At 35.5% G+C, this 72,089-nt stretch overlaps 1 protein-coding gene across 1 annotated transcript; it reads left to right on the top strand.

Annotated features, from left to right (window-relative positions):
• The first annotated feature begins 25,417 nt into the window (after window positions 1-25,417).
• Window positions 25,418-66,900, top strand: RunxA (RUNX family transcription factor Runt related A). Its single transcript, XM_073088771.1, has 5 exons — window positions 25,418-25,835; window positions 46,773-46,886; window positions 62,158-62,259; window positions 64,040-64,225; window positions 65,630-66,900. The coding sequence occupies exons 1-5, from the start codon at window positions 25,418-25,420 to the stop codon at window positions 66,250-66,252; spliced, it is 1,443 nt and encodes a 480-aa protein (XP_072944872.1). The 3' UTR covers window positions 66,253-66,900.
• The last annotated feature ends 5,189 nt before the right edge of the window (window positions 66,901-72,089 follow it).

Here is a 72,089-nt window from a genome sequence, read left to right as displayed (position 1 = left end):
AAGGATTTTTTATAATATACGAGTAGCAGACGAGCATGAAGTCCACCTGATGGTAAGAGGCTATTGCCGCCCATTGACGTCTGTAATGAATTCCAGATAAGATTTTTTTTTCCTGAGATGCCTACAAATGCATCGCTACCCCTGAGGACTAAGCTGGAATGCCTCGGATTAATATGTCTGAGTGTCTCTCTAACTACACCCTTCAAACCATAATACAACAGCGCTGAACATTGCTATTATTAGGCAGAAACAGGTGTGGTGCTGGTACCACCGAAGTCGAACCACAAAGAGTTCTACCACCTTCAAAACTAATATGATACATTTTTTTCCAATTACAATTATTTATACGTAGGTATAATTAGTTAACCATCCAAAATGTTCCATCACAACACCGAAACGCTCGTATATCAAACAAAGAAGCGTTAAAAACACCAAAAAGTGGAAACGAAATGCCACAGCAAACATATTGAGAGTTAAATATTTCGTTCGGCATATATGTTGAATACATGTAAATAATGCCGTATGCTGTATACAGGCATGTTGGTATATAGACACGCACGAGTGGGTATTTTCGCTGGTGCAGGCCGTCGCTGTAATTCACCGATAAATGCATACAAAAGAGTTCTACATTGAACAGTGCCGTGAATGGAATTGTTGTTGTTTTTATATTTTTTTAATTATTTTCTTTGATTTGATTCTTTTGATTATGATCATTGACTATATTGATGTGTTAAAATCAATATAATACTACAATATTTTATGAGTAAAACAAAACTATCCAGTTTGAGTTTAGGTATAACTAGAACCTTTTTCGAAATTATTATTTATTATTTGAACTAATTCTATAGCACAATTCATTTTGTACCTGAATAATTCTCCATTCCTATTCTATACTTTGTGTGCTATCCTGTTGTAGTCGTCACTGAGTCGTAGCACTACTACATCACTGTTGAACTTTTAATTCATATAAATTTTATCTTTTTACTATTTATCTTGCTGAGTATTGCAATTCACATACATACATAAGAGTGCAAAAAGAAGAAAGAAGAGGCATTTTATAAAAATGTACTAACATACACATAGAATAACTGTACAATACTAGTGAAATAAAGTTAAAGTGTAGAAATTACTTAGGAAACATTCTTCCTTTCTTTGTGAAATTAGCAAAGCAATTAGGTATTACTTCCACAGTTAGATCGTTTTTCACATAATCTTATGCAAAATTTATAATGTAAAATTTAAAAATAATAAATAATTAAAATTTAAATAAATAATGCATACACTAACTCGACTCTACAGTCATCTATGTCCACGCGTTGCCCTCCGATCCTCGCGGGAGGGTAATTATGCATGGCCGCTTTTTAGCGCGTCCATTGGCGAATAAAATATAAAACGGGCTACAACTAATAATTCTGCTATTTTATTTGATTCCTATAAATAATATATTAACTGGAAATTGAATTTTAAACTGAAATGGAGTTATTAAAATGTTAAAAAGATTAGTTTACTCAGTATATAGTAGGTATGTTAAACGCACTGTGCATTTACGGTTATCATATTTCTATATTATAGAAGTGATAGTGATAGTGATAAGGCAGTGATAACCTAGTGGTTAAGAAACTCGGCCTCTCAATCGAGGGGTCCGAGGTTCAAATACCACCTCTGATTTTTTAAAGTTATGTGCATATTAGAAATTAATTATCACTTGCTAAACGGTGAAGGAAAACGTCGTGAGGAAACCTGCATATCTGAGAGATTATTAAAAAAAATATCAAAGGTATGTGAAGTCTACTAATACGCACTTGGTCAGCGCCGTGGACTGTAGCTAAACCTTTTAATTGTGGGAGGAGACCCGTGCCCAGTAGTGGGACAGTAATGGGTTGATGATGATATTATAGAAGTACCAAACTAACATGCACGCTATCAGGTGGTCAATGGCAAGTGTCGCTAATCAACCCCAGATTGGTGTAGTCCTATCGGGGTCGGCCACAGATGTTTTGCTACTCTTGAAGACTTGGGGACATCTTGTATATTATATAGGTGTTCCTGAAACACACGCTATAAAGTAAGATTATTAGCTATATATACTATTAACTAAGAAGCAGCGCTTAATACTGTTGTTATTAGGCAAAAGTATGTAAGTGTTAAATAAGTAATATTAAATATGTGTTTGTATGTTAGTCCACTTTGTGGTTGAATACCTACCTATGTATTTATATATATAATATAAGAGTGGCAGACGAGCAAGCAGTCCACCTGATGGTACGTGGCTACTGCCACCCATGGACATCTGTAATCATCTCCAGGTAAGATTAGACATTCCTACCTGAGGTCCGCCACAGATGCGCCATGACCACTGAGGACTCAGCTGGAGCATTTCAAACCGAAAGTATTTCAAACCGGAATACAGCAGCGTTTAACACTGTTCCGAGGCTGAAACAGTTGTGGCGGTAGTGCCGCCGAAATTGAACCACAAAGGCTTCTGCCATCTTTAAATATGTGTTTGTATGGTAGTCCACTTTTTTAGTTGAATGCCTACTTATGTCTGCTTCGTTACCTCATTCCACCCAACCTTCTTATTAATTATCTTCTTTACACGAAGAGTCTAAACTCAGAATTAGGAATCTAATATCGCCTTTAGTCAGGAAGGACTTATTTTTTATTTGGGTAAAATTACGTATTTCTAAGACTGACAGCGACCACCTCTTCTTCTTGTATAAGGCAATATCTATAATAGACTACGAAATTATTATAAAGTAATCAATTACAAAAGATTTTATTTATTTGTTATTTATATTAACACAGATTATTTATCGATCCTAAATTCCGTAAATAATTAATACGGAACCTGTAACAGAAAACAAACATTTTTGTGTCTTTATCATTTCGAACATATCCCAATCATATTTTTTAATAAAAAGGGTTTTATTGTACTGCATATTTTAAATTTATTATAGTAATCACAGAACTACTTTAATTCTCCCATACTGTTTCTAACCGCACTAAATCCTTGTAATTGAATTGAAGTATAATTAATATTAGCGTGATATTAAATGAATTTATAATTTATTAACTTATTTAATCAACAATTATTTCACGTAAGGCTTAAACTTTCTTCGTTTTCTCTACCAATTACCTTCAAAAGCTGAGATTGATTTAATTATAACAACGCCATCTATGTGACGTGAACGGAACTACGAAGCTTCAATCGTAAGCTTACGTAGTGCTTCCGAGTTCTACCGCTTTCCGACGATGGCGTTAGTATACACGTAAACTGAATTTTTCATTTACATGAGTTGGATACTAGAGTTCTTTAACTATATCATAAAAGTCTGTGTGTCAAGAAGTTATAAAGAAAACATATCGATGATTGTGCTTATAATAATAAACATTGGAAGAAATATTCACATATTTTTTAAGACTTATACCTTCTATATAAAGATAGATATAGTAAGTCTTAAATTAATATTAATATGTTAATTTAATTTCAGTGCCCTAATAATTTCATGGTGATGCTGAAACACGAACTATGGAATCAATTGTATCTAAATTTATGGATCTGGCTGTCGAAATGCCGTGGAAGTCACGAGTAACTACGCTATGAACGGCGTGTGATGAGCGCGGACACCTGTAAGCTCTTTTAAAACAGGATTCTTACTGAAGTTACTGCTGATTCTGCTGTTTATATAAAGCCAGCATTCAAGGCCTTCCACTGAAACGCAAATCTGCTAAATTAGGAAATGTGGCGGTGGTACCTCCCCCATCGAGGCATAGGTACTTCGTTCTACCACCTTTCAAACAATATTTTATTACATTTAGAATATTATAATTAAATATTCGTACATACCATTGTACGAGTATCAACTAGACATTAGTTATATTATTCATTTTTTTTTTGGTCACGAGGGGGAAACCTTCAAAAGGTACCCGATGCCTTGGGAGCGACACAGGGTTATGTGGGACTCTTACCGCACTAAAACCCCCCCGGTGGCCGTCCTCAGTGCTTCATAGAGGACTCCGGGATCTCCAAAGGAACGCAACCGGAGTCCTCTTAGCGCATTGCCCCGTCGGGCTCCGCCCAGGTGAGCTTATCGCTCACCGCACCGTCTGATGCGTACGACGGTATGCGACCACACATACCGCCCTCCTTCCCGGCCGTTGGATGGGCGGTTCGAGCTCCCACTCTTGCCACCCACGACCCCAGAAGCCCCCTTTTAGTCGTCTCTTACGACAGGCAGGGGATACCGTAGCCCTATTCTTGTCCCGGAACTACAGGGATAAAATGGAACAGTACCCTTACCATGAGTTTTTACGTTTTGACAACTGTTTGATGTTTAACAATGACTGTTTTGGTATTTGTTTACATATTTGCCCATACAATTTCCAATCAGTGCCCCTAGCGGATTGTATCAGAACTGTAGTGTCAGTAACGTAACATTAAATGTCTAAATTGACAAATGGCGCTTTATGTTTTGTCTCTCTTTTTTGCGAACATGTGAGGTAGACAAAAAGACTTGATCAGATACTTATTGTTACGTTTACTCAGTTTACTAAGCAAACGGAACAGAATAATGGATTGAGTAAACGTAGCGTAAAATTCTGGTATGTTTTGAACTCATTTCAGATAACGTTTACCAATAGTTTTAAAAATACAACTAATTATGAACCAAATCTTATTACTATCTTATTCTAACTCTCCAATATTTTTGCGCAAACCCGTTGCCCAGTCTAAGAAAAACGTTAACCTAACATTGCATAAGTCACCAATCCATTTGTTTATTCACGTGTCTACTAGGGTGTCTACACGGGTGGGCGGAACTATAAACGGACAAAAACCGTCCCGGTTGAGGTTGCGGAAGCGCGCCGGTGGCCGCGGTGTCGGGTTCACTTCCCGCTTCGGCTACGACGTGTGCTTTGGACATTTGGACACACATGATGTTTTAATTATTTTTTGTAAAAACGGCTTGCGTCACGCCTATGGACGATGTTTTCACTGTTACATGAGGACATTCGAAATTTTGGATACCTGTATAAGTAGCTAATGTCTATAAGCTCCTATTTGTAGTAAGCAGTTGTGTTAAAAACGGTATATCAGTCAAAAACATTAGTTTGTACAGATGCACGTATTTTATTTTAATTTGCCCACATTAAATATGGTTCATATTTAAGTAGTAACTGTATAGTAATATGCAATTTTTTCTATTTATTCTGGTTAAAAACATTTATTCTCAAATGAAATATAGATTTCACTTTATGAGATAAATTAATTTAAAATAAACAAATAATGAGCATGCAGTAAGTAAGTAAAACATTAAAACATTAAGGAGTTTTGTGCACTATATTGTTTAAAGAAAAAAAAAGTGTGTATAATGAAATAATAGTTACTTTGTTATGATTTATAGTTACTTTGTATGTTGTTATTCCAAAGTAACTGAAGATTGAAGGCGCTAGAACCACGTTAAGTGCTGCTGTGTTCCGGTTTGAAGGGCGTGGTAAGGGAGACAGATATTTCCGAGGCGTTCCAGCTTAGTCCTCAGGGGTAGCGGCGCATCTGTGGCCGACCTCAGGTAGAAATATCTAATCCTATCTGGGGTTGATTACAGATGTCCATGGGCGGCAGTAGCCACTTACCATCAGGTGGACTGCATGCTCGTCTGCTGTTCTTATTTTATATTAAAAAAAAAATACTTTTCGTCGTATTTCGCACTTAAAAATTAAGCGTTAGGTTTGGTTAAACAATGTATTTTTTACTATTTTCCTATGTCGTTTAGGTATCTAAGACTGAGTAAGTCATCTTACAAAATATGACTTGGTTCTTTTATGAAATTATGTTCTTGTGGCATATGTTTTGCTTTCTTTTGGTTTGCAACTCTAATTGCAAATAAAATAAGAACTATGTGCGGAGCTGACCTTTATTCAGACTGATTAAATCAATATCTATACTACGGTCTAGTATTTTAACCAGCAAACAGAAAACAAAATATCTATCGCGGCAACAGTGCATAAATCCGACAATTTCAGAAACGAGGGCCATTTGTCGGCGCGAGCGTGATTCGGGCCCAAATCTCTGGACAGAATCATTTCATATTTTCACGGGTCCATCTCTCACGGACCGCTCAATTATTCACCGGGGAGCCACCGGTTTCCCCGCTCAAAAGTAATGGACGGTGAACGCGAAATTACACGTGTTACAATGATGATTCTGTTTACTCACTCCCGGAGTAATTTGCCGGTTCCCGTTTGAAGTGCTGTTAGATTTGGACCGTAATCGTTCCATTTAACGGACCGGATTCCAACCTCATTTGGGTTTTGTTTTGGTGCGACCTGAGTTTTATTTGTGGTTGACGGGCCTTTATGAAAATCGCTTGTCACGTGTTATTTGTACGAATCGCTTGTTGTGTTAAGTTGTGGTGTATTTGTGGCTTTTGTTTGGTTATAATTTGTAGCTCTTATTTAATTAGGTGTCAACACTAACCCATAATGCAGTATTAACGTAGTAGGTAAGTCCAATGTGTTACTTGTACAAGTCCACAATGAGTAATTTTGATCATAAAACACATGTGCAAGCTATAATACAATTGCATCTTACCCCGTTTACCCCGTGAAGAAATATCTGTTTATAATTGACTGACTGGTTATCCCATTGTAATCCCATCTATATTAGCTTGGCAGCCTAACTACGTAAAGGTTGCAGCAAATAGTTCATTTTCAACTTTTATAACGTTATATATATAAACAAAAGTTGCCTTTATTATAATAAAACTCCACGTAAATATATTTAGTTTTAATAATGAGGTTACGAAGAATAATGAGGTTAACTTTACTCCTTCGATCACTAATAATGATCGAAGCTTTACTCTGAAGGAATATTATTATCCTCGGAGTATCCCTCGGAGTAAAGTTATCATTGTGACAATATTTGTGAAAAATAGCTCACAGGTATTCGATTTTTACAACGAAATTGAATTATCTATTTACGAACTTATCTAATACTAAATGCATCATCAACACTACACATTTTAAACAACCAACAGCTTTCATTTGCAAAAACCATCCCTTAAGCAGAGTCGCGTGACCATTTCCGGTATGGGGATTTATGACACACATGCCGTATGTTTGTTTAAGATGGATGGACAAAAACACGGTGCCACGCTGTCTGCCGCGGCCAGACGTATGGTTTTTGCTGGTCTCATGTTCGAGAGTTATGTTGCGATGTGACGGTGAAACGATTGACAGCACTTGACTTCAATGGTGTAAGAATGGAAGTTTTTTTGTTTTGGAGTTTTTATGACCTATTGAAACGTTGTCTCGGGGTAAAATATGCATTTGCTCAGGGCTTTTTTGGAAGACGTAATCTTATTAATAAAATATAAATAGTGCATAATTTAAATTTTGGTTAGTTTATGCAAATTTTAATGAAATTGTAAGTAGAATTGGGTTTGAACATTAGCTTTCTGTGCAAATTGTAGGTATAAATTACACAATTGAAATTAAGTAATATTCATTTTAAACTTGATAACTTGCTCAATATTGTATTACTCAAACAATAATCCCAGATTTTTGGTAGTTACATTCAGTCAATTATTGACCTGTAATTGATTTTTTATACCCGTAAATCAAAGTAACAATATAATTTAAGTAAAATTTAAGTTGTGAACTACGTCGTCTACTACGAACTACTACGTCATAGGCGAATAACTTCGTAAGCTTTCATTTTTTTTTAATAAAAAAAGTATTCAAATGGTAACTAACAGAATAACTTATAAGTAAACATAGTCCATAACTATCCATGATTATCACATAGCTTTGACTCTTAAATCAAAGCTTGATAGTCTTTTGTGCCTTATTCTGAAATCCCACATACACAGCATCCCGTAATTAAACCGTTCATACAAAGACGGTCCTCCAGCTTCATTGTTTAGGCGTCCGTGATATTTGACGTATGCGCGTAATGAAATGGAGTGTGTATTTATTAGGTTAATTAAGCCATCCTTGAAGGCAGCCACCCGTGGGGGCCGGATTGAGATTTTGATCAGCGTCCTTAAGGTATCTGTCATAACTTAAACGAGAATCGGTAGTCCTGGCTGTCATGCTATGCTCTTATTGCTTAAAAATAATACGAATTGATCATCCATCTATCCATAGCTTCGAGTGTGTACGAGTATATTGCAAGACACCTCTTAGAAATAAAAACAAAGATTTTCGTCATCTTACATGGATAAGGGATTCGTCACTTAAATATGGTAAGATCAATAAGATTCCCAACTAATTACTAATATAAACAGCGTATACATGAATTAAGGACTTGTTACATAAAATTAAATTAAGTAACATATTTTAAGTATAAAGTTATATTCCGCTTGATATTTAAATTTGTTTATTATACTCGTATTGCTTCTAATATTGGAGCTACATATTGAAATACTTATAGTTTGTAGCTTGTCGCTTAAAAGGTTGCGATAGAACAGTCTTTATGACAAAAATATGTTAGGAGACGGATTACGCATTGAATATTACATCTTAGACATGCATACTTGAAATTTATTTACTTCCTATTATAATATGAGGTATTCTTTATAAATTTATTTGAACAAATAAAGCAAAAAGCGACATTTGTAACCTATACACTTATACTAAGTTTTAATTGAAAAAGGCACTGGTATTATTAAAATAAAGACAAAGAAAATAAGGATTCGTGAAACAAATAGATTATTTTTACATTCAAAGTAATTATGATTAGTATAGATGCAAATATTTGGTATATGAATATGCGGAAACAACTAAATGAGCATTATAAATCGCGGCATTCTTCCCTCGCGAGCAAATGTCTTAAAATTAATAATTCTTAGCAATAATGAGACATTATTAGCGAAACTCCTCATATTTAACGTTTGAAGAATCGACTCCGGCTCTAATGAAGCGAGGGGCAACGACTTATTAACCATGTGTGTGTGTGTGTTTAGAAAGCGGAGATTAAATTTGAGGGAATTTTACTTATAATATAATATAAGCTACGTGTATAGATATGAGTGCGTACAGAGATATAAATTGAAATGGGATGAACTATTTAATTTTTTTAGAAGTTTGTCGATGATAGCTTGGTAGTGTAAAATGTGAAGTGCGACTGCACCCAGTGTAACTCCCAGTTAAACTGACTAAAAGTGAACTTTGTATAAGAAATACTAGAAACTAGAGCTTTACTACAAACTGCTACTTTCATACTAGCAATTATTTATTAACCATTCAAATATTAAGTCATACTTATAGCATAAGTACCTGCGTAAAAGTAAACAGTGACCATTAATTTGAAATACGCAAACAATGAAATATGATTTATCTAAATTACCCTAAGTCCTAAAAATAGAACACCTTACTTCTGTATAGGTATATTCCTAAGATTTATTTCCCTAAGATACCCTAGCTTCTAAAAATAGAACCTTACTTCCTTATTAATTGAGATGAGGCACAATAACTTTCTCGAGACCCATCTCAATCTTAACCATCTGTATATCACGTGCTGACAGATCGCCGGCCCTAATGAAGACTACAAACTATAATACGCCATTTAAATGCACCGTCGGCAGGCATAAACAATTGAAATAATTATCAGGATAAGCCTCCCGGATCAGCGAAAGCCCTCGAGATTCTAACCCTTCTGAGAACCTCCTGACAGCGTCTTATGCAAATTCTCAAACTTAACAACGGGTTAACTAGTTTAGTAAATAGCTGTTAGAGGGTTAATGGAAGAGCTGTCTTGGATTGAGTCGAAAAGGTTTATATTTCAGTGGATAGGTGTAAGATATGAGCTGTTTTATCGATATGTATCGTGTTTTGTTTAGTATAGATACACAAATTCGATTTTGTACTACCATCGTGTTGATCTACACTGAAATTAAACATTTTTTTTAAATAATTTAATTACATTTATAATGGAAATTAATAGCTATTAGTAGTAAGTACACTATTCATGATTCGACTCTGGAGACACCATCATCAAACCTATTTGTAATAAACAATGCTGTGTTCCGATTTGAAGGGTGTGGTTATGGAGATACACTCAGACAAGACGTTTTAACATCGTCCTCGACACTAACACCGCGTTTACGGTCGACTTCAGATAACCGACATTAATCCTATCTGAGGTTGATTATAGAAATCCGTGAGTAGCAGTTGCCACTTGTCACCAAATGGACTACATCGTTTGCTACCTCCATAATATAAATAAAAACACTAACGTATGTACGTTATATAAACGCATAATATACGAGAAACATTAGTACCTCTATCATTAAATTTTTTCAACTAAAATGAAGGACTAACAGCTTTCTTAATCCTCCATATATTTTTATTCCGATGATTCAAAAAGCATCAAGTTTTCTTAAGACACTTAAGTAGGTAATTACTTTACGAATGCAATATAAAAGGCGTGTCCGTAAATGTATGTTATTTAATTACGGAAGTACGAAGTGCTTACAAATACAAATAAATATAAACTGAATTCGTTTCATGGCACTGTTAAATGTGGTTGAGTGTACGTACACACTACGTACTGGTAGTAAAAGGCTTAAATATTTGGTATCATACATGTTTAAATAATTGAAGATGGTAGAACACTCTGAGTTCGATTTCAGCGGCACCACCGCAGCATCTATTTCTACCTAATAACAGCAATTTTCAGCACTGCTGTGTTCTTGTTTGAAGGATGTGGTACCTAATGGAGGCATACTAACCCGAGGCAAGATCTTATTTGTCAAGAGTAGCAGCGACCTTTAACCGCCAGAAATCATATCTTATCCGGGGTTGATTACAGATGTCCATTGGCGACAGTAGCCACTTACCATCAGGTTAACTGCATACTCGTCTGCTACTCATATATCATAAAAAAACTTCTGAATATATCTTGTATTCTTTCGTAATATCAATTGTATTCTACTAATCTAAGAGTGATGTAGTTCAATGATTTCTAATAAGAATAGGCTTTTGTCTCTTCATATTATATTAGGTACTTACATCATTGAACCAATTGGAATGTTAATTTGCTATGTCTATTGTCTATTGAATTATTTACAGTGTGTAAATATATAATTATGCAGGTACAATTTTTGTTTTTAAGTTTTGATTTCATTATAACGTAGACGTATCATTATTATTAAAACAGTACCTTTACCATGAGTTTTCAAAATATCCCCCAATTTTACGTTACGTTTACTCAATGCATTATTCTGTTCCGTTTAGTTCAGTAGACTGAGTAAACGTAACAATAAGTAAGTGTTCAAGTCTTTTTGTCTATGTCACATATTAGCAAAAAAGAGAGACAAAACAAAAAGCGCCATTTTGTCAGTTTAGACATTTAATGTTACGTTACTGAAACTATAGTTCTGATACAAGCCGCTAGGGGCGCTGATTGGAAATTGTTAGGCAAATACGTAAACAAATACCAAAAAGTCGTATTTATGTATTTGTCAAAACGTAAAAACTCATGATAAGGGTACAGTTAACGAAATAATAAAATTTAAAACATTTAATAAAGTTTACAATATCTGAACGTGAACATACTTTACGACGTAGGAAGCGGTTACATCAAAAAGAGATCTATTCCAATCGAGGGCGGGCTACGGAGGGCGGTCAGCGTTACGAAATAATTCCCGACGAATCAAAACTTCGGCTTGGGTGGCCACCGATAACAATAATTGTTTCGCCCGGAATTCGCAAAGGATCCGCCAAATATCTAATTGGAATTTCTAATTAGACTTCTAAAGCCGGACCCGTCTAATTAGTTTAAGGGTGAGTTCTGGTTTAAAGTTGTGTATATATCTAACTATATATTATCTTAGTATACTAAGCATGCATTATTATTTATTATTTCATATGAAATAGAACGTAACTATTTAAGTTAATAATAATTTGTACTATAATTCTATTTAATGTATATATTGCCATATTTAAATCCCACCATAATCCACTAGGAAAATCCAATTAAAGCTCTTGTTAACATGTGGAGAATTACAGGAGACTGTATATGAAACAGCCTGATGGATATATAAAAAATGGTAAAGAAGACCATGTATTCAAATTGAATAAAGCAATATATGGACTTAAACAAGCATCCAGAGCATGGTATGATGAGATTGATAATGTTTTGACAGATATCCAATTCAAGAATTGTATAGATATACAATTCCATTTAAAGTATTTTATTCCATTTTAAGATCTAATCTTATAAGATTAAAAGTATGTACTTTTAATCTTATAAGATTAGATCTTCTTGGATTTAAAAAGGCACGTAATTATAGTTTTTGAAGTCATATCCCTATTCATGATCAAGGAGTTAGTGAGGAAACTAATTTAAATCTGTGAAGACTCCCACTTGCATTAAATATATTGGATTATTCCCAAAGCCTCTTTTTATTTTTTTTAGGAGATTGTCATATCAATATTCGATTTATTCTGTCTGTTATGTACATAAATATGTAAGTTAATAATATAAAACAACTTCAGTTTTTACTCACACAAACAATTTTATGATGGTTGCATAAAATGCAATTTTTAATATAAATTTAGTAGTGATATAGGTCATTGCATCACTTCAAAACAATTCCGAAAATGTTGAAGTTGGTTAAAAACCAATAACAATTATTGTTTCGCCCGGAATCTGCGAAGGATCCGCCAAATATCTAATTGGAATTTCTAATTAGACTTCTAAAGCAGGGCCGTGTAATTAGTTTATAATGGGGTGAGGTGGGCACGCTGCTTAAGATTGTAAATACATCGTTATTTGATTATTAGCCATCTTAAGTTTGTATGCATTGTGCATTTAAGTGAAAGTGTACTACACACGCAAGATATAGCCATGCGGCACACTGATGATTATACAGGGTTGATCCGTGGTAGATTTCTTTTTATAATATAGGAGTAGCAGACGAGCATGCAGTCCACCTGATGGTAAGTGGCTACTGCCGCCCATGGACATCTGTAATCAACCCCAGATAGGATTAGATATTCCTACCTGAGGTCGGCCACAGATGCGCCGCTACTCCTGAGGTCTAAGTTGGAACGCCTCGGAAAAGTATGTCTCCCTTACACCTTCAAACCAGAACACAGCAATGCTTAACACTGATGTTATAAGGCAGAAATATGTGTGGCGGGGGTGCGCCGGCGTCGAACCACAAAAAGGTTCTACCACCTTTAAATCCTGTTCTGTTTTCGATCCCTGGCGAGACAGATATAGTTCGAGACGGAGACCATTCTGGATCCGAATGTTTGTGTATTGGTATTTTCACATGAATATATGAATACGTGGACACTATGGATACATTCCACGTATCACTGAGTCATGCTATGAGTGTAGAAACCGTTATAATAATATTCTTTACTAATAAGTCGATATGTAGAGTGTTTTATGCAATTGTTAAGAATTGGTATTGAATAACTATTGTCTCTAAAGGAGTTACAAATATGTCTCAGTATTCTTGTATTTACAATCATGAAAGGAAAAACCCATTTTTCTTTAAATTCATGACATCAAAAACTCATTTAGATCAGCACCTGCGTATCCAAAATTAGGTTCAGAACACATAAAATAGGGAGCGAACAATTCCTAACCCTTTCACATAAATTGCAAGTGCGATTCCCATTTAAACACGGCATTAAGGGCCGGCGCGAGATGACCGAGGGCCGCTGACCGTGCGCGGAAGAAAGGGCTCATTTTCATTAGGGACGTTATACGTAGATTTATATGCCATTCAAATTGCTGTGGTTCTCAAAGTTTTAATTGTAATGTAATTATATTGAGAGCGTATTTTATGCGCGTTAAATTGGCCGACTTTGTGAATACGTACCATTTATTTTGAGATCTATTTTTAAATACTAGTTATTTTAAATACTAGCTAGAACGTTTAGACATTGTGGATCTTTCGGTTGAGCGTTCTATAGAATTGTCTTGTGTTGAGCTGGAGAAACATATTGTGGTTTGCGTATACAGGCCCCCTTGTAATGATAACTATTATTGTTTTGAAACTGTTATGGAGGATGTTTTAAACATAATTTCCAAAAGTAATAAATTAATTATAATATGTGGAGATTTTAATGTAAATATCTTGCACAATAGCTTATTAACAACTAAATTATTGTCTTTATTTAAATCATTTAACTTAAACAATGTTTTTTGTGAACCTACAAGGGTGACAACATCTTCAGCTACATGTATTGACAACATTTTTTGTAATTGTAATATTATAGATAAGTCCATAATAAATTGCATTCAGTCGGATCACAGTGGCCAAAGTGTTCATATTCTCTGTAATAATCACACAGAAAATAAAGTATTTTTGGAATATAGACTAATAACAAAAATGCGTCTAAAAAAGTTTAACCAGCAGCTATTAAATAGTTTAAAATTTTTAAATTATAATAGCAATGTCAATAGTGTTTATTCAAATTTCTTTAAAATAATAAATACGGAGTTTAAAAAAATATTTATACTTAAAAAATATCAGAAATCAGTCGGTTTTAAATTCAATGAATGGGCTACTAAGGGTATTCGTATAAGTCGGGAAACTCTTTTTGACTTGTATAATGAAAGGGCCAATAGTCCTAGCCCCAAGCTTAACGAGCATGTTCGAAGGTACTCTAAATTGTTTAAAAGGGTTTGCAAAATTGCTAAGTCAAATTATTATCATAACAAAATAAAATCATCCGATAATAAAATAAAGGCAGTATGGAAAGTAATAAATGCCGAAGCGGGTAAGTCAAATATGTATACTGACGATATAATTCTTAATACTGAAAAAGGCATTGTCACATCACATAAGGATGTGGCACAAGAATTTGAATCCTTCTTTACTAATATTCCCATGAAAACTACACAATTTCTAAAGTCTTCGCCTGCTCTTTCTGTAAATTTCCTTAAAGAAAATGTAAACAGTTGCAATGATAGATTTATATTTAGACATGTTAATAGCAAAGAAGTAATTAAAGTGTTCAAAGATATAAATATTAAAACTACTGAGGATTTATGGGGAATGTCTATAAAAATTTGTAGTTTTATTATTGAGACTATAGCTCCTTACTTAGCCAAAAATTTTAATTTATGCGTAGATCATGGTTGCTTTCCTGATCTAATGAAACAAAGTAAGGTCATTCCTCTATTTAAGTCTGGTGACAACAAAGAGCCTAGTAATTATAGACCAATTTCTGTTTTGCCTGTTTTTAGTAAAATATTTGAAAAACTAATACTTAATCAATTATTAGTACACTTTAATTTTTATAATTTATTCCATAATAAACAGTTCGGCTTCACCAAAGGTAGATCAACCGTTGATGCGGGTGTTGAATTAATGCGAAACATTTTTGACGCTTGGGAAGATGCGCAGGATACTATAGGTGTATTCTGTGATCTTTCTAAGGCATTTGATTGTGTAGAACATAAAACTCTCTTGTTAAAGTTGGAATATTATGGTATACGCGGTACGTCTCTAAAACTGCTTAGGTCTTATCTAGATAATAGAGTACAACGAGTTCAGGTTAAGGGACACAAATCGTTAGGTTCTGGTGTTAAAGTAGGCGTCCCACAAGGCTCTATTTTGGGGCCATTCTTGTTTTTGGTATACATTAATGATCTACCGTATGTAATGCAGGACTTATCAAAGGTTGTGTTGTTTGCTGACGATACTTCCTTAATATTTAAAGTTAAAAGACAATCTAACGACGTGAGCGCTGTCAATAAAGCACTTGACATAATTCACAACTGGTTTAGCGCAAACAATCTTGTATTAAATAATAAAAAGACTAAATGTGTCCGATTTGCTCTGCCTAATGTTAAAAAGCTGACGATGAATGTTACCCTTAACAATGATCACTTAGAATTTGTAGATGAAACAGTTTTCTTAGGGATAAATTTAGATTCTAAACTACAATGGAGCCCTCAGATAGCAAAGTTATGTAGTAGACTTAGTTCGGCAGCCTATGCGGTAAAGAAGATAAGACATCTTACCGATATACCAACCGCTAGGCTTGTTTACTTTAGTTATTTTCATAGAATTATGTCTTACGGTATTCTGCTGTGGGGTAACGCTGCTAGCATAGATGTCATTTTTATACTTCAAAAACGTGCAATTAGAGCCATTTATAGTCTTCGCCCCCGTGAGTCCTTACGAGAACTGTTTAAATCTATAAATATTTTGACAGTGCCTAGTCAATATATTTATGAAAATATCTTATATGCTCGCAAAAATTATTCTTCTTTGGAAAAAAATTATAATAGGCATAGTCATAATACTAGAAATAAAGATAAATTGGCCATACCTCAATTTACATTAAGCAAGGTGTGTAATTCTTTTATGGGGAACTGTATTCGTTTCTACAATAAAATACCAAAAGACATTATCGATCTATCCGAGAAAAGGTTTAAATCTACTATAAAATTAACTTTATGTAAAAAAGCTTATTATAATGTAAATCAGTACCTAAATGATAAATCCGTATGGTATGACAACTCCAGCTCCAACATCAAAAATTAATTATATGTACCACTATGTAAAATTGTATATTATTTACTCTTTAAAAGATGCAAATATGCACACGTATGGAGTTTCTTGCGCCGCTTCTTCTCCATAGCGAAATACCTTCCGAAGCGGTGGTAGTTTGTTGACTTTCAAAAAGTATTCTATATGAATCAATTTTGAATAAATGAGATTTGAATTTTGAATTTGAATTTGAAATTCAAACTCAATCAACACGACACTACTTAAGGTCTGCTATATCCAGAGTTTAAACATAGATATTTTTATTAAAGCCTAATTAAATTATTAAAATTTATTTAAACGAAAATCTTAAATAGTGCGTTAAACCAAATATGCGTTGTAGTTTTATCGTGCAGTTTGTACAAAATAATTACAAAGTATTTATATATTTTTAATCAAGATTAGGACCAATGAGCATTTTATTTGTTATGCAAATTAGGACACGCATTTTAATAATACGTATTATAATAATGTTCGCGTAAAAAATTTGCAAAAATATTTTTCGTTCCAGAAGATGTAGTTTGGGAACAACTGACCTCGTTAGCTGGCCCTTCGTTTGAAGCACGGCTCTGTTTGCGAGCGGCCGCATTCCGCTGCTAAGAAGGAACACAGGTATGTTGTATGTTAAATATGACGTAGCAAGTATGTGTAGCTTGCTTTAGAAGATATAAAATGTTACGATATAAATGTGATACAAATTAGAGTTGTTATGATGTTTTTACTCATAATTTAGGTTATAATTTTATTATATCAAGGCATTCATTGGTAGCTTCATAAATTTGAGAGTGACCGCTATGATTAGCGAAATTAAGTGAAGATTTCTTATTAGAGCATTATTGTAGTCCTATATCTATTTGATTAGAGATGTATAGCTTAGGACCTTAGGACTAACTTTAAGAACCGTGTGTATTCCTGCCTTACCACACTTTTCAACACTTTATAAATTGACAGTTAAAACTACATATGATTTTAGACTAAAATTATCGCGGAATTGAGACTTTTATGATGTAACGGGTACTCACGATATGCGGGTTTTAATTTATTTATTGCCGATATTTCGTCCCAGTTGCAGGGTAGTATAGTAGGGTAGATAGATTAATCTACCATTAGTACTTGTCAACGGTTTCTCCCCGCCACCGCAGTTTCGCCGTGACCAAGATCCATGCAACTGGGTCGAAATATCGGCAGTAAAGAAATTAAAAACTGGATATCGTGAGTACCCGTTACATAATAAAAAAGTTAATACTACAATTACTCGTATATGAGGCTGGAATAAAATGTACAGGAATAGGTTCTTAGACGCCCAAGTTAATATCGGTTTTCGTCTACACTGAGGGGTATTATTTCACGAACAGAACACGTCCCCGCCATTATCCCCACGAGGAGGCGACTTTTGTTTTAAAATGTAGGAAATTAAAGTTCCTTTTTTCGTTGGAACAATTCTAAACTCGGCAACAACTTCTATTTTAGCACGCCCTCACATGTTTGTGGAAGTTTAAAAAGTTTCGTGAGGACTTTAAAGCGACGATTCGTTTCACTTTATACCCACAATACCGTTAAATATTTTAATTGGACAGACGGACGAGCTATGTGATGCGATTTATATTAAATAGGTATCCTTAACTACTTGTCTGTTAGGCTTCTTTAATCTGTTAGTGGTATATTCACATGTATTATTTTGTTTCATCGGTACACTCTTTTTTATAGGTGGTACAGTGGTCAGTATGCCGGTTCTATACGTAGAGGGTTCAAATTACGATCCCCGGCCAGGTATTTAAATTATGAATTTATTTGTCCGTTTTTATTTTGTTGTTGTTACATTTATTTGTTAATATATACTACACAGGAATTTCATACGTGGTGCTAGGACAGCAGAAATTATTTTTTATATTATTATTTCTAAACATATTTCTCTAATTCAGAGAAGTCGAAAATTCGTTATAGATTTTTATATCTTGTTAAAATCACACTCCCAATATAATATTTAAATTATACTCGTAGAATTATATGTACCAACAAACATTAAGCGAAAAATCGAAATATGCACCTACATAGTGAATATTTTAGGCACTCACAGCAAAACCAAGATATTACACGCACTTGAAAACCTATGTACAATTCTACTATTTCCTAAAAAACGGGTTCAAAGTTTTAAGGAGCAAATTCGGTATAACAAAAGGGCAGTATAAGCCGTATAAGCAGCCGCCTAAGCCACCAGATTGCAATAAACATAGCGCAGTGGGCGCGTAGCCCGGTGCTACGCCGGACAACTGTGGGCACATAGCCGTCTGTAGAGTAGCTATTGTGTTAAAATTCTTACTTATAAAATATTTAGTTTCTTAAGGAAAGTTTTAACTTACATACGTTTTGTGTAACTTACGTCATAAATCTTTACCTATACTCGTATATACATTTGTAAAAAGTAATGTAGTGGACGCGTAGCTCATTGCTACGAAATATAAATAGTTTAAAGTCAGAACTTAAAGTAAGATTCTTGCATAGACTATTGAAACTATCAGTATTAATTTGATATATTTATTTTTTAATACGGTAACAAATCATAATGTAATAAATCATAATTTATTTTATCCGGTTCTAAATAACATTTACATAAACTAAATTAACATTTTAAAATGTAGTGCAATTGCGCAGTTCTACGAAAGATATTTTTTTATATCATTGAACACAGCGACTTAAAAAGTATCTATTTGAGAATGTAAAATGCATACATTACACTCATTACAATTGGCAAGAGTTACCTTTAAATAATATATATTTAATAATTTTACAAATAAATCGTCTCCATAGCTCCAACAGAAGTGCAAGGTCCCAGTCGGTCCGGCCGTCCGTCGCCCTCGTTAGAGGAGCTCAAATTAATGCAAGCCATTCTCCGCCTGACGCCACCCAGTTGTTCTTAAATCTAATTACCATGCCGTTGGCCACTTGCACGCACACTGATTAATACCTCGGTATACCTATAAATTTTGTACGGTCTCGACAATGATGTAAAGAGGAAAATAAATTTATTTTTCAGCTTAAGAAATTCATAAGGATTTTACTTTAACTGAAGTATTTGTAGATTAAAAGCTGTGATGCCACTGTCGTACTCGTATATGTATTTCCAGAGCTGTATTTCAGCGTGATAGCTTGTTTAAAAGTTGTGATTAAATTATTTTTTACATATATTCCAACTTAGCCGTAAGGTGACGTTTTTGCAATCTTCTTCAGATATTTATTCTATTGGAATTTGGGAAGAAGTATCCATGTACTAGCCATTTAACGGATGCAATGTGATGTCTATGGTTACGCCATAGTCGACAACTTTCATCATATACAAAAATATATAGAAATTAGAAAATAAAAAAGACATGAGGATAAATTGGACGTAGTTATGCAAAATGGATCCAAGCCACAAAAAAACGTTTTTTTTTAGTTACTGTCACTAATGGCATCTCCACATCAAATTTCGTATATGCACTAAATATTCAAGCTGTATGGTACATTTTTTTCTTGATATATACAGATATCAGTGATACCAACCATAAATTAAGCAATTTAACTTTTACTAAAAGACCTATTTTCTCAAAAGCTACTCTTGTGGTTGGATCTATTTTACATTCAATTTGGGCAGATTTCTCTTTTTATCTTATTGTTTTCTTCATCCAACGATACACATTAATTCTCAAATCTAATGAGTATAACCCACGGTAGGCGCTCTGATTAATCGGTCTGTACCGATGTGTACAAGAACCCTTTACAGTTAATATCGAGGGATCACTCGGGTCATTTATGCTATATTAAGATGACCGAACCTTTTTAAAGCTTCTTTATGTTGACAATATTTTAATTTTATTTTGATTAGGTGCTTTATTTAAATTAAATGTTTTTAACATTATTGATTTCATGTATTTCAATAAGTAATGTTTTATAGATGTTTGTGGACACAATAAGAACAAATGTGTTTTTATTTATTTATTTGAGACAAAATCCATTAAATGTTAGTATATTCTTACCATATATGTTAATACAACGAATTAAACATACAAATTAAATACTATAAGATGATATCATAAATTACAACAATAATATACACACACATATATCCAATACAACCCAAGCCGGTAACACACAATCCCTTTACGAATGATAACAAAACTCTGAAAGAATTTAAATAATTCGCTCAAAGGATAATATAATTTCTAATCGTTCGCATCTGCTTAACCTCTGGTCAGCGGAAGGGTTGTTGAACTATCTCTCCCTCGCAAACAATGTGCCCTCTGTATGCCTCGACTTAAATAAAAGGTTTGATTTTGTGTTGTAAGGGAGCCTGGCTCAATATTTGCACGGACCGACCGATCTGCATACCTTTATTATACTTGCCAGTAGCTTTGAGGTCGCTGTTCCTGTTATAATGAATTTGCGATTCAATATGCTTTTTTGGTTTTGTAAATCTATGTTTGAACGATTCAAAACAAGTGTTGTAGTGAGATAAAAGATAGACAGGATTTAGATACAATAGATCCAATATTTTCATCAAAGTGAAATAGCTATATAGTGGATATTGTCCAGATTTTCAAACGATAACTTTCCTCCCGCCTGGGGTTGATGGACGTTAGACATATGTATTAACTACTAATTAGTAATATTATCGTGGATGACACGTCTCCTCATCATGTCCGATCTTTGCTATTACATAGTATTTAATAATACTAATGTTTAAGTAGTTAGTTACTAAAAAACTCCTTTTATCATAAAAGATGAAAACACATGCATAGACTTGTTATAGTACCATAAGGAAGCATATAGTAACATAGTTGGAAGGTGGTAGAACCCTTTGTGATTCGACTTCTGTGGCACCACCGCCACACCTGTTTCTATCTAAAAACAGCAGTGTTAGGCGCTGCTGTATTCCATTTTGAAGGAAGACATACGTTTCCCTTACCACCTTACCAGAAAAGTAAATTTTCTGAGGCGTTCCCGCTTAGTCCTCAGGGGTAGAGGCGCATCTGTGGCCAACCTCAGGTAGGAATATCTAATCCTATCTGGGATTGATTACAGATGTCCATGGGCGGCAGTAACCACTTACCATCAGGTGGACTGCATGCTCGTCTGCTACTCCTATATTATAAAAAAATACAACTTCAAACTTTATAGCCTTGTGAAGCCTACACCTTCCTCATTTTTAAAACTAACTAAACTAACAACAGACTAAAATACAACAGTAAGTAAAACAATAACTAGTTGATGAAGATGAAATGTCCGCCGTATCGTATCCTCATTCATCTATAATTGGTTTACATTCACTATAGTTATAGGTAAGTGTCAAGTCGATTATGGAAATGACAGCTGCTAACGCCCTCGCCTAATGGCCATCGGAGGCTGCATGACGTGGGTTTGATCTCGAAAGGATCTTCATTAGTTGTTTACGGAATCCGTGCTTGAAATATTTATTATCTTAAAGGGCACTTAACGGTCATTTTCACTAGTATTATTTATTTTTAAGGATTGTAAAAATGTACCGCACAAACATACATATCTAACATATTTTGGTACTTTAATAACGTGCAAAAAATATGTCCTTAGAATATGTGCAAGTGTTTTTTTTATCATATAATAAAAAGGTGTTTTGCATCCCTCATAACATTGTAAATAAAAAAACTTATTTTGAGCATTTTCTCCACAAATGAACATATATAGGAGTCCTTTTCTATATATAGGTACAGAGATCCAAGGTCCAATTTTTATTAAAACGCCCTAAAGTATCGTAGAGTATATGATGCACGTATTTAATAAAATAAAGGTTTAAAGGTTGAACCCTTTATGGTTTGACTTCGGGGACACCACACCTATTTCTACCTAATAGGAGCAGAGTTAAGCGCTACTAAGATGAAATGAAATGAAATATATTTATTTTGTATAGGCCAACGACGGCACTTACAAATTGTCAGGTACAATATTTTTCTTAAACTACTACCGGATCGGAACGCGAGCTACTGTGTAGCTACCGTGTAATGGTTTGCCGGTGTAGTGTACATACATACATATAAGGAGACATACTTTTCCGAGGCGTTCCACCTTAGTCCTCAGGGATAACGGCGCATCTGTGACCGACCTAGGAATCTAATCCTATCTGAGGTAGATTACAGATGTCCATGGGCGGCAGTTGCCGTTTACCATCAGGTAGACTGAATAGTCGTCTGCTACTCCTATATTATAAAAAAATAAGATAATATACAACCAATACAGTATTAATAAATAGCTATGTAATAGTAATTAGCTACTTGTGAAATAAACATCTCATATTCGTCGGACTATTTCAAAACCGTTTACCCGCTAAGCTACCCTTCAGGGTCCACGTTTATTTCGTTCATAGCGTGTGTTTCAGGGTTGGCGGATTATGTTTTAGTTGCGATTTCATTGTGTGATATTTAATTATTAGTTAGAATTCTTACTATGTAAATATTTTTCATAAATAATTGTTATAAATAATATTAAAGAAACGTAATATTAAGTGTATGTACCCCAAAGTTGTATTTTTCAAATTTTAGAAGAAAAAAAAGTTAATAGAAAGCAGTAAAATCTAAACATGAGTTTTCAATTCCAAAAAAGAAATGCGTTTTTTAAATATTATTTTACAGTCGTATAAGATAAGATATACGTAGTATGAATATTTGCAGCTCATTTTGTAAAGAGCTCTTCGCTACTACAATCTCATTCTAATCCGTCTCTAAACCCTACTTTATGAGGGGAGCTTGTTACTTGTTTAGAAATCATCCGATACTAGTTGTTGCCGATTATTTTACTGTAATGATTACGTGTTTATATTACAAAAAGCAAATGTACATTTTATAATGTAATAGTTATGAAATTAATTACATTTGTTCACTTAGGATGTTTCAATAACAGGAAAAATGTTTAACACTTACAAAACAATGTTTAACTTGACGACTTTACTATTGATTGTTTTTTTGATTATTGAAATAAAATCGATACCAGGTCTAAAGGCATTTAAAACAATGCATATATACTCCTCGATTAATTTTCGAAAGTATCTGGTTATTAGAATAACGTTTGTAAGCTAAGAGTAGAGTAGTATTTGTTTGCTTTATGCAGAGTATGTTAGAGTTATTAAATTTGGTCTAAACAATTCCTGCCTATTGCAATCGGTTTTAGCGCGTAGAGTAGGTGCGTTTTATTATACAGCGTGTGGTAATATTCACATTAATTATTGAATTTCGTCTATACATCGTTTCCTCGTGGTATTCTGAATATTTTCATAATGAGTTCTTTCCACAATCTAATTTCCACCAGCATTGTATGTAGGGTCGTCCACCGTATTATTTTATTTCTTAACTAATCTTTAAAGTTTTATAAAAATGTGTAAAGAAAGACTGCAGATTTTTTTGGAAGTAAAATGTAACCTAAAGGATATGATTATAAGGACTGATATCCTGTGTAAAAAGGGAAGCGTACCTTAAGCGATGATAATATAAGGTTAGTGGGTTGTTCATTAGGGTTTCCTTTTTGTTTACAATTCCGTGCTGATTTGCTGAAGGGTAGAATTTTTACCACTGATAATGATTTTAGATCTAAATGTATTTAATTAAAATATATTTTATATATTCCAGCATACCCTATGGAAATATTGACAATTATTTATATTATTTTATTCATTATTGTTATGAGTTACATATTACGTATTCAACATTGTATTTAAGTTATTAATTTTTAATTATGCTTTTTCGATTTATACCTAACATATAAATACGATTTTTGAAACTATTTTATTTGTACTATTCTTTTTAGTAGTTATCACTATTAGTTTGAATTTTTGATTTATTTATATTTAGGTCCTCTGAACACATTAGCACTTCACTTCTTTAGCAATTGTGATATAAGAATTATGAGGTAGTTTTTGCATTGAAATAGCTTGTATTGTGAAGACGGCAGCTACGACGACTGCACCGGACGAGGCGGCAGGCGGGTGCCGGCGAGCCGAGCGGCTGCTAAATGCCGCAAGTCGACGTGCCATCCCGTTCGCTCCGGTGGGAGATGCGCACCTCTCGCTCGCGCCGGCGCGAACACGTGTTTATTTGTATGTTTTATCCTTCGGCGGCTTTAAACCCAACCCACCCCGACCGCAAAGTGCGCTCCGCCGCCCGCCGCGCCCGCGCCGTCGCCGCCTCTCGCTCGCCGCCGCCGCTGCCGCGAGCACCGACTCACCCGCGAAACTTTGTCCGAAGTCGACGAGCGCGGACGTACGCCGCGTATTAATAGCCACCGCGAGCGGACACCGCAACCGAGCGGTACGCGCCGACCCCACGCGTCACTACGCGCGAGTCGTATCACGACAGCGACCAACGTCGCACGCATCTCACGCACGCCGCACGCACAGATCGACTGCCGATACGAGAGCGATATCTACTAAAAAACGAAACTGAACACGATTTTCCAAAACGATAAAAAAGTTACGTCCACGTGGAAAGCGAAAGCGACGTGCGTGCGATCGCGTAAATACGGGGAGCAAAAAGTGCCATCGTCATTGAAACTAGTGAAAAGTTTTTTCGCCGCGCGCGGGGGAGCCACCCCTTTCCGCCGGAAAAAATCGGCCCCTCGCGTCCCTCGCCCGCCCGCCGCCGAACTTTTCATTCACCGGGGAAAAAAGTGTGGCAAGGCCACCGCGTGACGTCACCGTATCAAGTGGCCAGCCGCGCGTTCCCTAGCAACGTATCGCATCTCATCATCGGACCCTTCCACGTAAATAAAGTTGTCAAGTCCAAGCACCGGTTCGCGAGTGTTCAAAAATGTCGGTGGTGAGTGACGATCTATCGTTCTAGTAAGCGCGAGCTCAGTGGAGTGGATAGTGAAATGTAGTGGATTTGGACACAGTGGACTCTATGTGCAGCACACAGCGAGCACGGGTGTCGAGGATGCACCTGACGGGGGCGTCGAGTGGCGCGGTGTCACCGGACACCAGCTCGACGCTACTCCATGAGACGTACACGAAGATGACGTCCGACATCCTCGCGGAGAGAACGCTGGGTGACTTTCTATCGGAGCACCCGGGGGAGTTGGTACGGACGGGCAGTCCTCACTTCGTGTGCACAGTACTTCCTCCGCACTGGCGGTCGAACAAGACGTTGCCGGTGGCGTTCAAGGTGGTAGCCCTGGGGGACGTGGGTGACGGCACGCTGGTCACGGTGCGAGCTGGCAACGACGAGAACTGTTGCGCGGAGCTGAGGAACAGCTCGGCCGTGATGAAGAATCAGGTGGCGAAATTCAATGACCTCAGATTCGTCGGCCGCAGCGGTCGCGGTGAGTGCTGAAGGTGCAGTTATTGTGACACAATTAGTATTGAAGAACTTAATTAATTCATGTTAAATTGGCACATACTTTGAATAACATTACAAAAAAATGATTAGGGGTTACACGTTAATAGAACGAATTTGTTTGAATAAATCCAAACAAATCTTTCTTTCTTAATCGTATGTGCTAAAAGAATTATACAAAAATATACAAAGCTCTGAACACAGTTAGGCGACAAAGTTACGAAACAATCCCACAAAAGCAAACGACTCTTAAAATGACAATATTCAAATGTTTCCGCAAAGTTGTTAAGTGGGGGAAAACTCCGTGACATTGAGAAGTGCTTGAAACTTTTTCCGTGAGTTAAGAAAGTTGGGTGAATGTCAATAAGAAGGGCGGGAATTGCCCACCGGCCGCCCTACACTGCCCGCCCTTTCTTAAGAAGTTAACTTTTCTTTACTAAGTTGCAGGACAAACTTTTTATGACGCTTGTCAACTAGGGACAAAATGCGATGATATAATCAATTGCTTGTTTGTATTACTTTACATAATTTAATATGAGTAGATGAGTTAATCCTAAAAACAATTGAGTGGAAGACAGGTAACCAACGTATTTAAATTGTTAGCATTAAGACATATTCTTGAAAGTGGCAATATTAATACGAGTAAGAAATATTTTTACTTAGTATCGATTTTATTAAACATTTTCCTAATGAGTCGGATTACTTTCTATGCTATTTGTACAAAAATACACATACTTAAACTTATGAAACTTTTAACATTCAATTGGTTTTTATGTTAATATTTTATTCATAAAATAATAATTATGAATAACTATAAAACTAATGGATTTCTATATTGTACATTTGGCTGTGATGTAATAAATATTGTTTCAATTATCTATCTAAAGAAAACGTTTCCTTGAAAAATTTTATCAATTTCGAAGAGAACAATCATTTTATTGAAAATTTATTGAGAACATTTTTTTTATACAACTCTTATCAATTATACATTTTTACTTGCGGAACATGCAAGTATGTAATGCCGTAGGAATATTTGAAGTACTTTCTAATTAGATGTATGCCATCGTTTAAAAAAATGTAAAACTTAAAAAACATTATGAAAGCATGAATTTCTTTTTAAAAAAATGTGTTTTGAAATCCAGCCTAAGTTAACTACATTTTTGACAAGGTCTGAAAAGTTTAAAGCGATAAAGATTATATTTTATGATGAGGACGACACCACATACTCGTATTGTGGATTTGAGATTATTTGTATGGAAGTCATTTATGGATCTCGCTTAGATTTTCATCCCGATTTTAGGTACGTGTTTAATCATTTGTACGGTAACTACTCTCATTCTACTAAGACGGTACAATATTTTTATAGATCTGTTTTTAATGGGAGGGCAGAGAAATGAATATGCGTTTATGATTGCCATGAGGGTAGCGTTTCATCGTAATCTGTAGAATAAATGGGTACATTTAGTTTACTCGGGTGAAAAGATTTCAGACACATAAAATAATAATATTTAGACAAAATTATACTTATATATTTGTAGTATTTAAAATGTATTTTTTTTAATAATATGAAAATAGAAAATGAGAATGCAGTTCATCTGATGATAGGTAACCACTGCCGCCATGGAAAACTTACCCCAAATAGGATTAGAGTCCTACCTGAGATCAGTCACAGATGTGTTGTTACCCCTGAGGATTACTGAAGTAGGTATGTATACCCATACCACTCTACAAACCTTATAACGCAGAAATAGCTGTGGCTGTGGTGTCTCTGGAGTCCAGCCACAGAGAGTTTAGACCTTTAGAAAAACCAACCTCGCAAAAGATCATTATTAAAGTAACCTTCAGTGTTTATATTTTTACTTTTACATTTAATTATTGAATTAATTAATAAATTGAATATTTAATATTTTTTAATTCAAAACATATTTTACTAAGGGCCGATTTTACAATTATCATTTATTAGATATTCGTCACATTATTAATAGATAACACTATATTACGCTACATTTTTGCGTAATGAATTAAATAATTTAAACTATCTTTTGAAACCAAAACAGAACAACAACGAAAAGACAAAAAGCGTAGCTCCATTCAGATATCGGCTGAAGTTGTACCCACGACATGGAAAGGGGGTATGTGACCGACAATCAGTGACCCCTCGTGATTGTCACTATAGTCGCGTTTCCCAACCTGTGGTCCGCGGACCCCTGGGGGTCCGCGAGTATATGTATGGGGGTCCGCGGTGTCATCTCCAGACCATACATAAATTGCTCATTAAATGCAAAAGGGCCGCAAAACGAAAAATCAGCAAACCAGTTTTATTAGAAAAACGGGACCTAAGCACACGGTATTTTAAAAAATTAAAAAGATACATCCAATGATGTATAACACTATTATAAATGTATACAGGGTGAATCTCCATAAAGTGCACATATTGAAACAGTTAAAATTAAACCGCATTTTGTCGACAAAAAAAATAAAAAAAATTATAAAAAAAATTTTTTTTGGGTTTTACGACCTTTTGAAGTTTTTTTTTTGGAATTGTGCACCTAAAGTAAATAAATCGCTATAACTTTTGAACTAAAAGAGTTATCATGTTCAAACAAAAATTACAATGAATGCCAATTATAGGCCGTACTGATCCATAAAAAAAACAAAACAAAAAAGCTTATCTTCCCAGAAAAAAACAGTCAGATTAGTGTGAAAAAAGCATTTTTTTTACGTTAAATTTCAGTAATCGTGAATTTCCTCAAAATAATCTAGGCTTTTTATTTTATTTTTATTATTTAATGTAATTCTACGTCGTATTAGCTTTCAAACACTAAAAAAAGCATGCCTCTAACTTAAGTATAAAGTTTCCTACGAGCGCTTAAACAAAGGCAGTTTTTAAGGGTGTTGGTAATAAATAACATTTTTAATACAAACTAGTGTTTTTTTTTTAATTATTAAAGATTTATTTTATTACAGTTTTATCACTTTAATATCGTCAAAAATAAGAAACTACCATGAATTTACCATTGAAACATATTTTTGATAGTTTTCTTTGTTTATATTTTGGACATCTAATTATGGGTCGGACTATACCAGTTTTATTAGGGCGCACGTGCGTCGCGTCATGAGTATCTTTTTTGAAACGTTCCTAGTAAACTTTATACTTGAGTTAGAGGCGTGGTTTTTTTAGTGTTTGAAAGCTAATACGGCGTAGAATTGCATTAAACAATAATAAAAAAATAAAATGCCTAGATTATTTAGAGGAAATTGATGATTACTGAAAATTTTACCTAAAAAAAGTGCTTTTTTGCACTAATCTGACATTTTTTTCCTGGGAAGATGGTTTTTTTTTGTTTTTTTTTTCATGGATCAGTACGGCCTATCATTGGCAATCATTGTTATTTTTGTTTGAACCTGATAACCCTCTTAGTTTAAAAGTTATAGCGATTTATTTACTTCAGGTGCACAATTCCCAAAAAAAATTTCAAAAGGTCGTAAAACCCAAAAAAAAATTTTTTTTTATTTTTTTTATATTTTTTTTGTCGACAAAATGCGGTTTAATTTTACCTGTTTCAATATGTGCACTTTATGGAGATTCACCCTGTATATATAAAAAACAAAATACATAAACCGTTCTTTCAAATTATGTTTTGGCTGGGATTTTTTTTTTTGCTCTTCATTTTATTAAGGGGGTCCGTGAAAAATTTGCTTGATTTCCTAAGGGTCCGTGGACTGAAAAAGGTTGGGAAACGCTGCACTATAGAATGGGGATATTGAAAATGCGTATTACCGTAGCGTCGCTAAGTAAAATGCGATTATTGTTTTGTCGGTGGCAATCGAACACTCTCGACTATTTATTGCAGTAATGGACTGTTTGAAGGTGGTAGAACCCTTTGTGGTTCGACTCCGGCGGCACCACTGCCACATCTATTTCTACCTAATAACAGCAGTGTTAGGCGCTGCTGTGTTCCGGTTTGAAGGGTGTGGTAAGGGAGACAGACTTTTCCGAGGCGTTCCAGCTTAGTACTCAGAGGTAGCGGCGCATCTGTGGCCGACCTCAGGTAGGAATATTTAATCCTATCTAGGGTTGATTACAGATGTCCATGGGCGGCCGTAGCCATTTACCATCAAGTGGACTGCATGCTCGTCTGCTACTCTTAATATTATAAAAAGAAAATGTTTTTTAATTATTGCGGTTGACCTAATGATTGATGTTAGGTTTACCGGTGTATTTAAAAATACCGTTGTCGACCCGTTATTGTCCCATTCCCAGACTCGCGTCTCCTCTCAGGAAAAGAGCGTTTTAGGTCATAGTCCACCGCGCTGGCCTAGTGCAAGTTGGTAGACCTGGTTGAGTCCATTGATTTCTTTTAAAAAAACTCTCAGACGTACCTGGAATTCAATAATCGGACCCCTCTCGATTGAGAGTCTTCGATTGAATTTAAACCTCTGGGCTATATAACTGCCTTTAAATATGTACGGATTTATGAATCACATAAATAGAGTCAAATCTTCGATCACTAATAAGAACAAATAGAATAGTTTTTAGTATGCTTTAGGGTTCCGTACCCAAAGGGTAAAAATGGAACAATATTACTAAGACTTAGCTGTCTGTCCGTCTGTCACAGGGCTTTATCTCTGGAACCGTAATAGATAGACGCTTGAATTTTTTACAGAGGATGCATAACGTTAGCCTCTATAACATCAAATACGAATGAAATCAAAAGAAAAAAAACTTGTTTAAAAATAAGCTTTTATTACTTGTTAATAAAAAGAACTAAAAACTTAAAAATAATTTAAACACGATGTATTAAATATTTATTTGCATTTTTATATCATTATAACACCATTAAAAAAACATTATAACACCTGAAATGTTTTGGAACGAAGATCCTTATCACGCGGTACGCTGGGTATGGGGGCTAGGCGAGCGTCACGAAAAATCCTAACGACACGGAAAACAAAAACTTAAAAGTCAATTTGAACTTTAATACCATACCATAAAGGTTATTTTGTTAGTGGAGGGGTTCCGGGAACGCAAAACAATTGACAAACCCATGAAGCGCGACATTCGCCTAATAATGGTGCAAGTTTGAATCGAGCTGCTGTCTGTTACATATGTTAATTGTTTACAATGCCTACGACTGTGTTGCTACTTGCGGTTGTAGTTGCTTCTTCTGGAATAGCAACAACATTATTAGAAGGATGCCGCATGGCTCATTTAGTATTAAAATTGCCGTTAAATCTTCTAAATATTGAACATCAACCATGTACCCTCGCCCACGCAGCTCGCAGGGGTAAACATATCCATGTCCTTTCTCACGTGTGTTCTCAATAAAATCAATCCTATATTATTGGAAATATATCTTTTTATTATCTATCTAAAAATATTTTACGCCCTTCATGTACGAGTAGAAAATGAGTCGTCAAAAAATATTTTTTGGTTTTTTTTGCTGACTTCCATGTTCCTGTGCATTTGTAATGTAATTGTTATGTTAAAGTAAATATTAGATGACCTGAAATAATTTTGGATAACATGGATAATGTAACCAGGCGGCGATCATGCTTCTGTAAAACTAGACAATAACGTTGAAGTTTTATTGCAATACAATTAATACGAAGACTATATAGATTATGATTTCGCAGTGGTTTGTTTCTCCCGTTCCTAATCAGGATTATTGGGTGTTGTAAAGGTGCTACACGCTGAAGATGAGCTCGCGATAGAGGAACAAGACGTGATAGTAGAGACTGCAGCATGGGGTAAAGAATCCTTTAACGATAAGAACCCGTGTTGGTATGCTACGAGGCGCTGGCCAAAGTGTAAATTTACAAGTTTACATCAGGATCCTAATGAAGATTTAGGATGAGAATTACTTTGCTGAAAATTTTGCAAAAAGACCACATAACTTGCTTAAAGTATTCTTTTCATTCATACAGAAAATATATTTTATTGCAAACTTGTTGCAAAAATATTTTTGGAGAATAAAAAAATTCTGATTTGGAGAATATTTTTAAAGTGGAAACTCCCTTAGTGGCGTTGTGCACTTTTGGTGAAAGGTAAAAAATGTTAAAGTTGCGTCAGGACCCGTGAACTGAATTATTTTGACCTGAATTACGAAAATTCGTAAGACGTTGTAGTAGTCCAGAAGTGTTAAACTTTTAATGTGATATATATTGTCATGTTTGTGTACAATAGCGCAATAAGTGAATATTGTATTTGACCACATAAATTTTAGTATGTTTGTACTGATAATTAAAGCAATTCGTGTAAGATTATCCCCTTACCATTCCAAAATATCAAAAATGCACAACTTTAATATTCAAGTTTTCTCTTCTGCCAGCACTCCCGAAGTGCAACCCGTTTATTTTTTTTAATATTGTAAATTTTTATAAGAAGGACATACACTGCCTTCACTTGTATGCAGAACTTCACTTTTTGTAGTACTTCGTTTTCTAGGCAATATTTTTTCAACTATTTTTCTTACACTTCTGAAAATTTAACAAAAAAACTTCAGAAGCCTTTAGACGATCGTCAGAAAGTCAAAAATAACTTCAAAAACATATATTGTGACATTGAATCACAATTGTAATATCAATACAAAATAAATATCGCTAAAGCCGTCTTTGCCAAATACCGTAAAAAATATTTTGTCGCTAATACATATTACTTCCTCGAAAAATGAACATTAGTGATACTACTTTGAGGAAAACCGCGCTGAAAGTAGACATTTGGATGCATTCCAATCCGCAGTGGGGCCGCGGATCATATTAGCAATCTTCTTCTGTTATAACGAGGTTTTATGAAGCCGCACACTCTTGTAAGTAATAAGTGTATGAGTATAGTATGATAGATTTAGTAGAATATGAGAGGAGTTAATTATCTATATTTTTTCTTTTTATTATATTATTAGCGATCTTCTTCTATTACACCGGGGTTTTATGAAGCCGCACATATATGTAAGGAATAAGTGTATGAGTAGATGTACTGTATGTAGATGTATGTACTGGAATATGAAAGGAGTTGATTATCTACAATTTTCTCTTTTTATCATATTAGCAATCTTCTGTAATACCGAGGTTTTATGAAGCCGCTCACGTTGTAAGTAATAAGTGTATGAGTAATGTATGTTTGTAGACGTGCTGAAATATGAAAGGAGTTGATTATCTATATTTTTTTCTTGTCATTATATTATTAGCCACCTTCTTCTGTTATACCGAGATTTTATTAAGTCGCACACTTATGTAAGTAATAGGTGTATGAGTAATGTATGTATGTATGTATGTATATGTAGTGAAATAGTGAAAAGATGATTATTTACGTGTAATTTTCTCTTTCCATCGTATTTGCAATCTTCTTCTATTATACCGAGGTTTTATGAAGCCATACACTTATGTAAGTACTAATGTATGACTAATGTATGTATGTAGATGTAGTTGAATATTTTTTCTTTTCAGTTTTTGTATTTTTATACATAATTGAATATAACGTGGGCTGCACACTCCTGTTGTATTTCAAAGTCTGGGTCTTGGTATGGAATCAATTTTTGTGGATTGCTTTTATCCACACGGATCCACACCCATAGTTACCACATGGATCCGCATGCATCCACATCTATAGTTACGACTAAGGGCATTCTACAGCAGGATAATGCATTTCATTTATAATGTGGTAACATAATTAACGTGTGGTGAGAGAGACACACAAAGTCCTCTAACCTTGTCCTTAGATGTAGCAACGTATTTACACTGGATACAGATTGACAATCCATGGGCGGTAGCATATGCTCGTTTGCTAAATCTGCTTTTAAAAAGCACATCATGAAGAGTCAGGGAAGATTGTAAGTAAAGGACTAATTACCTTATAGGGCTTTACCCAAAGGGTAAAAACGGAACCCTATTACTGAGCCTCCGTTGTCACTCCATCTGATCGTCTATCACAGGACTCTTTCTCTTGAACTCTCATAAGCACGTGATAATTTTACAGTGTATAATGTAGATACACGGAGTAAATTCTGAACATAAAGAAAATTTGGTGGCACAGAACCCTCCATATAGGACTTCCACTCGCACTTGGTCATTTATTTTTCTTGCTCCCACGTTTTAGGATACAAACCCCAATCGTGACGATTCAGTGGCAAAATGTATGCTATTGGGCTATAGGAACTTTTATTATTTTTGCTATTCGTATCTAAATGATATTTGCTATTTCATCATTTGAAGGTGGTAGAACCCTTTGTAGTTCGACTCCGGCGGCACCATCGCCACCTATTACTGCCTCATAAAAGCAGCGTTAAGCGCTGCTGTGTTCTGGCTGTGTGTGTGTCTAGTGAGGTAAGGGAGACATACTTTTCCGAGGCGTTCTAGCTTAGTCCTCAGGGGTAGCGGCGTATCTGTGGCCGACCTCAGGTAGAAAATTCTAATTCTATCTGGGGTTGATTACAAATGTCCATGGGTGGCAGTAACCACTTGCCATGAGGTGGACTGCATGCCCGTCTGCTACTTCTATCTTATAAAAAATCAGTCAGTTCATATTATCAGCACTAGAAAGATCGATGTGTTATTCCATCCTACGATACTCACACACAGGAACCCATAGAGAAATATTTACACCGCAGTACGGTATTAATGAGGATGGACTTTGTGACTTGTATTGGATATAAATAGTATAAGCCTTTGAGTAGATTACGAGTACATTTATTAATCTAAATATCTTTAGTGACAACTGTAGACACATAATTTGTTTTTGTATGTATCAGTAATTAATTCTTTTACTTCTGTATCTATGTTAGAATGAAGTTTAGTAGAGAAATAGGAGTAAAAAAGTTGAGGGACTACAATTTTTGATAACCTCACATAGGTATAAAATCTATATGTTATGAGTGCTGTGGAAATACATAAAATGTATATTTATACGTATGTATATGTATCTATACGTATGTATAGATATAGAAAATGGTATACTAGACAACTTTGCATGGTAGTTTGGGGTAGTGACCATAGTGCCGCCCAAACAGAAACTTGCTTAGGATTGTACTTGGAACCCTTTGCACGGCAGACTAGTATAGATTCCTATCTACTGCAATTTCACTCCAAATTTTGATCGATATGTAAATATTATAACTTAATAGAAGGTATCACCTTTGTATTCTCCCTTTTCCTCTATGACCATTGACGACCTCCTTAACAATTTTGTAAGACAACCCAACAAATCAACCTCCATGATCCATAACAATTTAGTCGAACAACCCTCAAATGATAGGTACAGAATTTTCTACGATTTTATAAGTTGTTTGAAATAAAAATCGAATTTTATTACCAACACAATAATCACAATTAGTTACCGCGTAATAATTTCAACGAGCTGCGGTCACGAGCACATAAAAGACCAGCACATTACCAGTAATGGAAGACGCACCTCGCTAACAAATAAAAAACGTCTGGAGAAACCGCAGGGAAGTTGCGCTACGTATTTTAATCCGGAGCAATATTTCAGATGTGCAAATGAAAAGTTAGACGAAGACTTGGAAGATGCGGCCCGCCTTCCCGCTCGCCAACCAATGGAATGGGTGGGAAAGCAGCGTCTTCTGTGGAGGCGGGGCGTGCGGTCACAGAGCCATTTGAATAAAATTTTTCCTTTGAAGAATTCTTTATTCGAATATATTGTGGTCGCGTGGGACGCGGCGCGAGTGCTTTGATTACTTTTGTATCCCGTTTTACGGTCCAGCTTGCACATATATTATTTCGCGTCGAATACTATCTAATGTTTGCACGGATCGTTTGTTCATAATCGTAGTCAGTTAGTTCATAATGTATCAACTAGGTTACTACAATATTTGCATATGCATACACTCGCTACACGTAGACAATCCTCTAAACTCAGATCATTGCCCATAATATAAGAATCTAGAAGTTAGAAGCGAAGAAACTCATCACTACTAAATGTAATCGGCCACGATTTGAAAAAGTAGTACATGTGATTGGTAAAAGTACCTCTATTAAGTAAAGATTGACTGTCTTTATTTCTAACGATACATTACTTACATTACCATAGAGACGTAGAGGTACCAAAAGAATACCACCCAACCCAGCACGATTTTGCACCTAATTCAGCGAACAAACGAGCTCCCAACACGTGCGTGGCCTAAAAACTGAAGTGAAGACATAAGAACGCGAAAGTTTGGAACGGTTACCGCGGCGCTACACGCAAACATCGTGTAGGCTGCGGTGGCACGCACGTAACAGGCCCTTGTCAACCATAACGCCGCCGCAACCGGCCGACCCGCTCCGGTTAGCCGCGGAAAACTACCGATTCATTTACGGTTGCCCCTCGGTTGCGGGGTAGTCGCTAAACTAGCGTAACTATGTTCTGCGGTGCTACGCTTCGCACCCTATTAGCCGCTCTATGATACCCGATTTGATTATGACTTTGAACTTAGAACGACGTTGCTGCTATATCAAAAGTCAATACAAGTCTATCGAATACAAGTCGATCAATTTTTATAAGCTAAGCAGTGCAGTACGATGCAGTGCGACTGCAGAACTAACCTAATGTAAGCCTTTATACAATCTCTTGTAGATCTGCTATGTTTCAGTTTGAAATTTCTACTGTAAAGTTTTTTGTATTAATTAATGCATCAGTAAAGCAATCGTGTATGGACCACTATTATGTATTCCAAAGAGAACAAGACTTTAATTTGACGTCGATAACAGTAAGGACTACCATTATGTTCGACCACATCATATAAATGAGCTGAATTTACCATACCCTTCAAATAAGACATAGCGTCGACAACATTGTTGTTTACTCAAAAATATTGTTTCTTGTAACTATTAGGAGTGATGCAAGAAACAATCTTTACTAATATTATAAAGAGGTAAAGTTTGTAACTTTGTTTCTTTATAATATGTAAGGACTAATCTTTGGATAACTGAACCGATCATGAAAATTCTTTCACAATCAGAAAGCTACATACACTATTCAGGAGTACTAGAGGCTATATTTTATTATGATTGAACAAAAACCGACCGAAGCCGGGGGTACTGCTAGTATTATATACAATAGAGGTCGAAGGCGGAGGGCAGAGGCCCTTTCACTCGAACGTGGGTTAACTAGGAAACCTATCGTCTCATTTAAGGTTAATGGTTAACCCTTACGATTTGAATTTCGAAGTAATTTTGTTACCGTACCTTTGCATTGTGGTTAGTAATTATTTTTTATCGATAAATTCAAATACTTAAAAGCTTTTTAATAATCTTATATATTTTACCAAGCACCATAAGTGTTCAAAAATGATTTTGATACAAATTTGCGTGAAGAATGTTCATTAAGTATAATACAAAAATACCGTTAATAATAAATAAATAAAATTCTAAGAGATTACCACTACTACACCTACATTTTAAAACAATTTTAAGACTTTATATAACATAGATTGACTACTTTCTTCTAATTTTAAGACGATAAATTAAAGAAGAAAAGCCGGCGAAAACATTGTTACAAAAAACCTTATTTGCATATCGCCAAATCAATATAAAACGTCAATTTAATATCAATTACAGCAAGTAGTAAGTTTTTTCGTGAGAAATAGTAATCCTTATCTAATAGCAACCCTTTATGCATTATCGGAACAATACTTCTAAATGTATATAACATCCACTGATCAACCCGTTCATGTACAATATGTACCTCCAGACATGAATGTCAGTTGAATTCCAACACAAAGTACAGTACACAAGTACGTATAGCTACGGAATCTCGGTATGTAGAGCTAACAAGCCGAACACCTTAGCTTACATCAGCATATTAATTCAGTCAATTAGCGCTCAGGCATTAGCACATCGTCGGCCGTCGCGCAATCGTCGCGACAACGCGGGCTGTGTTTGACAGCTGTCAAATTGGATTGCAACCGGCTATTAGGGAATGTCGTTGGAGGAGACGTTACGTGGATGCGACTACGTTATTCAATTATAATTAAGTATAGTGCTGTTATGTAAGATTGCGTTATAAGGTTGATGTTGAATGGGAGATGAAATATCTAAGAGTACATTGAAGTTGCATTATTTTGAAAAACTGATTGATTCAGTCTCGATTGTTTTGCGATAAGCGAAATTATACTTCGGTTGGGTATTACATCAGTCGAGATCTAATATTGTGATGATATTTTATAGAATTGCACTACTAACAAGTTTAATTGAATGTTAGCTATATTAGTTAGGGACGCTATTGGGGTAAAGACGTTACCTACATAGGTATAAGTCGATAATACGATTGTTTTATCGACGATTGCTTAGTTTTACGGCAAGTGATCTTAAAATTAGTGCAAGTACAAAGATAAGGCAAGAGAGATTTTAAACTTTACTTGAAAAGCTGTTAATGTATGAAAAAAAAATTAACCTGAAACAATATTAAAGAGTTAAAAGTTAAAAAAGAGTTAAAAAGGGTAACTGAATTAAAAAAATGAGATACAATGATAGCTGTCAATTTAATTAAAAAATAAAATAGTTATTTAAAATATTTATTTATTAAATATTGGATTCAAAAAATGTAACACTAAAGCACTGATCAATTTATATTCAAGTATTTACTACGGAATATCCATACCATGCTCACTCAGTGCCATCGAACTGCTCAGACGAAGTTGCGTTGTAGACACTACTGGCACTAAGCGCTATTCGTGCCCAGTTCACTTAATTGTATTGTGTGCCATTTTCTACCCTTACTGCATTTAAACGGTTAATATTTTTATAAAAAACGTACGTATCTTTAGAATCTTTAGTACGTAGAAAATATCATTTTTCGTAGCGAGCTGTATCCCGCGATTTTACCCGCGCTTAAAACAGTATTGGGAAATTTTATAGGTTTTCATTTTTTGTACGGAACCTTCATTATTTTTCTATAATAAAAGTAGCTTAATTTACTCCATATGACATCAACAAACTGCCGACAGACATTATTCAGAATAAACAGATAGAGACATAAAATAAATTATACACACACATAAAATAAATTATAATAGATTGTTTATAAAGAGTACCGTGTATACTTCCATAATTATGCAGTTAGTAAAAAGTTTTTTTAATGTGACAAACAAACACCTCAATTTTATTTATGTGTGGATCTTTTAAGTTCTACAAGAGTTAAAATTGTGTTCTAAAAATGATGAGAGCAAATATATCAGGAGTAAATCAATTATCTAAAGCAAAGCCGAACCACCGAGGGGACGCCCTACAGGGACGTTTCAAGTTTTGTTTTCAGTGTTTATTTTCTAAAAATGTTATAGAGGAATGATTTTAAAGCAGTATTGTTTTTAACTATACTTTGAATGGAAACTATTATTTGATAATTCAATTTAATCTGAACGATTGAAAAAATATGTACCCGGCAATGTTTTTAGTACATTTTTAGTTGCACGGGAACTCTAGATAAATTGAATAAATAGAAAAATATTAAATCCACTTATCAGTTTTCGAAAAGCACGTTTTGAGTTTATCATAAAAGCGTGTTTTTTAGTTTTTTGAACTATATTTATTTTATTAATTTTTAGTATTTGTTGTTATAGCGACCATCATTATGCATCGTCTGTAAAAAAATCAAGTGTCTATCTATTACGGTTTAAGCGATAAAACCATGTGACTCACGAACAGACAGCGGAGGGTTTCGTTTTACCCTTTGAGTACGGAATCCTAAAAATCATTCTACAAGATGGCATTATAGATATGTTTCAGTACATTTGAGTTATAAGGAAGTAACATTATTATTTTTCAAAGCTAAAAATCAATCTAGTAACTTTGCCTGAACTGTCCCTAAGGCGCTTTCTCTCGCCTCGAAAATCGTTAATCCTGAGGATGTTGATAAGAGTAATGGTACAAAATTATTAAAATCGTGTATTGTCATCGGTTTTTGATAATTCTTCAAAATTTTGAATTAAACTGAACGTTCAAAGTGGATAGAAATCGGGTTCAAAGATTCCGTTACTGTTACGTACATACATACATACTCGTACATACAACCCAAGCTAATTAAAAGAGTGTTAAAATATCAGGTATCATGAAAATGAAATCTGAAATTACTGTTGAAAGTTTAATGGAAAATCTAATATATAAAATTCTCGTGTCACAATGTTAGTTACAGTACTCCTCCGAAACGGCTTTACCGATTTTCACCAAATTTTATATGCATATTCAGCAGGTCTGAAAATCGGCTACTATCTATTTTGTATACCCCTAAGTGACAAGGGTTGTTCACCTTTAACATTTTTTATTTATATGGCAACACAACGTTTGCCGGGTCAGCTAGTAATTTTATAAAATTCTCAAACCATCAGGCCACAGGACTTCGTAATATAAACACCAAATAAACACAATAAATTTAACGCTACATATAAATCAATAGCACCGTTTAGGACGTCATAAACGCTCGTCATTCGTTTAGCGTCACAAGGAGTGAGTGAGGGATTGTTCGCCGTAAAAACGGCGCTATGGTATCGTGATTCGTGTGCACGGAACATTAAGTGGGGTTATTTATTTAGGCGCGGCAACAGGCCCGTGGCGAGCCGCGACTGGCACGGCACCGGTACATCACTCTCTTGTCTACCGCCGTCCCGAGAGCCATTCGTTTTGTTCTTTGATCGCCAATTTCATGCGAATTATGTATGTTTTATGATTTTGGTGTATATGAATGCTGGTTTTGTGAGGTTAATGAGTATTAGGGAGGTGTACCGACGGTACGTACCGTTCGGGTGTGTGCGTATAGGCTGTAGGTAGTTTTATCGGTACCGGTACATCACTCTCTTGTCTAACGCCGTCCCGAGAGCCATTCGTTTTGTTCTTTGATCGCCAATTTCATGCGAATTATGTATGTTTTATGATTTTGGTGTATATGAATGCTGGTTTTGTGAGGTTAATGAGTGTTAGGGAGCTGTACCGACGATACGTACCGTTCGGGTGTGTGAATATAGGCTGTAGGTAGTTTTACCGGTACCGGTACATCACTCTCTTGTCTACCGCCGTCCCGAGAGCCATTCGTTTTGTTCTTTGATCGCCAATTTCATGCGAATTATGTATGTTTTATGATTTTGGTGTATATGAATGCTGGTTTTGTGAGGTTAATGAGTGTTAGGGAGCTGTACCGACGATACGTACCGTTCGGGTGTGTGAATATAGGCTGTAGGTAGTTTTACCGGTACCGGTACATCACTCTCTTGTCTACCGCCGTCCCGAGAGCCATTCGTTTTGTTCTTTGATCGCCAATTTCATGCGAATTATGTATGTTTTATGATTTTGGTGTACCTTATGTTTGGTGTAAGTTTCGTGAGGTTAATGAGTGTTAGGGAGGTGTACCGACGGTACGTACCGATCGGGTGTGTGAATTAAGGCTGTATGTAGTTTTACGATGCGTGAAGTCTGATTTAGTTTTTGCATAAAAACCAGGTAGATTGTAGTTATCTAATAACAAGCGATTGCTTCAGTATATTCCTTTTTAGTAATGAGTTTTATGAACGACAATTGTTTTTATTTTGTTTCAAACGTAGTTAAAAGGATTTCGTAATAGGAGTTTTGTTTTCTTGTATGGCATTCCGCCCCTAAATAGTTTGACTGGGTTTCTAGTAAGTAATTTCAAATCATACCGGCAATGACGGTTTATTGTTCTTCGCTCCAAAGATTAAGAATTAACGCGTCTTGCATTTACTGTAGTCGTTGCTCCGTATGCTTACCTACTACTAAAAAGGCTTTGTCTGTAAAAAAGTCCTTTAACTAATATTCTGAACCGTAATATCAATTGCCTTAATTTCCTTTAAAATTTTCATGACCAATGTTAACTGGTCTGACTTATTATTAAGTTCCCTTTGAGCCGATGTACTTACGCGTTGCGGCGGCACCGAACCGCCCGCCCTACGCAGATAATTCAGTTCCTATTTAACGCATTTTTTTAACAATTGTTAATGCAATGTTTCATTCATTTTGTTTTAATAATAACAATTAACTCAAGCAAAATGGGTGAAGAAACATTTAATAGGTTATAAACATATGTTAGTAATAAAGAAAATTCTAACCGAAAACCAAAACTGGGTATGTAGTAAGTTTTACAAGACACTTTCTGCTCAAATTCGCCCGAATTATTAGGTTGTTGCTTAAAATAATAATTTAAAGATTTGATAACTAACATCACTTATAGAAAGGCATCGCTACACATGCCTACCAAGATGGCGCTCACAAACCGTGATCACACCCTGAGTCATCATCAACCCATTATCGTAATAATAATGAAAAGGATTAGGCCATGGTCCACCGCGCTGGCCAAGTGCGTATTGGTAGACTTCACATACCTTTGAGATTTTTTTTATAAAACTCTCAGGTATGCAGGTTTCCTCACAATGTTTCCTTCAACGTTTAGCAAGTGATAATTAATTTTGAATACGCACATAACTTTGAAAAATCAGAAGTGCCTGGGATTTGAACCTCGGACCCTCGATCGAGAGGACGCGTTTCTTAACCACTAGGCTATCACTGCACTCCCTGAGTATGAACACACTATAGTAAAAACCCATACGATCTGAGAAACAATGGACATCTTATGCTAAGCCTATTTTTGCGAGTCGGGCCTTTGACAGAGAGGTCTATATCTTTTAACTATTCACACGTACAATAATCAAATCTTAACGTTTTAATTGTATGATGCAAGAGATCAACCCAAATAATAAGCAATTTTGTAAAAGTAATTTTAAAAAATGTGACGATTTAGATATTTCATATTTTTTATAAAATTTCATATATTTTTAAATAATAACATTATAATATTATTTTTATGTATTTATAGTTTTAAACTGTATTTATTTATTCACCTTATTACTTAATCTTGTTTAAAAAGAAGTACAAAAGACATGCAATACATAATTAAATAATAAAAAAAAAATAAGGAAGGATATTTTAAAACGTTAAATACAATACACACTAAACCGGTAAGACCAAAGAAAGCCCAATAGTACGAGTATGACTAAACAGAAAGTAGTACATATCACAAATATGTTAGGCGAGCGCTGCATAAATATTGGGAGCAAGTCGGTAAGTGTTAACGACGTGAGTTCCTCTCGGGTCGCGTTAATAAACTCCGATAGGCCGCAACAAGCCGGACTCGTGTACGGCGTCCATTTTTAACGAGCCACACACCGTGCCCGCAGAAAGTAGCCTACACATGAAATCACGTATGAATGAGGCTTTTTTTCAGTTTTTTCGCGTGTAGCCAGCGGCGTGCCGCTTCAGGCCCCATTAAAGCTTACATGTCACTCTCCCCTCCCCCCGACCCCGGCGAGGGGGTGGAAAAATCACAAAATCGGTATTGGCTGCATCCCGCAGCGCTCGGCAAAGCGCTCTACAATACAGCTTTGACGGACGGTCATTTAATATTAACTGTGGTTTTTCCGCAGATGGAAATGTTTTTTTATTGCCGGTTATGCTGTGATGAAGTGGTCGGCCCGTTGTTTGTGACGCGCTCTGATGTGTTGTGGATGAGTTGCTCTTTTATGCTCTCCACTGCTGAATGAGATTTCACTTCGAGTGCTTATTTTGCTCGACAGTATTTTGACAGCGGACGCGTCATTGTAATTTCGACAGCGATCTCTTTGTAGTGAAGTACTTTAATTTAATTTATTATTTTGTGTACATTCGATCTGAATTGCGATGGAAAGCGTCGGTATTTTTTTGATAGACAATTATTTCCGTCGCGACCGTTGCGACCTAAACGTATCGGTGCAAATTTCATTCGACATACAAAATTGAAAACAAACCCGGCAATAAATTTTTAACTTTTCGAACAAGTGATCAAAATCGAACTACAAAAAGTGGGCGCCCGGCGAAAAGAACTGACCACAGATTGAATTTATTGCTTGCTCTCTGAGTAAAAAGTTTGTGCAAATATTTTACAATCGCACATTAAGCATCATTAATATCCTTCATTGCATTTGGTAATATTTTGAATATATAAGTAGTATGTACGTAATAAAATATTTTGCCAACTGACAATAACTTTCTACAGTTCTCAACTATATTATGTATTTTTTTTGCCTTGTGGGCAGGATCGGTACCATTTAAGTCTCATAGTAGCAGTAGATAAACATAAAGTAGACGAAAAGCCCCAAGAATTTGTACTTCTTTGGCGTAATTAATAAAATAATAGAATTACTTGTCTAAACTGGCACGACAACAATATAATTGGTCGGGTTTTCAAGCGCATCAGAACTACTATAACTTGAAAAATATAATTGAGGTAATATTTTAAATTATAATGTATAAGAATTTATATATACGAAATTGTAAAAGATCAAACATATTCATATATTTGTATTCTATCAATAATACACTACTGGAAAAAATTAAGGGATCAAAAAAAAATTGCAAATTTTTTGGTAGTTTTCAACAGGCCGTAACTTTGAGAGAAATGGTCGTACAGGAAACAAAAAAAAATGAAATTGTAGCTCCAAGTGTCTAGTTTTTGGATTAGAACTTCAAAATTTTGTAGTCTCCGCGGTTTCTGAGTAATCGTAGAAAAACCAGCAACAAAAAAATTTTCAAAATTTTTTTAGTTTTTTTTTTGGTCTACGGGCGTGGAAAAAAATTTTTTAGCTTAACCACCATAAGGATCGGATACTTTGTTCATTTAGCTTTAATTTCTTTTTTTAAGCACCCTGATACGTCCACTCCTCGCTGAGATATCGGTCTTCAAATGGAAAAGGATCTTTTTGTCTTTGATTATCGATATCTCAGCAACCAATGATCGTACAGAAAGTTAAAGATGGGTTTCAAGAACTTGAATAAATTCCCCTTAACGACTGTCCATTGTTTTTTCGGAGTTTTTTTTTCTTTTCTTTTTGAAAATTTAAGCACTTTCTGGAACAAAAATGTGGAAAAAGCTCGGAATAACAATTTTTTTTCTCATTTTTAAAAATTATGAGCTTTTCAGAGCAAAAAACATGATCCTTTAATTTTTTCAAAAATTCGATCAAGTGAAACAAAAAAACGGCTGGCTGGATTAATTTGATTCTTTGTAGGGTTTTTGTGGACATATTGAACTGTAAAAGGCACACTTAACATTAGTGGTTTCCTCAATATTTACGATCCAGCGCTTGATTTTCCAAAAAACCACCAAAAGCCCTTTTTTTGTTGCATTTTCAAATTCATGTGACAGAAAGAAAACATTTTTTTTCGAAAAAACAATGGACAGTCGTTAAGGGGAATTTATTCAAGTTCTTGAAACCCATCTTTAACTTTCTGTACGATCATTGGTTGCTGAGATATCGATAATCAAAGACAAAAAGATCCTTTTCCATTTGAAGACCGATATCTCAGCGAGGAGTGGACGTATCAGGGTGCTTAAAAAAAGAAATTAAAGCTAAATGAACAAAGTATCCGATCCTTATGGTGGTTAAGCTAAAAAAATTTTTTCCACGCCCGTAGACCAACATAAAAAAATAAAAAAAATTTGAAAATTTTTTTGTTGCTGGTTTTTCTACGATTACTCAGAAACCGCGGAAGCTACAAAATTTTGAAGTTCTAATCCAAAGACTAGACACTTGGAGCTACAATTTCCTTTTTTTTATTTCCTGTACGACCATTTCTCTCAAAGTTACGGCCTGTTGAAAACTACCGAAAAATTTGGATTTTTTTTTGATCCCTTAATTTTTTCCAGTACTATATATGGAATAGAAACATTATGTTCATGTTATGGGAGCTGTTAGTACTATCTAGTTTAAAATGAACGTTACAAGCCACCATATTCAAATTAGAACATCAAATGCACATCGAGAGAACAATCGAATAGTGGTCAATTCCACACACATAACATAGACGCCAGAATATTGTCAGTAGTCGATTAATTTATGAATAATTATACTTACTCTATGTGTCTGAAAGTAGATGAATACTGTGCCCTTAGTATGAGTTCTTACGTTTTTACAAAAATGACTGTGTTTGTATTTATTTGTATACGTATTTCGCATACTTCTCCAATCAGTTCTGATACAAGGGCCTGTAGGGGCGCTGATTGGAAATGTATGGGCAAATACGTAAACAAATACAAAAATATCAATTTTTGTAAAAACGTAGAAACTCATACTAAGAGGTAACACAAAGGCCTAGTTTGAAGTTTGAAGCACATAAAAATCTCGTTTATAAGAATGAAGTAACAAACGAGTATGCTGTAGATACACTTGTTGGTGAGTGGTCATGCCGTCCATGGACATGGACAACTTCAAGTAGAGCATGGGTTGTGCATGAAACCGATTACAGGCTCTGAGGACTAAGTCGGTTGCATATGCAAGTCAAGCGACATCCACACCATTAAACCGTACTGCAATATCTGCTCGAAATTGGTCTGGCGATGGTATCCCTTCGCTCCAACTACACGGCTCTAACCTTTATTGATAGATTTTTTCTACCACCAAATGCGCCTATCTAACAAAACATTATTAATCTATCATAACTATCTAATCTAAGTACTTGTCTATTTTGCCCCTGTAGTCCCGGGACCAGGATAGGCCTACGGTATCCCCTGCCTGTCGTAAGAGGTGACTAAAAGGGTGTGAGAGGAGCGTTAATTGCTCCCCCCAGGGCAGAGCCCGATAGAAGGGCATCGCGTTAGGAGGATTTCGGTTGTGTTCGGTTGATGATCCCGGAGTTCTCCACCAAACGCTAAGGACGGCCACCTGGGGGTTTTAGTGCGGTAAAAGTCCCACAAAACCCGGTGTCACCAACCACGGCGTCGGATACGTTTTGAAAGTTGCCCCCTCACCAACAAAAAAATGTACTTGTCTATTCGTGTCCATGGCACGGCAAACGGTACCCTAGTAAATAACTATGAATAGTGTGTTACATTTTAATATGTGTTACCGTGGCCAAAAATACATTATATAGGTACTAATGTCAATTTCAATTGTTGCAGGCAAGTCGTTCACGCTCACCATCACAATATCGACCACGCCGCCGCAGGTGACCACCTACAACAAGGCCATCAAGGTGACGGTGGACGGGCCCAGGGAACCACGCTCGAAAACCAGTTCGTATTACTTTTCAATGTTGGATTAGTTAAACTACGTAAAATACTACATTTTAATGTTGTAAGTTGTATCTTGTTGATATGAATTTGGGTCGATTTTAAAAGTGTTATGTGAATCAAAGGTACTTTTTAGTCATGTGCGTTGTACGTATTAGAAATTGACTATCACTTTAAAACTACATCTTGGAATTTTTTTATAATGTTTTAATGTGTACGAAGTTTACGAGTTCGCTCTTTCATATTGTGAAGTATAGTTTCAGACGTTACAGTGTACCTATAATGTGTTAACACTACTCTAAGCGGGGATGAATGATAATGATGATAATATATAAATAGCTTTTCTAGTACAATGACTAAGTAGTTGCTTCCACGATTGTACATAGTCGAACCCATTCTTACATCTCTTAGGACTTGCTTACACCGCGTCTACTGTCTTCGACAAACTACTTCTTTTGCTCAAGTCGGCCGAATATTTCCTCAGTTCAGTTCAAATCGACTGCCTCAAATGACGAGCGACTTCGCCTCACCAAGTATCCTTTTGGCTCCTAACAGTAAAGTTCGGCCAACCGTTGCTTACTGAAGGTCGACGGTCGATCGTAGACGGTCAAATTTGGACTGCGAACTCAAGCGTCAAACGACTAGATTTTGGTAGGCGCCCTTAGTGGGTAAGCAAATTCGCTTCACCACTTTGTGTAAATGAGACAAAGCATCACGGAACAAGTGGGCATAGGTCCTTTCTATAAAAAGCAACGATATCTATGGGAAGAGAGGCAATGGTGCGCTATTTCCGGCTTATAAAGCAAGAGGTATTAAGTTTTGACCCTAAGACTTATATTTAAATGAAAAGACGCTCTGTAAATAGTCTGTACCTCGGACTTTAAACTTCATCATCATCATCAACCCATTATTGTACCATTGCTGGGCACGGGTCTCCTCTCACTATGAGAAGGATTAAACCCAATAAGAAGGACTAGGACTTTATACTTACACACTTATAATTTGTCAAGTAAAGTACAATTTGAAAAAACATAATTATAAATGTTCTACTCTCTATATTTATATTCATTTAAAATGTTTGTTCCGCGGCCATCATTGTGAATAAACACGAAACTAAAAGGGTGCCATCAAATTTCAAAACAATCCAAAGTACAAGCGAGCGTAACCGCAAAACATTCGAAAACGAGCGTCCTAATGAAGGCAATTTATTAATAATTTCCATTTTGTTACTAAGAAACCCTTCACGAGATTTTCTGTTAAATACTCATGTAATGTACAATGGCAGGTACTCTGAGATACTCGTTCTTTTGTTTTTGAATGAAGCATTTACTCTTAAGTATTTGTAAAAAATGAATTGAGTATAAATTTTATTAGTAACAACGTATGTTTCGTTTGCTAATATTGTTGGAGTCAGTGAATCGTAGCAAATATTTTCAACCCATTACTGTCTCTCTGCTGGGCACGGGCTCCTCTTACAGTCGAAGAGGCTACCACTAGCTTATAGGTCCGCTACCCATGTCATGAAAGTGAAGACAAATTAACAAATTTGCATTTTTATCCATTTAAATTTTTGTCTTGTTTCATCCTTTAAAATCTCTAAAAACTCTGATAAATATAACAGAATCCTATAATTTATACAATATTGACCAATTTTTCTGTACAAATTTCCTAAATTCTATGTCCGACCAAAGGAAAATTTAAATAAACAATTTAGAGCCCCTTCTTAGCTAGATTTTTTGTACGCTTATCTTAAAGTCCGCCTATCGATCCCACGATACTAATTATTCTAGTATGGCACTATACGGGTAGAATGTTTATTTACTTTAAAGAACAATGCTGATACAAGACAGGGTAGGTGGATTAAGGTCTTAATGATAACGTAGCGCAATTTAAATAGTAGAGAGAGCCTGACGTTTACAAATGACGGGGCCGTAGCGACCCACTCCAAATCACACCTAATGTTCGATCAATCCTCATCACGTGGAAGAAATTAAAATAATTGCACGCTGCGGGATAGTGTCGGCCTTTGGAGCCCGAGCGTTAAAGGGTTAGGTACCGTCCGCGATACAAATACTTTTCTATGCGATACAAAAAAAATAGATTTTTATACATATTTTTTCTTTTTTATTTTAAATATAATAATTACGTTTGTGTTTCCGGTTGGTTTAATTTCAAAGTTAATGAGTCTTGTACATTGCTAGGTTAACCTATTATGAATGAATCTCTTTAAAATTATTAACTTTTCCCTCGAAATATTTATCAACTTGATTAATCAAGAAGCAACCCTATTGTCCTAAAATATTTTTAAAGCCTTATGATCAATACATCTAAGTAGCAAAACGTGAAAATCAGAGTCAAAATATTTATTTAAAGGTTCCATAAAAACCACTATTTGAAGGTCAATTAATTACATTACATTATGATGAATCGAATATAAGTGTTCAATATGTCCAATTCGCAAAAGGTCTAATTAGAAAATAGCTTTTATAGCAAAACGACGCAACTATTGGAAGGTCAAATGAGCAAATCGTCAGCATTTTCTTACTAAGTGCCGTAGGTACCTACTTAAGGTCTTAAATCTGTGTTAATCTGACATAGATTTATTTGTATCTAACATATTTCCAAAAAGTACTCCACATTTAAAATGCGAAGCATCCGTGCTGTCTGTACCTTCGGTAGACGAATGTGAGGGCACAAAGGAGGCTGCTGTAATGAATCGGTTGTTTAATTAATTAGTCAAGAAAGGGCTCACGAGGGGGGGAGGGCTAACCACCCCGCGCGTGTGTGCATGCCCTGCATATTGATTTATTATGCCTTCAACGTCTATACGAAGGCGATAAATTATTTAATTCTAGTAAGTTTGAGTGTAGAACAAGTACGGGATGCGGGCATATTAATGGCGGGTGTTGTTCAATCTTCACCGGGTGTTATGGAACATTTGGTGCTCATTTGCTGTATAGTGAATTGATACGCATGATTATTTAAATAATAGATACAAAGAAACTGTATCAGTACCTTTATATTCGTTTGGTAGCTACTGGGAAACTACAGCTAATATGCCAAAACATAGTAAAAATAGATTTCGATCATTGGGCGAACAATGAATTAAATATTGATTTAGATACGTTACGAAATGTACGGTTACCATTCTTAAGCTTAGTATTAACATAATGTAGTAAGGGTGACATACTTATCCGAGGCGTTCCAGCTTACTCCTCAGGGGTAGCGGTGTATCTGCGGCCGAGCTCCGGCAGGAACATCTAATCCCATCTGGGGTTGATTACAGATGCCCATGGAAACCAGTAGCCACTTACCATCAGGTCGACTACATGCTCGTCTGCTACATTATAAAAAAATACAAGGGCCTAAAACGACTCTCGTTTTTCATTTGATAGCATTTTCTAATATTTAGTATTCAATCATGTCCTCTGAATGACAAATTATTGTACTTAACTAGTACTATACAATTTACTATTATTGTTAGTTCTCCGTGTATATATACTTCTAAAATCGGTGATTAGGTACTCCATTTTTCTAAGAGTGTAATCACAAAATTATATCACAATTATTTGAAACATGTTACAAAATTCCCTGGATCAGGCCAGAGCTGCGCATCAGAAACTGTCAAGCCAATTACGTTTTACGATTTCCATACCGACACAAATAGGAGTAATAACAGTGCGGATATCACAAACATTGAACACCCTATACCCTTGTTTCCTATTTTTATCCACCGGGTGGGTGGTTCGGTGGTTCGGTTTACTGGGCGATGCGCAGTAGCCGCCTCCAATTTAATATTCGGTTGACTATTAACGATGTTTTTAAGGCAGCAATGGCTATTTTGGAGCGCGCGCGCACGCCCGAGGACCACCCGCGCGATTTTACGCCTCGCTCGTGACTAACTATTGTTTACTTCACACGTAAACATCGTAATAGGTGCAAGCAATGCACAATGTACATGAGATCGTTAAATTTGATTTCATTAATAGTGTATGGGAAGTAATAATAAGTTAACGCTTCACATTCATAGGTCCAAATAGCTGCGTATATCATCATCATCATCAACAACAACCCATTACTGTCCCACTGCTGGGCACGGATCTCCTCTCATAATGAGAAGGATTAGGCCATAGTCCACCGCGCTGGCCAAGTGCATATTAGTAGACTTCACATACCTTTGAGATTTTTTTTTTTAAATCTCTCAGGTATGCAGGTTTCCTCACGATGTTTTCCTTCACCGTTAAGCAAGTGATAATTAATTTCTAATAGCTGCGTACATCCAAGTATAAATACAGGAGTCTATCTCCTTACTAACCCGTTTTACCTATTTCTACCTTAACAGAAGTTTTCTGTGTTCAAGTTTATATACTAGAATTATATTTCTGACCTCTAGTGGGACTCCAATCCCATCTAGTATTGATTACAGATGTCTATGGGCTGCCAGTGCCACATATTATACAACGTTTCCATAAAAATAAACAAAAATACCCAAAAAATATAAAATTAATTATATGTACTTTTTCAAATTTAAATATGTAGTAAACGTGAAGAATCTGACATTAGATGAATTGTTATGTTCAAAGACGTTCGACGCTGGTTAGTTCAGATGAACTAACCAGCCAAGTGCATGTACCATTAACTAAAATTGTAGACTTACATAATAGACACATATGTACTACATTTGTGCCCTAAATAAAGCGGCGTATTTAACTAGACACCACAACAGCTTAGCCTTACACTGAAGATATTATTTCAGTTCTGAACCTTCCATATCAGCCTACTGTGAAGTCATTGCCAAAGGTCGAGCGAACGTTTCTCAGAATTAGAATATTCCACACGGTGGACAAATACTGAAGCAGGGCTAACTAGTTGAAATACTTGGCATAATAAATCTAACTAGACCGGACGCCACCCCTCGGTGTAATCCTTTAATCAGGTCCACAGTAGCCCTTGCCGCCCGCACCCTATTTTTCCCTCCCATCTGTAACATACCCCCTGCCCCCTCGCGACCCCTCGAACGGTGCAAATGACAGTTTCTAATTCCAACTTGCCATGAAAGTGTGTAATTGTTGTGCCGTTGATTTATACACTCGAACCTTTACGACGGGAACCAAACATGTGTGCATTTCAAAATTCGTGTGCGTGTGTCGGTGCGTCGACGTTCTCAATTGTTTTTCGATGTGTGCTGCATTTTGTCAATTTAATGCTCTCCGCCGTAATATAAATGAGTTCGTATGGATTAATTGCAGTTGCAGCATTTTGAACGATGTTTTGTATTGGGGATAATGAGTTGAGTTGGCAATATCGAGTAGCGCGTCGCGCAGTAGATAATGTGAATTTCGCTGCTTATCGTATTTCACAATTTTCAGTCCTTCATGTTATTTAATCCGGATTAAATATGCAACATTTAACTTAACATAAGTATTTTCAGGAATATGCGTTTCAATTCCTAACAGTATTAAAGTTTCATTATGTGAATTCGGATACATAATTACCTATTTATTTTAAAGTAGTTACAACGAAGTCAGATGGTTGGTAAAAATTTCATAGAACAGGAATGGATAGTAAGATAGGCTATTATTTTATCTAAATGAAAGATGGTTCCATTATATATTTTTTTTAATACGTTAACGTAAAGTATAAGACTAAGATAGTCGCCTCTTAAATTAACTTGCGTCCACCGCATCCACACCCCTCCACCGAAACGAAAAAACTACTTTTACGATAGGTGTAGCTGTACCTAGTATCTTTTCGGTTGAACCGTGCTCGTTGCATTTTAATTCCTATATTATTATCAATACTTAATATTCAAATTTCAACACATACTAGATTGAAGGTGGTAGAACCCTTTGTGGTTCGACTCCGGCGGTACCACCGCTACACCTATTTCTACCTACTAACAGCAGTGTTAGGCGCTGCTGGATTCCGGTTTGAAGGGTGTGGTAAGGGAGACAGACTTTTCCGAGGCGTTCTAGCTTAGTCCTCAGGGGTAGCGGCGCATTTGTGGCCAACCTCAGGTAGGAATATCTAATCCTATCTGGGGTTGATTACAGATGTCCATGGGCGGCAGTAGCCACTTACGATCAGGTGGACTGTATGCTCGTTTGCTACACCTATATTATAAAAAAACACACATTTCGAAATAATAGATATAAGAATCTAATATAATCAATGAATGATTGTTCCACTTCGCACTTCACGGTGCGGGGACCGTTTGCGCGACAGATTGAATTATGTCGCGGCATAGACAGCGCGTTGTCGCGTGAATAATTTGTGCGATCCTGATTGATTTAATACATTTATATTTCTTATACCTTTTATAGCGTGGTATATTTTTTGTTTCACTATTTTAATATAATCTTTACTACTAATAGTATACGCAAACGTTATTGGCATTAATTAACCAAAGATTAAATAAACATATAGAGACGTTAACACAATACCATGTAAACACAAAAGCGGCCTTGTCCTTCAAAAACGATATTCACTCAAATGACAACACACGAATCTACTAGATAATAGTCAGAAAAATCTAATATTACCAATGAATGATTGTTCCACTTCGCACTTCACGGTGCGGGGACCGTTTGCGCGACAGATTGAACTATGTCGCGGCATAGACAGCGCGTTGTCGTGTGAATAATTTGTGCGATCCTGATTGATTTAATACATTTATATTTCTTATACCTTTTATAGCGTGGTATATTTTTTGTTTCACTATTTTAATATAATCTTTACTACTAATAGTATACGCAAACGTTATTGGCATTAATTAACCAAAGATTAAATAAACATATAGAGACGTTAACACAATACCATGTAAACACAAAAGCGGCCTTGTCCTTCAAAAACGATATTCACTCAAATGACAACACACGAATCTACTAGATAATAGTCAGAAAAATCTAATATTACCAATGAATGATTGTTCCACTTCGCACTTCACGGTGCGGGGACCGTTTGCGCGACAGATTGAACTATGTCGCGGCATAGACAGCGCGTTGTCGTGTGAATAATTTGTGCGATCCTGATTGATTTAATAGATTTACATTTCTTAAACCGTTATAGCGATAATTGTTTTGTTGGAACATTTTAATATAATCTTTACTGCTTTATTATTTCATGCAAAGGTTATTTTCATTTATTACTTTAGTGCCAACCAAAGATTAAATAAACGTATAGAGACATAAACACAATCCCATCTAAGTACAAAAGCGGCCTTATGCTTCAAAAACGATATTTATTAAAATAAGAAAAAAATAATCTACTGGATAATAGACACAAGACTTTAATATTACCAATGAAAGATTGTTCCACTTGGCACTTCACGGTGCGGGGACCGTTTGCGCGACAGATTGAATTATGTCGCGGCATAGACAGCGCGTTGTCGCGTGAATAATTCGTGCGATCCTGATTGATTTAATACATTTACATTTCTTAAACCTTTGCAGCGCTATATATTTTTTCCAAATATTAAATTATCACTGTATTTTTAAACTTATCATCATACCATCTTTTTACTGTTATGTCCTTAGTCGATTGTACATTTCGGTTAACAATACATACAGAGAAATAAACACTGCCTATACCACTTATATAAAGACGATCTTGCTCTTAAAAAGCGATATTAAAATGTAATGATATAAAAGAAAAGAACACAAAGAAGAATTTTGGCAATAACACAAAAGTACAATGTGCCAAAGCTTGCTTTGATATAATCAAAATGAACTTGTCGCGTAGATTGTAATCTTGTGTATGACTTATTTTAGTCACGTTATGTTTTAGTAATTTAGATATTTATTTCACTTTAACGAAGGAATTAAATGATACAGCATCTGACAAAGATCGCTCCGATATACGTAAAATGAGATTGTCGCATGAATAATTTGTGTGACTGGAACACGTGACACCTGCGGGACGGTGCGTGCCCGGGGACTTTGATTAGTGATGTCGATTGGTTTGTAACACGTTTCGGACATGTTCAAAAGGAGGGATGACAGAACAAGAGGATGATTGTCAGTCAATAGCATTGTAATTTTTAAGTTAGGTATAAAACGCCTTGAACTTTTACGTTAAAGGGGGTTTTAAAAACAGATCATATCTAGTCACCACTCATATATTAAAAAGTATTTGTAATAAATAATGAATTTATGGACGGATTGATGGACGATTTCAGATTTCATTAATCATAATTGTGGTAGAGACAAACTGAAGTCTGGGTCCGATTCAGAGGGCCCTTTGGTTGGATTCTATCTTACAATTGCGGAATAGTATGTATCTACACCTTTGACACCCCCAACACATGTTTCGATGATCTTATTAAACCGACTATTTCTATACGATAATTCCTTAATCAGTAACTGTCACTTGTATCTCAGAATTTCTTATTTTTTAGGGGTACAAGTCACAACGATTTAAACTCGAAAGATTTCGTGTAGGATTCCATATAGATCTTTTCGATTCAAGTATGCAAGAATACACCGAAATGACACACTACACTACCTATACTACGCATATACTACACTCGTAGTAACGTAGCGCAGTATAGACACTTTAACAACTCTATAGGCACACGATACATATCGAATCACAAAGATTGCCGCGGTGTAGGCAGAATGAACTTGTCGCATGAATAATTTGCGCTATCGGAACGCGACACCTGCGGGCTGATACAAGCTCTGGAACCTTGATCAGTGATTTTGATGGTTTTGTTCTTCTGTTTCTATGTAATGGTTCCCTAGTAGAGATTTCAGAATGATTGAACGATGACCTGTACTTGATTAAATTGAATTGATTTCAGGGGGCTTTATGTACTATTCGCATATTAAAATTGGTCATTAATGGTCATAAAAAATTGTTGTAAAGCTAGGTTTAACCGCGGGGGTAGTGCCAATATTTGTTTCTAGTTACTAAATAAACTAAGAAACTAACTAACTAAGAATGTAATTGGCGGTTCACTCACATATGAGTCCATCTTAATCCTCTTATGTCTAAACTTTCACGTAACACGTTTATTAATTGTAACACGACGGAATATATAATCATGACTCTAGCGTGGTAAAGGCACGTGGATGCCTGTACCATGATTGATACAATCCTCACATCGTATAGCATCTAAACTTCACTTTAATACGGTTTTTAATTGTAACAAGTCTGTATAATAATCATGGCATAGCGCAGTAAAGCCGCGTGCAAAATGCTTGTGTTAAGTCAATTGCTAACCTAAACTAACAAGTAGTATTCCTCCTAAACTTCAATGTAACACAAGTTTTAATTGTAACACGACGGAATTATAATTAAGACTCCAGGGCGGTAAAGGCACGTAGATCCCTGTATCATTATTGGCACAATACCTCTTATCTCATAGCATATAAACTTCAACGTAACACGACAGAATATCATCTAAACTTAAACTTTGTAGATTTTTATTTAAATGCCCTTACTATGATAGAACGATTTATTTTATCTTAAAGCATCTAAAATTCTACGTAACACGACGGAATAGCATCTAAACTCCAACGTAACACCCAGTTAAATATTAATTGTAATATGACGGGATTATAACCATGTCTCTGGCGCGGTAGAGACATTAGATTCCTGTACCATTATTAGCACAATACCTCTTATCTCATAGCATGTAAACTTCAACGTACCACGACGGAATAGCATCTAAACTTCAACGTAACACAATTAAATATTAATTATAATACGACGGAATTATAATCATGACTCTGACGCGGTAAAGGCACGTAGATTCCTGTACCATTATTAGCTCAATACCTCTTATCTCATAGCATGTAAACTTCAACGTACCACGACGGAATAGCATCTAAACTTCAACGTAACACATAGTTAAATATTAATTGTAATACGACGGAATTATAATCATGACTCTGGCGCGGTAAAGGCACGTGGATGCCTGTACGATGATTAGGGCTGTCGATTGAATTGTAACGCAATTCGGAAGTACCGAATCAAGAGCAGGAAGCAAATTTCGAAGTGGTTTGCAGTGTTTCAGTGCGTTGTACGTTCAGCTACAGTACCGTCAGTTTTCAGTACCTTTGTTTGAAAGGTACTGTCAGGTATATTCAGATATTTCAGCTCTTTTTGTTACGACTTTAGAAATGTTCTAATCTCTATAAAATATTTATTGCTATATTTCTTTGACAAAAGTAATGCCGACGGCCACCTTGTAATAATGATATCTGTCTATAATTATTCTCCACGAATATTAAGTCTACCAGACGAGATTTTTTTGTTTGCTTAACATATCTTTTTAAGCATATTGCCTGTATTGTAGATAATGGAAGGGTAAGGGATTTGACGGGATAAACAAAGGCGTCCCAAAAAGAATAACGGTGAGAACCAACAATAACGTCCGATAACCTTTGGTAGAATTTTTGTGCACAACTTAACCTGAGATACTAATTTCCTTCCAAAACTTTGAAATCACAACAAAATCCTCACCACTTGAACCAAATTATATGTACGCTTATTATTCTTGAAAGAATATTTTATATAACACAAGATCCAATAACAGCTCCATTCTTTATTTTCTCTCACAGTCCCTTCTATGACACCTTATTCTCTAAACAATATAATATCTTTCTTTCTATAATTTTTCGCTAGATTGCTTCTCACCGGCAATTAAATAGACTCTTATTAACATAAAATAATTAAAACAGTATTGTAATGAAAATATACCCTTACATATGTAAACATAAAAATTGTGGATTCTATCTTAATCTCACAAGGCAAAGGTCTAATAGCTTTGAGACATTGTTTGATGTTACTTAATATTATACACGTTGAATCTAATACACTGGCAGGAGGGTGTCGCCAAGTGTCAATGAATTATCGAGGGTTTTCGAACAAGAGAGGGGTAGGACGCATGCTTTGACACACTTACCCCAGATTTACTTCCTTCATATCCAAGAATTACTGATCGTTGTCAAACAACAAACGACTAGAAAGTAAGATTTTTAGTAGCGATTCCAATAGTAGAAAATAAATAGTTTTGGTAACATAATTTCTATTAGCATGAAATTGTTAGCATGAATTGAAGTGACGAAACATTCAAAAACCTACATTTTTCGTGATAAAATAATTTTTAAAGTTTTTCCCAGTAGATATAATGTTTCTTGATTACTCATAAAAAATGCAAGTGCAATAATTAATAATTAAAAACAATTATTAAAGTTTCAAACAAACATTCTTTTTCTAATAGTAAAAAATTCAAGCAGGTATTATTTATAGTTATATATATTCGTTATTACTAGATTTATTTTGTCTATTATTTTTTAAGCAGGATACTTTGTAATCTTTTGCATTATCTACTGTATCGAATACAAGCTATCTGTAGATTTCAATATAAAATTGGTCGTGAATAGCATAAATCCTTTTCACATAACTTCGCAAATTTTTATAGTGTATACGATCAAGACGGCGAATGCAAATGGGTAGCGATAAAGGAATTCTTCAAAGCTTTGAGCATGCAGCCGGTCTAAGAATTCTTCATGTTACTCTTTGTGCATTTATTGATTAAGCTCCGTAGACGGGGAAGAAGACACGCGCTTACTTTAAAACGCGTTTTAAATCGAATTGTTGTTTGAAGTTATCGTCTATATCAAAGATAATTTAGCTTTAGATTTTAATACAAATAATGGCCGTACAAAGCATACCTTTTTTTGTTAAAGAGGGCGAATCCTTCTAAAGGTACCCGGTACCGTGCGACACAGGGTTATGTGGGATTCTTACCGCGCCGAAACCCCCCGTGGCCGTCTTCAGCGTTGTGTATACTCCGGGATCTCCAAATGAACGTAACCGGAATCCTCTTAGCGCGTTGTAAAAAAAACATATCTAGATCCTTTTTACCCGACTGCCAAGGAAGGGTTATGTTTTTCGCGCGTATCTTGTATGTTTGTCTTTCTTTATTTGATCCGATCTAACAAACGGCTGAATGAATTTCAACAGTTAAAGTGTCATTATATTTGTCTCAATGACCCGAGTGTCCTTAGATAGGTGTTAGTAAAAAAAAAACAAAATGGCGGATTTTTGGCGCGAAATAGTAACACATTTAAAAAAAAAAGTTAACCGAACCTATCGAGTAGGGTATCAAATGGAAGGAAATTAAACGGAGATTATAAAAACATATTTGTATATATATAAAACAGTAAGGTGACTGACTGACAGACTAACTAAATGACTTTTTCATTTTTTAGAAATCAACGTACAGCCTAGACCAAGGACCTTATAGTTCTGAAATTTTGCACACAGGTTCGCTATATAGCTTGAATAAGTACTAAGAAAGGCCTTTTGGAAATTCTACCCTTAAGAGGGTAAAATAGGGGAAAACAGTTTTTTTGAAATCCTTTAATTTTGAAGCAACTACTATAAAATTTTGTATTTGGCTTTCTGGATAGGAACAAGGACGCTCTTATTTATCCCCCTCCGAAAAATCAACCCCGTAGAGGGTAAAATAAGGGTTAAAAGTTCATTTGAACAATCGTCAATTTTGAAGCAAACACTATGACATTTTGTATCAGGCTTGTTGGATAAAAATAATGAAATGCTACCTCTAACGAGGTGAAATAATGACCGAAACTTTGATTTACTGAAGTTATATATTTTATAGACCGTAAATGGTGAATTTTTTCGCGAAATAGTAACACGTTTTAAAAAAAGTTAATCTATCGAGTAGGGTGTCAAAATAAAGGAAATTAAGAGGAGATTACACATACATTATATAATATATCTTATATATAAAATTCTCGTGTTAGTTACCGTACTCCTCCGAAACGGCTTCACCGATTTTCACCCAATTTTATATACATATTCAGTAGGTCTGAGAATCGGCCACTATCTATTTTTTTTACACCTAAGTGATAAGGGTTTTTCATCCTTCACTTTTTTTTTGTTTATATGGCAACACAACGTTTGCCGGGTCAGCTAGTACATATATACTCGTATATACACATCGAGATGACTGTCTGACTAAATGAGTGAGTTGCTGTGCCAGAGATCAACGCAAAGGGAAACCGCTGAACTTAAGCGTGCTGGAATTTTACACATAGGTTCTTTATATAGCGTAAATGAACACTACGAGGATAAAATAGGATAATATTGTTTGAACATGTTTTGTTTTTGAAGCAGACACCTACTATGAAACTTTATATTTGGCTTTCTGGATAAAAATAATGAAATGCCTATTTCACTGCTTTTGGAAATTCTACTTCAGCCTTTCCGGTGCAGTCGGGTTTTTGATTTTTAAATTAATTACTTGTTACCCGACTGCCAAGGAAGGGTTATGTTTTTCGCGCGTATCTTGTATGTTTGTCTTTCTTTATTTGATCCGATCTAACAAACGGCTGAATGAATTTCAACAGTTAAAGTGTCATTATATTTGTCTCAATGACCCGAGTGTCCTTAGATAGGTGTTAGTAAAAAAAAAACAAAATGGCGGATTTTTGGCGCGAAATAGTAACACATTTAAAAAAAAAAGTTAACCGAACCTATCGAGTAGGGTATCAAATGAAAGGAAATTAAACGGAGATTATAAAAACATATTTGTATATATATAAAACAGTAAGGTGATTGACTGACTGACTAACTAAATGACTTTTTCATTTTTCAGAAATCAAAGTACAGCCTAAACCAAGGACCTTACAGTTCTGAAATTTTGCACACAGGTTCTCTATATAGCTTGAATAAGTACTAAGAAAGGCCTTTTGGAAATTCTACCCTTAAGAGGGTAAAATAGGGGAAAACAGTTTTTTTGAAATCCTTTAATTTTGAAGCAACTAATATAAAATTTTGTATTTGGCTTTCTGGATAGGAACAAGAACGCACTTATTTATCCCCCTCCAAAAAATCAACCCCGTAGAGGGTAAAATAAGGGTTAAAAATTAATTTGAACAATCGTCAATTTTGAAGCAAACTCTATGACATTTTGTATCAGGCTTGTTGGATAAAAATAATGAAATGCTACCTCTAACGAGGTAAAATAATGACCGAAACTTTGATTTACTGAAGTTATATATTTTATAGACCGTAAATAGTGATTTTTTTCGCGAAATAGTAACACGTTTTAAAAAAGTTAACCAAACCTATCGAGTAGGGTGTCAAAATAAAGGAAATTAAGAGGAGATTACACATACATTATATAATATATCTTATATATAAAATTCTCGTGCTAGTTACCGTACTCCTCCGAAACGGCTTCACCGATTTTCACCAATTTTTATATACATATTCAGTAGGTCTGAGAATCGGCCACTATCTATTTTTTTTACACCTAAGTGATAAGGGTTGTTCATCCTTAACATTTTTTTATTTATATGGCAACACAACGTTTGCCGGGTCAGCTAGTACATATATACTCGTACATACACATCGAGATGACTGTCTGACTAAATGAGTGAGTTGCTGTGCCAGAGATCAACGCAAAGGGAAACCGCTGAACTTAAGCGTGCTGGAATTTTACACATAGGTTCTTTATTAGCGTAAATGAACACTACGAGGATAAAATAGGATAATATTGTTTGAACATCTTTTGTTTTTGAAGCAGACACCTACTATGAAACTTTGTATTTGGCTTTCTGGATAAAAATAATGAAATGCCTATTTAACTGCTTTTGGAAATTTTACTTCAGCCTTTTTGGTGCAGTCGGGTTTTTGATTTTTTAAATTAATTACTTGTTGAATAACTATTATTGATTAAGAACCAAAATTTTAAGAATAATCTCAAACATCCTTTACTTATACACTGTAAAACTCTGAGATGTATTTATAAAACTGTATTATTTCGTCTTTCAGATACTTTATTTCTGACTAGCGCTTCACAATGCACATGCTTTCGATAAATAAATAAGTAACTTAAATTTGAATTTTGATAGAATGGGTATTGTCTGAACGGAGCGGTGCCACCGCCACACCCAATTTAAAACAGTTTCTGCATTTCAGTGGAAATGTGTGGATACCGACTGACATACATATGTGGCAACCATCTTCCTCATCAACCTCAGGATTGACAATGCATCTGTGACCTGGTTCAAAAAAATCTCTGTTCTATATGAAGTTGGTTACAGATGTCCATGGGTGGCAGTTTGCTACTTCAAGTTAAAAATATACTTTAGATAAAATAAATTATTTAACCTGAATTATATAATATATTTTATTGTTTTCTAATATTGTTAGTTATATTGTACTGTGCTACAAGATATGCTTGTTGTCGAGAGCAGCTAGTATCGTACTGATGTAGTGTTGTCGCTCCTAGGGCAGCAGCAGCAGTTCCACTTCGCGTTCGGGCAGCGCCCCTTCCCGTTCCCGCCGGACCCCCTCGGCGGCTTCCGGATGCCGCCCATCACTACCTGTCAGAGTAAGTTGATTCATATAATTATGCAGTAAAAATAGCACAGTTGTAAGAATATTTTAAATGTAAATTTAATAGTAACGAATTAAGTAAATTTATTTGTTTCGATGTAATTGAAGTAGGTAAGGAATAAGTAGATGTTTTTTTTTTATATATTGATAGCTTTAAATGACAGTATCAAACTTGTAAGTTGATTTTTTTCTTTTTATCGGCAAACTTTGTACCGTCTCAAAATCTGTATCAAATATATTTCATATAAAATATAGCCTATGTTACTCGTGGATAATGTAGCTTTCGAATGGTGAAAGAATTTTTAAAATTGGTCCGGTAGTTTTTGAGCCTATTCATTACAACCAAACAAACAAAGTTTTCCTCTTTATAATATTAGTGTAGAAAAGTAGTAAAGCAATAGTAGTAACTGTATAAAAAAATCTTGCTGTGTATAAGTGTCTGTAATCAAGTTTAACTAAAAAAGAAGGAAAATATTAAATCCACCTTGAAAAACAAACCCCTTAAATAATACTGCAGTAGCTATCGCAGGATATGTTAAATAAATAGTTTGATACCATTGTTTCAATTGTTCGAAACATTCAAAATGAAACTTAAAACAAGTTAACAGTCAAGTTACACTTTAATACGAGTAGTTTACCACATCTCATCGAGTTTCAAGTTATTTCGATAACTAATCGAAATCCAGACATTTACGAAAAGCGCTCAAATCGTCCAGTTAACTCATAACCGTATCACTCAGAAATCTAAATCGGAATCCAGGGCGCACAAACCTTATAACGGTTGCGGCGGCTCAAAAGTGAATGAGTCACCAAACCGTGCGGCAATACGCTAAACTACGTTCACTAAAGCGCGGATTCAATCAGTCGGCCGAAAAAAAATCCGATGAAAGCTGACTGCGAACCCAATCGAACAAGCGTGCATCGGGCCCGCTAAAATCCAGGACTGTGCCAAAACAACTCGTGCGGCTCAAAACGGGTAAAAAACATTCGCAAATCGGCGCGGCGGGCGCGTATCGTATAAAAACCGAGTTCGCCGATCGCCGGCCAAAAACGGGACTGTGATACCGAAAAATAAAAGGCCGTAATACTCCGGAAAAAATAAAGTGGACGCAGCGTGCGGGTGGCGTGCGCTGTGCGTTTTGTCCTCCGATATCTTTATAAGTGGAGATTGCGCTCGTATTGTTTTCGATTCTATTTCACTGTTTCCTATACGCTGCTTTCAGTTTGCCTGTACATTGTTTGTATAGATGCGTTGGGCTCGGTCTCTGGTATTGTTGGCGGAATTTTGTTGCGAGTTTTATGTATCTTAATAGAAACTTGTACTTAACAAGTTTGTATTGAGATATATAACACATACTGTTACGCCGATTATACCAGTACGTATATTCACAAATATAGAGCAGAAATAATATAAATTGCATTATTAATTCTCATCTTTACAGCCTATAGAAGCAAAATTGTTTATGTTTCCCGTCTATATAACCAAAAATATAGGCAAAAGATATTGTAAATAAAGATTCGCAAATGAATGTATAATTGATTGTTTTAGATGTTTAGTGGTGTTTAGTTTTTAGGTGGAATTGTTTTAGATAATATAATATGTTATGTGAACAAATAAATGTAGCATATTATTAGAAATAGAAACTCTTCTGACAAACCAATATAGCTATATATATTGTACCGGTAGAATTCAGCTACAGTCCTAATAAAAACAGACATACTCTTTGTATCTATGACATAATTAAGGGTGCATTTAACACTAAACTTTTTTACAGATATGAGTCAATTCGGGCTAAGCTCGAGCAACTCACACTGGGGTTACGGTGGCGCGGGCGCCTACCCCGCGTACCTGCCTTCATGCGCCGCGCCCGCCGCGTCACAGTTCAACCCGCCCGCCCTCGGCTTCACCGGCACCGTACCCGACCAGACCGCTACGCAGGACTTCGGTGGGAACAACACAGGTATTACAATCTTCTGTGTTCGAAAGTAATATGAGGTCAATTTAATCGTGACAAATTCCTTTGTGGGTCCACTCCGGCGGCAGCCTATTTCTACTTGAGAACTGCTGCTGTATTTTGGTTTGAGGGGTGTGATTAGGACGGGACATACTTTTCCGAGGCGTTTTAACTTTGTCCCCAGGGATAGCGATGCATGTGTGGCTTATATGGCTGGCTTCAGGAATCTTATGTTATTTGAGGTTGACTACAGATGTCCATGGGCGGCATTATACACTAACTATGAGGTGGATAGTGACTAATGCCGCCGGGACGAAGACAGCTGGACCCCACCCGGCATCCGTCCGTTGCCCACTCTCGCCTACAGGGGCATAGCTGCATTAGTATGCTCTTACGTTACTACGGCATATATGCTTGTAGTTGTGCGCAACAACCTCAGAGCGTACTAGCAGTTTGGCGCGGAATGTATATGCGTCATTATTTAGTGCGTAAATTCAGTGAAGTGTATCAATTCACACTTCATTATCCTTACTCAGTCACTTAGAGGGAAGACACGTGGCGAACTTCAAACATAATAATTAAATTGCTGACTAAGTACCTATACCCAGAAAGGCGAACAAAACCAAGCAAGTTCACATCATTCCTACGCTATTTCACGTCACGTATTCCGACAAACTCGTCGATGATAGCTTAATCATTCTTCGATAGCAATTACTGGATTGTTTTGTATATGTAGGAATTTAGCTACGTAGAATAAGATCAGTGGAATGTAATCTACATTGCAATATTAACTGTTTCGTGCTATTTTGTTTTAATATAAAAGTAACAAATTAAGTTCTAAAACAATGTCTTCTATTTGCATAGCAATTTATTTGTGGCTGTCATTTTCTGTTTCTGTTTACAGCCTATTAATGATATATCACTCAATTTATATTCGCTTGATTTACAAATCTGTAATATTTTTTAATTTTACGATAACCTATATGTACGTTACTTTAATTTACAATCAAAATTCAATTCAAAGTAGGTATGCACTTTTGAAGACAGCGACTTAAGAAATATTTTATCATTACCACTACCTAATCTGGGTATTATGGTTACTCGGGAGTAAAGACAATAACTCATATGTCCAGAGCGAAATGAGACGTACCAACGTGGTTTACGACTGACATCCTCCTTAAAATCATACGGCAGCGTTGCGGACGGCTCCCGCGCCCGCCGCCCGCCGCCGCCGCGGACATTAAACCGACTCTCATTATAATTTACAGCGGCTCAGTCCGATCCAGCCGATGAATTTATTGCCGATGCGTGCCCGAACACGACACGAAAAATATAGCGCCATATTAAAACTACACGTCAAACAGATATATCAAGCCGAGGAATTAGAAACATTTGTTGCTCTTGTTGCAGTTCTTCCGGATACGACTGGCGTCGACCTGGATCAGCAGCTGTCCGGGCTGGTGGGGTCATCGCCCTCCCACCACGGGACGCTCCTGCCTCGGTACAATAACAACGCCGACTACAGCCTGTCGACGGGGCCCCGGTCTTTGAGCGACAACAGCTCGCAACCGGAATCCCCCGTGCAGGACGACTTGCTAACGTCGAACTCGACGACAAACGTCGGACACAATCATTCGAACAGCTCAAACTTTCCGTCGCTGATGGGCTCCCAAAACACATCGTACGGTAGCAGTAACTGCAACAACTCGCTCTACCCTGTGCTGCCCGCGAGTTTGCTGTACAGTCAGTTGTACACGGCCGCGAACCAAACTCATAACTTTCACCCGCTGCATTCAAACTCGATACACTCGACACAAAACCACCACAACGAGTTACAAACGATGATGGATCAGATTTCATCGACGACGAACAATCACCGACAACACGGGAACCACGGGCAGGGGGATTTATTATTAGGCAGTGGAAACTCGTGTGCGGCGGCTGCGGCAAGAGGGGAAGATGGGAGGGTAAACAGCCTCGGACAGCGAGGTAACCCGCAGCCTGATAGTAACACGGTGTGGCGTCCTTATTAAAGCGACGCTCCTATGTGTAGTATAATGAAGACTGTCAACTTAGCCTAGTAACTTAAATTGTGACGATACCTCAGTACTAGTCTAATGTGAAAATAAAAGTTTCTTTTCATATTTGTAGCGAATCACGACAAGAAATATAAGTTATGTTTTTCGAAGAAATAAACGCAGAGATTAGATCTAGCGCAACGAAATAGATATTGTAATTATATGTATAAAATATAGGGTAGATTTATGTGTATCGTAATAAAAAAAAACACTAAATGAGAAATTCATAAAATTCGCTCCCGTCCTGTTATTATACGAAATTGATTTTAAACTTAAGAAATGTACTCGTTGTTTAATTAAAATTAATGTTTCATTTTGTTTACCTATTAATACAACAAGCGATTACGACTAGCACCATGTATGTTGATAAATTCTCAGAATCCTTCAGATTCACTAATGTTACCTTCGACTGGCAGTTCACTTACTACTGTTTTGTAGTTTGAAGATTTGTCAAGGAATAGGAAGCACAAAGTAATAACCGCGAAGAAGAAAACCCGTCGAATTGTACTTTTTCTACCACCTCACAACCGCAAAATTGACAATGGCACTTGGTAGCTATGTATCTGAAGTTTCATTAAAAAAAAAATCCTTGTTTTTACCTTTCCCAGAAACCTTTCCCAGCTATGAAAAAGTGTATTAATATATTTTCAAAACCCGAAGTTTTCATTTCCCCGAAAATAAATTATCTCGGTTAAGGAAACTGTAAATAAATGTGAATAAGTTGTTGTAAATGCATCTTGTAAAGTGCAATAGTTGTGCAATTATGAAGTTGAGTAGGTGTATACAGATGTAGAGTAAGATTATCTGTTGAATATGTCAACTCTGTCCAGTTGTAGATATTTATAGATACCTAAGGACTCTATAGAAAATTACTTCGGTTTTACTTCGGGCCTTTGTATTTTATTTATATTCTTATCTATTTTATTGGTTCTTCTGCTTATGTCTCATGTCTGTTCCTATTAATGTTCAATACTTACGTGATAATTTCTATGTGTTTATTTTGTGAAAAAAAGTAAAATATAAAATTGCGAAGATTACGTAATGATACTGTTAACAGGTTTATCAATCATATTTTATCCATTATATATTTAATTTATATACAAATTTCTTCATTCGAGTTAACCACCAAATAATTTAATTTAAAATTATCTTAAATTATAATACAGTGAAAACTTTTGCTAATGTTTTTTTTTTATTATGAAACATGATTGTTGTGATTTCAGAAAAGGTTTCCTTTTCTGAAATTGGTTGATAGTTTACAGTGAATATACCTATGTAAACGCCCTTAAAACAAGTAATTTGAGTAAATACGAAAATATGAACTTGAGTTATTTTTATTAATAAGTAAACCTTAAAGATAACGAAAACCAAATATTTGTTTTAATTATTTTTATATTCAATAACATTACATGTTTTATTCTTAGGTGCATCAACTGTTTCGTGCAATATTGTTTTAATATTAAAGTTATACATTATGTTCCAAAAAGATTTATTCAACTTGCATAGCAATTTATTTGTGACTGTCGTTTTCTATTTCTGTTGACTACGAATAGCGGAAATCATTTTATATAAATAAATTCTAAATAAATCTCTACTGTGTTTTATATTCAACTCCTAAAACTAAATATTTCTCAGCAAATTGAAAAACAGCAAACATTCGTAATTATAATGAAGATTATAAGTATCTATACGGTCATAAAATTTATATACCTACTAATTACAACTGAGTACTTTTATACGCAAAGCTTCGGCAATATGAATCATTATACATATTTACTATTTATTTACGAATACAAAAGATTTATAAAGAACTTAAATGACCTAAATTTAATCATACGGGTTATTTATAAAGTGAAGGTAAAATGATACATTGAAATTCCAACATGCGCCCCTCACCGTCACACATAAACGACATGGGAGCTCACTGGGTACACTACACTACCACTGAGAGGAGAACGGAACCAGTATTGTCCGTCTGAAGAGGTAGCCTTTTTTTGCGGTTCGGTGAAAGGCTGAGGTTGTTGAAGACTGTTATGTCTGAAGAATGGCAACACTCGTCTCCAGTTAGCCCTCCCCCCCCCGTTAGCTCAGTAACCCCTATTAAAAAAAAATGTGAGCCGTCACGGGACGCCTGGCAGATGTGAAACATCGACATTATTTTGTAAAAGTAATATGCAGTAAAGAACATACTGTGATAGGAACTAAATATGTCATAATGATAAAATACTGTTTGCGCATGGCGACGCCACACCGTACACACTACTGCATATAGACTGTATATATATACCATCGTATAGCGTGGCGACGCGTCGCCACTGCATGCGTCGCCACGCCAGAAATCGGTTTTACGTGCGGCTATAGATGTTTCACATCACAAAACCCTAATAATTTACTTAAAAAATATATAATTGTCTTCGTCTAAGCGAGCATTAACTTGTTACCGACTGAAACTCGAATATTAAGGCCGTAATAACTAATTCTTTGTTATATAATATAATGCAAACCACCCAATCGTAGGTGGTCACTGCAAACCTGTAATCAACCTCAGATAAGATTAGTTTCCTATCTGGAGTCGGCCACAAATGCGCTACCACTGAGAACTAAGCTGGAACGCAGATTTATTATACAGAAATAGGTGTGACGGTGGTGCCGCCGGAGTCCAACCACAAAGGGTTCTACCATCTTCAACGTTAAGAAGGGTCTCAAGAGGGCTACGCTCCCCTTCCGATGTTTTAACTGCCAATACATTTTTTTGCAAAAAAAAACTTATTTCCTACTAGAATTTTTTTTTTTTCTTTTTAGTGTTTTTATTTTCTATTTACAAACTATAAATCTATATACAATATATACAAAAAATATAATTTAAACAAAAAAGAAATATTAAAACTTAAGGAAATATAAAAAATTAAATATAAAACAATGAGTCCAAATCACTGCCTCCTGGTAGAGTCCCAAGAATGCTGGCCGCGTTGCCACGTTGTATGGCCAAACTTATTCTTTGGCCAAAGAAAAATATATACTAGAAATTCGAACATAAATTCCTATAAATTCCTATAAATCTGTATTAAACATAAAAAGTGTTGTTAAATAGTACCTACAATCCTACATACAAATTACATGCAAGGTACAAATAGATACAAATTACCTTTATTACATTTCCCTACAACATACTGTACCAAACCACTTAGCGAAAACACGTTTCACAAAAAAGGATTACGTAAGTTATTTGCTGCGCCATCCGCCACAAGTTCACTACACAGCCGTTTTAATGAGCTCATTACTGCGTCACAGCGGCACGTAACATTTGCATATCACCTGTCGCTTATTAACGAGTGGGATACAGCTAACTGAAAATTCGTAGTTTAAAACCCTTTTATATTTGTACGAAAAACAACTCGTTTGGTTGAATTTGAATATCGAATTTAATTTATTTTTTATGTTATTAAAATAAAACGATTTCTTGATCCAATTTACAACTTTTATTATTCCCGCGCAAAATACAAATCCAACGACAATAACGTTTTTCTTTTTTATGCTAATGCATACAGTCGTGTAACGTATACAGCCAGTAACTATTAATGGGCACTTATTATTATAACAATAATACATCATAAAAATAACACATAATAAATAATTAAAATAATACTATAATTAAATAATTTGAATATATTTCTAACATTATGATCTGAACGAAAAACAAATACGTAATCGATTTATTCTGATGATACACGTTCAATGTAGTGGCCGTTACCGGCGTAGGGACCCACTACCACCTATTTGTGACTCATAATAATTGATGTATAAAGCGCTGATTAGTTGTAGGAATATGCTTACAAAGAGTTCTACAAATTCAAGTGCTTTAAAAAGCACTTACACAAAAGTTTGCGTAAGTATTTGCACGAGTTTAGTCGAAATAACTATTTTAATGAGCTCAATACTGCACGAAGGTGAAAAACGATAACCATGTAAGTTTTTGGTCGCTCACATTAATTGATACACATAATATTAGTAGGTACTACCGAATGGTAGTAATAATAAAGTAATTATTAATAGTAGACTGTTAATAACATTCAATTTATCTTACAATATCACATTTGTAAAACGTTTCTTTTTACTTTCCTCACAAAGATAAATATGATTGTGATTTATCTTAAAAATGTTTGCATCGTGATTTTAAATCACTATAATTTTCACAACATATAACATAACATAACTATAGTATGTTTATAACCTAATTTGTATACGTAGGTATTTGGTGCTCTTACATTGAGCGTATTGATATTATGGCGGGCTTCAGCAAACGAAACCCTGAAATAAATTACCCACCCTCATTAATTTCGCAATTGCGATACGACGGACACCGGCCACGTACTAGCGGTAGGTATACCAAACGATTAGGTGATGTAAAGACTAAGCTTGCACATGTAAAAGTTTACTTATTCCCAATTAAAGTAAAAAAAAATAGTTTTTGTGAATGTGAACTGTGAATGTTTGCAACTTATCTGTACCCTTAGTATGAGTTTTTGCGTTTTTTTTTAAAAGTTTTGGTATTTGTTTACGTATTTGCCCATACATGTCCAATCAGCGCCCCTAGTGGATTGTATCAGAACTGATTGGAAATATATGGGAAATACGTAAACAAAAACAAAAGCAGTTATTTTTATCAAAACGTAAAAACTCATACTTAAAGTCAGTAAGACTAGTGTCTTACTTAAATTTGTAAATAATAATATTGAAATAATTAAATTTGACAAAACTGTCAATTTCAATTATTCTAACGGTTAATACGTCATAGAGAGTAGGGTCTAATTCAACTGACGAATGATACTGTATAAATATCATTTCTTCATGAAGCCCAATCCATCCAAGACTAATTTCTGTAAGTACTTACTGAAGTAAATACTAAATTTCGACGAAAACTACCGGTGTAGTCTGTAAAATAAAACTAAAACTTAACTTACGTAACGAAAACAAAATAAAACAATATTCCTACATAATTCGAACAGTTATGTTTATCATTTTTGTCTTTAAGTACGTCTTACAATAGAAATAGAACAAACTCAACTACGTAAGCAAGTACTTGTGATATGCATGTATGTTATATACTATTAATAATTATTTATATACATATACATGTATATTCATACACTTTTTGGGTGTCCCAAATTTGTCACACCAAATCACAGTATACCTACATTATCACCTGAGTACCAATAATGTATGCGATCCCACCGTGGCATCTGCACACGGCAAAAATCGATGGGCAGACCTATTTGGATGACAATAATGAGATTTAAAATTGCGACGTAATTAATGAGGATTAGTACTGCACTGACGGTGATTGATACGGCAAGGTAAACGTGCGGTGATGTGTGATGTGCATGTGTGCTGTGGGTATCGATAGTGTACGTTGCAAAGAATTAAAAAAGGGTCGCAACCAAATGTTACATGAAAATTTAACTTTTTTTGGCCAAAGTGCATCTAGTCTAACTGACGATGAGTAACCATTTCCATATAGAAAAATGGGGGCTAACTGAAGTTAGTAGGTGATAGGTTGTAGGATGATGCCTTAGCGTTTCCACTGCTGAAAACGAATTAATAGCCACCTCATTACTCGGCGGCATCTACTGACTTGAGGTTTACTAGTTTCTAATAACACCAATATTAAGCGCCGCTACGTTTTAGGTTTAAAGACATGGTTAGAGAAATACACTTAAAAGAAGCATTTCAAGTTAGTCCCCAAGGGTAGCATCAAAATTGTTACGAACCTGGGGTAGACTACAAATGTCTAT

This window comes from Epargyreus clarus, unplaced genomic scaffold (assembly GCF_041222505.1).
Source record: "Epargyreus clarus isolate Ecla_fem2 unplaced genomic scaffold, WU_Ecla_fem_2.2 ptg000027l, whole genome shotgun sequence".
NCBI lineage: Eukaryota > Metazoa > Arthropoda > Insecta > Lepidoptera > Hesperiidae > Epargyreus > Epargyreus clarus.
This window is presented reverse-complemented; position numbering and strand designations above follow the sequence as displayed.

Bases quoted from the DNA above. Each gene is read 5' to 3' on its own strand.
- RunxA (XM_073088771.1), top strand. From the start codon at position 25,418: ATGTGCAGCACACAGCGAGCACGGGTGTCGAGGATGCACCTGACGGGG. The intron at 25,836-46,772 runs GTGAGTGCTGAA...CAATTGTTGCAG, and splicing joins CGTCGGCCGCAGCGGTCGCG to GCAAGTCGTTCACGCTCACC. The intron at 64,226-65,629 runs GTATTACAATCT...CTCTTGTTGCAG, and splicing joins CTTCGGTGGGAACAACACAG to TTCTTCCGGATACGACTGGC.